Source organism: Lonchura striata, chromosome 5, assembly GCF_050655825.1.
Source record: "Lonchura striata isolate lonStrDom1 chromosome 5, ASM5065582v1, whole genome shotgun sequence".
NCBI classification, from domain to species: Eukaryota; Metazoa; Chordata; class Aves; order Passeriformes; family Estrildidae; genus Lonchura; species Lonchura striata.
Window position 1 is genome coordinate 7,568,341 of NC_140707.1, and position 70,799 is coordinate 7,639,139.

General features: G+C 48.8%; 3 protein-coding genes across 3 annotated transcripts; 2 read left to right on the plus strand and 1 right to left on the minus strand.

The window, feature by feature from the left end:
- Window positions 1-6,630: 6,630 nt before the first annotated feature.
- Window positions 6,631-9,678, minus strand: LOC146767213 (uncharacterized). The gene has a single exon (XM_085581165.1). It carries the CDS (start codon window positions 9,329-9,331, stop codon window positions 8,030-8,032), a length of 1,302 nt encoding a protein of 433 aa, XP_085437291.1. The 5' UTR covers window positions 9,332-9,678; the 3' UTR covers window positions 6,631-8,029.
- An 8,391-nt stretch (window positions 9,679-18,069) lies between these two features.
- LOC146767214 (uncharacterized) lies at window positions 18,070-23,469 on the plus strand. The gene has a single exon (XM_085581197.1). It carries the CDS (start codon window positions 22,172-22,174, stop codon window positions 22,970-22,972), a length of 801 nt encoding a protein of 266 aa, XP_085437323.1. The 5' UTR covers window positions 18,070-22,171; the 3' UTR covers window positions 22,973-23,469.
- A 35,389-nt stretch (window positions 23,470-58,858) lies between these two features.
- Window positions 58,859-60,763, plus strand: LOC110481833 (olfactory receptor 14A16-like). The gene has a single exon (XM_031507517.3). The coding sequence runs from the start codon at window positions 59,414-59,416 to the stop codon at window positions 60,431-60,433; it is 1,020 nt and encodes a 339-aa protein (XP_031363377.3). The 5' UTR covers window positions 58,859-59,413; the 3' UTR covers window positions 60,434-60,763.
- Window positions 60,764-70,799: the final 10,036 nt, after the last annotated feature.

The following is a 70,799-nucleotide window of genomic DNA, read 5'->3' on the forward strand; positions in this document are numbered from 1 at the left end:
CCCAGGCTCCAGGCAGAGCAGAGAACTGGAGGCACTGATGCCAGGTGGGGACAAAGAGAAGCCAAGTCTTGGTGCCCTGGGGCACAGCAGGGTCTGTGCCACCAAGGGCTGTGAGGAGACACCTTGTCCTGAGGCCCTGGGGCCTCCTGGCACAGCCCCAGCCAGGCTGGGCACTGTCAGCCCCTGGTCCTGCCCTCAGCATCCCCCCCTAGCCCACATCCCAGTGGCCTCAAGGATCTGCTGGAAGGAGTCCCTGGGGAGCCTTGGTCAGGAATGGCCCTGGGGGCTCCTTCACGCTCCCAGGGACTGCAGGTTTTTCAAAGGACTTTGGCTTTGGCTTTGCCTTGGAGTCTCTGAGAGCTTTCTGCAATAATGGCTTCCAATTATCTGCTTTAATTAGTCCCTGGAGAGGCTTTGTCAGGAACAACACTCAGTGGGGCCCATTAATGCTTCAAGGTACTTCAGTTTTATTAAGGTACTTGGTGTTTGCCTTTTGATCCACTCTGTGAGAGGTTTGTGCAATCATGGCCCCAGTTATCTGCTTTCATGAGTCCCTTGAGAGCTTTGTACTGACACTCAGTGGGGCTCATGAATACTTTGAGATTCTTAACTTTTGTAAGGTACTTTGGGTTTTCCTTTCCACATTGAGAGTTCTTTGTGCCATTTGCAGTCTCTGAGAGGTTTTTGTGCCATTCTGGCCTCCAGTTCTCTCCTCCAAGGACTCCATGAAGAGCCTGTGGTATAGATGGACATTTGTGGTTCCCATTAATGCTTTAGACTCCAACCACTTTGGGGTTTTCCTCTGACTTTGACTCCTGGAAAGGTTTGTGCCATCTCCTCTCAGGCCCTGAGGTTCCAAGTCTCAGCTCCAAATGCACCATGGGGCTCATTAGCGTCAAGCAAGACCTGACAAACCATGGCTCTGCCTCAATTTCTCTCTGCTCTCTTACAGTTTGTCAGGAAGTTTTTGTAGTGGTTTTGGTTCACCATTTTGAAATTTCTCAGACAATGCTTCAATTAATGTGGTGGGTTCATTGCTGTCTAATTACCAGTGCACTCACTAGAATATACTTACTCATTTCCTGCTGTGAGATAGGATTAGGAAAAAAGCAAAGTCGGCTCAAAACTTTAAAAGGGTATAAAGAAAATTGTATTAACAATAACTAAAGAAAGAGTAATAAGAATCAGAACAAAATTTCAGAACACTTCCTATCTCCATATAACCTGACAATGTAAAGAGAAAAAACCTAAAATTTTCAGTCAGTTTACCACCTCTAGAATAGTCTTTCTTCACTTCACTTCGGCAGAGAAGTTCCTCTTGTTAATGTTATGGAGACTTCTCCACAAGAAAACAGATTTCTCATGGCTTTTCATTTCCACAAATAGCAGCTGCCTGGAAAAATCTGCAATCACGAACTCCCTCCCATCTTTTCCCACCTTTTCCCACAGCTGTGCATATGGGCCAGGCCACGTTATGGGATATTAGTTTCAAGATGAGCTGTTTAAGAGCAAAGGTTCTCTTCATCTCTTTCTGAAATCATCTCTGGGAACAGAGGTCTTCTTCTCTCCCTGAGGGCACAGGTTCTCATCACTATTCTTCCTTTCTCTGTTCAAATTTCTCATGGGATCACAGCTACTGCAACATTACCTTACTTTAGCATGGAGATCTTTGCTGAAACAAGTCATCGCCCCATACTTTTCAATGCCTTATAGGGAAAAAGAGAGTCTGATGTATCAATGACATCCTTCTCCACAGCTTTTCCAGAGGATTCCAGCCCCAAGATGAAGGCATCTCCTCATCCCTCCCATCTGGGACTCAACTTCCTCTTCCCTGCCCTCGGTGTGTCCATGCTGCTCCTCTGTGTCCCTGCCCTGTGTCCTTTTCTCTCACTGGAGGGAGGATGGCAGCACTGTCAGAGTCAATATCTCCCGGGGCTGCAGCTGGTTCCGTGAGCCCGGCCGGGCTCGGTGCTTGCGGCTGGAGCTGTTTTGCCATGGAGGTTTCTGCAGCGGCCGCGCTGGGGCTGTGTCAGGCTGGGCCGCGCTGGGGCAGGGCCAGGATCTCAGCAGCCAGGCCAGAGCCCAGCAGCAGCATGGCCAGGGCCGATGGCTTCTCCTGCCCTGCCCGCCGGCCGCGGGCGAAGCCCAAGGGCGGCAGAGCCTTGGCCGAGCCGGCCCGGCCCGGGGCTGCTCCTGGGGCCTGGCGGATCCTGGCCGGGCCCGGGCTGGCGGCGGGGCAGGGCTCGGCAGGGCCAGATGTCAGCACCCGCAGCCACGGCCCGGCCTCGGCCCCGCGGCCTCCCCTGCCCTGCCCGGCAGCCGATGGCGCCTGGCGGCTCCCTGGGAAGGGGCCCGGCCCCACGGCAGGAGCCGCCCGGCCCCACGGCCGAGACGGGGCTGGGCCGGCCTCGGCACCTCTGTGGGGCCAGAAGGGACAGAGACCCAGCCAGGCTTTCTCATCTGTAACTTGTGTCTGCACAGAGGCATCTGCAGCTTCCTTAGTGCTTTAACAGACTGACAGCTCTCAAAGCTAATTACTGATTGGTTTTTGTCAGACACTGAGGAAACTGCTAGCAGCTTCTCTCAGGACATCACTTCTGTGATGCAAAACCACCACAGCAGCACAGAGCACAGAGCTCCTTTGTCCATATGTAGTGGTCATGTGCCCGAGGCCTCAGAACCCCTCCTTGGGAGATCTCTGGGCCCCCTCCAAGGTGTTTTCAAATGAAAACATTCAGCTCAGAGTCTAAGAAAATCACCAGATGACAGGGCCAGCATGACCTGTCTGTCCTGGCTACTTTTGTCTACGAGCATCCTTGGATCTACGGAAATTGGGAGGCCAAATTCTAATTTTGGCCATGGTCCCTGGACATGAAGGCCGGTTCTTTACCACAGGAATGAAGGAACAGTGCGCCAATGTTTCCTGGGGGAATGAGAGGTGACCACCAGAGGACAAGGACAGCCAGAGCTTGCAGGCTTCCAGGAGGCCCTGAGGTGTCACAATGCCCCCTTGGTGACACCAGGCCCTGAAGGGTCAGAATGCTCTCCATGGTTCCATCAGGCCCCACAGTCATAATGGTCTCTGGGTCCATGAAGCCCCGCGGTGTCACCGTGGCCCCTTGGTTCCATGGGCTCCAGTGGTGCCACAATGATCCCCTTGGTTCCATGAGGTGCCCACAGTGTCACAGTGATCTCCATGGGAAGGAAAGAACCGAGCCCCAGTGTGGCAGGGGCAGCCACCAGAGGTCAAGGGCAGCCAGGCTTGATGGTACTGGCAGATTTTGGCTGGGAGCAACCCTTGGATATAGGGAATTTTAGAGGTGAAATCTCAATTTCATTCATGGACGTCAGGAGGAGGATGATTCTTTCCAAAGAAAGGAAAGGTCGGAACACCTGTGTTTCAAGGGCAGATGAAAGGCAGTTATCAGAGGTCTAGGCCAGACAGATTTCTCTGTCCTGATAGATTTTGTCTGAATGCAACTCTTGGATATATGGAATTTGCGAGGTGGAACCCCATTTTTGGTCATTTTTGCACAGATATGAGTGATGGTTCTTTTTCATAGGAAGGAAAGCACCAAGATGAAGTGTTTTAAAGGCAGGTGAGAGGCAGCCCTATGGGCCAAGGGCACCCAGACCTGTCTGTTCTGGCTGCTCTCACTTGAGAGCAATCCTTGGATGTACGACGTTTTGGAGGTGGAATCCCAGTTTTAGCCATGGACAGGAAGAAGAGTTGTTTTTATTAGGAAGGAAATCACAGAGCCCCAGTGTTTCAGAGGCAGATGAGTGCCAGCCCTCGGGAAGCCAAGGGCAGCCAGACTTGTCAGTCCTGGCAGCTTCTGTCTGGGAGCTGTATTCGGATATCAGGAATTCTGGAGGCAGATCCCCTATTTTGGCCATGGGTGCCTGGTCGAGATGGATGCTTTTTCCCATAAGAAAGAAAAGCACATGGTCCCGGTGTTTGAAAGGCAGATGAGAGGTGGCCCCTGGGTGGCCAAGGCAGCCAGACCTGTCTCACCTGGCAGATTTAATGTGGAAACAATCCTTGCAACATAAGAAAATTTGGAGGAGAAATTCCAGTTTTGGCCATAGGCCTCTGGAGGAGAAGGACAGTTCTCTCCTATAAGAAGGAAAGCCCAGAGCCCCAGTGCCTCAGGGGCAGATGAGAAGCAGCCCTCGACATGCCAGAGTGGTCAGGTGGTCCTCAGGAGGCCCAGCCCTCCTTGGGGTCACTGAGTTCCACAATGTTCTCTTTGATTCCATGAGGCAGCACAGTGTCTCCATGGCCCCTTGGTTCCATGAGGTTCTGCAGTGTCACCATGGTCGCTGTCAGAGGCTGGATGAGATCCATGTCCCGAGACACCTTGGGATGCTTGGAATGCCCGTGTGGGGCCGGGGGCAGGTCAGGCCTTGGTTTGTGGTGGGACAGAGCCCCGCCCCCAGCCTGGCCTGGCAGAGCTGTCAATCACACAGCAGGGGCGGTGCTGATTGGCTGAGCTGTCAACCAATCACACACAAGCAGCTGGTGCCTACCCTGACTCTGATTGGGCAATCACCTGGCAGTCCCACCCCAGGGGCGGGCCCATGGAGGCCCAGGGGGTTAAAAGCCGGAGCACGAGGCCAGCCCATGGTCTGGATCCTGCCTTCTCCTGGGGTTCCTCTGTTAGCGATGCTGGAACCCGAGCAATTGGTGCCAATGTGTGTGTGTTTCTATAGATCTTCTGTCTTTCTGTTGATCTCTATTTCTCCTCTTTCTAATCCTACTTATCTGGAACATTTTTTTAAAAATTAACATATTAAGGGTTAAAGATTTTTAGGTTATATTGATTAAGTTAATGAAGTTAATGCTGAGATAAGAGATTTATGTTGAAGTGGGTGTTGTATTAAAGCCTTAGCTAAAGTTCCATTCTTCTCTATATTTTGTCAGTAAAATTTTGTGTCATTTTGACCTCTTAGCTCTGTTGGTTGGAGCATGGTGCTGGTATCACCCAGGTTGTAGGTTCAGTCAATGTGTAGGTCATTCACTAAAGAATTGGACTTGATGATCCTTGTGGGTCCCTTCCTGCTAAGAATATTCATTGCATCTGGTCATGGTGAGAATATCTGGTTGGTGTTTCTCCTGTGCACCAAATCAAGTAAAGGAACCTTTGGTGACCCCCAGCATTTCAGTGTTCTGGGGTGTTACAGCCCTGCAGACTCACAATGGCCTCTTGTGTCCATGAGGCCTCACAGTGTCACCCTGGCCCCTTCGATCCATGGGCCCCACAGTGCCACAATGATCCCCTTGGTTCCACAACTTCCCACAGTGTCACACTGGCCCCTTGGCTCCATGAGGATCTGCAGGGTCACACAGGTTTGTGACATTTGTCCTTGCTGCCCCTCACATCCCCCTGCCCCACAAACAGCCCCGAGCCACCCGTGAGGGACAGGCCCTGCTGTGCCAGGCTGGGCTCAGGGCTTGGCCTTTCTGCTTCCCCCAGCCAGCCCAGGCCTTGCTCAGCATTGCAGTTCCCTGCTCTGAGCCTTGGGCTCCCTGCAATCCGGGCCTCCAGGATCTGCTCTCACCAGTCCCTGGGGAGCCTTTGGCAGTCCCAGCCCTCAGTGGGGCCCAGTGATGCTCCAAGGGACTTGGAGTTTTGCTTCTGACTCCTTGAGCAGCTTCTTCAGCCTTCTCTCACTGCCTCATGGTCCTGGACTCAGCCCCAAATTCACCGTGGGGATAGTCAAAATACAGAAAGCCCTCAGGGGTGCTTTGTCTTCCTACAATAGTCTGCAAATCTCCAGGGCTTGTGCAGCTGATTGGAGTCAGTTTGGAGTTCTTGTAAGGAGGAGGATTTCAAAGTACACCTCATGACTTTTCTTCTTTAATCAAGTGAGTGTTTTTTATTTCCCAGTTCAGAGAAGAGCTGATAGAAGCATTCCCCAGGTGATCTTGATGCTCAGTGTCTCATTAAGAGGTCTGGGCATGTACAAGAATGAGCTCCTTGAGAGCTGACCCTGTTTGGACAAGCTGCTCCTCACCCCCAGCCTCACCATGTCTGACATTGCCCACCTGGCACTGACATCCCTGTGCCCTGCAGCAGAACCTTGTCCCTGAGCTCTGCAGCTCCATGTCCCAGCCCATTGCACCGTGTCCCACCTGCTCTCTTCAGGGCTCTGCCTGCACACAGCTCCAGGAGAAGTTTTCCTCTTGGGAAGGAAAGACTGGAAAAGCCTGAACAGGTTTCCTAAACAACAAACCCCACTCAGGAACCACCTGCTCAGTAAAGGCTGCCTGGAATGGTGTCACCTTTCTACAAGGGACAGCGTGACCAGAAATGATCTCTGGAAGCAGAATTCTCTATCTCCCAGCTGAATTCTCTGTCCCTGTCCTTTCCTTGGATCCATGTTGCAGATGGAAGCTTCTGGTGCCATCCTCATCTTTAACCTCTCTTTGGAATACAAACAGATGTTCCCAGGTGTGTTAAGCAGGATTTGCTCAATGTTTCTATAAATCTTTTGTGTCCCCCATGGAATGAAGGGGCCATTTTGGCACTGAGGGAGTGACGTGGAAGCAAGGAGTCAATTGTGACCCTGGGGTCCCATGGAACCAAGGGGCCATGATGACACAGCATGGCCACGTGGATCCAGTGGTCCATTGTGACACTGTGGATCCAAGGAGACCATGGAGACACCCCCAGAACCTCATGGAACCAAGGAGTCCATGGTGACCCAGTGGGGCTGCATGGAGCCAGTGGTCCATGGGGACACTGTGCATCCAAGGAGGCCATTTGGACACTGCGGAAGTTCATGGAGTGAGGTGGCCATTGTGACACCGAAGAACTTCATGACACCAAATATCCATGGGGACACAGCAGAGCATCATGGAACCCAGGAACCACTCTTGACAGTTTGGAAACTCCTGGAACCAGGGGCTGTTGTGGCACTGCAAAACCAACACAGCTGCCGCACCTTGTCCCCTGCCCTGCACAGCTCCTTGGGAGGCATGGCAGGAGCAGCACTCTGGGAGACTCGGAAATGTCCCTCTGGGATCCATGGCACACACTCCCTGGGGATGGAATTCCATTTCCTAGCCTGGAAAAGCTGTTCCTGCTCTTGAAGGCAAAGCTCTTATGGAAGAGCCAAAAGCTGAGTGGAGCGAGATCCTACAGTGACATTTCACTGTCAGCCATCATAACTTCACCCATGGTTGTTCTAGCTGGTGGATTGGGAATGAAATCTGGGCAAGGCCTTTGGTGAGAGCTGCCCTGGGTCAAGGGAGACACTGAGAAAGAAACAGAGCAGGCAAAGAGAGGTGGGAGAGAAAGGAGGACACAAACACAACCAACTGGGAAGGTGGCACTCTGAAAAGCAAAACAAAACAGACTGAAAATTAATGGGACAGGAAGCAATAATTCTGAAAGTTTTATTTACTATCAAAATATATCCCATACACCCAGCTGCACACAATCATGATCCCACACCCTTTAAATTTGGATCCCACTTCTCCCAATTTCACTCCTACCCCATCTCACCCTGGAGGCTGTGGAATTGGATATTTTGTCATGGGTTAGAATTTTTTGAAGTGGAAACAAGCCATATTGAGGTGGGATTGTAACCTTTTGGGGTAAGATTTGGTTGTTTTCAGTGAGGTGGAGTCATTTTGAGGTGACAGATCAATCCATCTTGACTTTGGGAGTGCAAAGATATGGAGAACACAGCCTGAAATCCCCCAAGAATCCACAAATCCTTCAGAATATGTCCCCAAACTATAATTTCCATCTCAAATACCTATTAAAGGGTTGGACTTTGTGAATCTCTGAATAATTACTTTCTTTTCAGTCCTATTTCAGGTGTCTTAATTGATAAAGACATAGCTGAAGAATGTTAAGGCCAAACCATAAAGATAACCAGTCAGGTATCTTCCCAAGATGGATCACAGGGAATGTGGGTCACCAGGCCTGTACCCAACATGGGTCTTCCCATGGGGGATAAGGCTGGAGCAGTGTACAAAGCTCTTCATGCAGTTGGGGGACTCACAAGGCTTCCTTTACTAGTGCCTCCGTTGGTGTTTGGTCAAATGAGAGCTCTGGGTGAAGCTCTTCCCACACTGGGGACACTCGTAGGGCCTCTCCCTTGTGTGGAGGCGCCGGTGCTTGACAAGGGAGGAGTTGCACTTGAAGCCCTTCCCGCAGTTGGGGCAGCGGAAGGGCCTCTCCTCTGTGTGAATCCGCTGATGGCAGAGGAGATTTGAGCTGGTCTTAAACTTCTTCTGACACTTGGGACACTCAAAGGGCCTCTCCCCAGTGTGGATCATTTGGTGGATGATCAGGTTGGACCTCTGGCTGAAGCCCTTCCCACATTGCTCACACTTGTATGGCCTTTCCCCAGTGTGGGTGATCTGGTGGGAGATCAAGTGGGATCTTGTGCTGAAGCTCTTCCCACATTTCCCACACTCATAGGGCCTCTCCCCGGTGTGGATGCGCTGGTGCCGGATGAGGTGGGAGTTGTGCTTGAAGCCCTTCCTGCAGTCAGGGCAGCGGAAGGGCCTCTCCTCTGTGTTAATCCGATGGTGTACAAGGAGATTGGAGCTAGTCTGAAAACTCTTATGACACTTGGGACACTTGTAGGGCCTCTCCCCAGTGTGGATGCGTTGGTGGATGATGAGGTCGGAGCTCCGTCGGAAGCCCTTCCCACACTCCCCACACTTGTAGGGCCATTCCCCGGTGTGGATCATCTGGTGGTGGATCATGTTGTTGCTCTTCCTGAAGCTCTTCCCACATTCCAAGCACTTGTAGGGCTTCTCCTTATCATGGTTCTGCTCAGGGACCACCAGCTCTGAGCTCTGGCTGAAGCTCTGCCCACCTTCCTGGCCCAGAGTGGGTCTTTCCTCCTCCGAGCATCCTGGGCTGGGTTTGCAGCCCCTCCTCCTGTGGGATCTCTGGGGCTTTTCCTCCCTGTTGGATTCCTGCGCTGTGAAGCTGCTCAAAACAGCTTCTTCCATGAGGTTCTGCTGCGGGGATTTATCCTCCCTGGTCTTTATCTTCTTCTCCTTGTCTGGGGGAGGAAGGACAGGGAGAGGATGAGATTTGACTTGTTGCCAGAGGGAAGGGCAAGGAGATCCCCCCAGTGCATCCCCGGCAGGAGGGCACCGGCAGCGGGACTGTCCAGCAGCCGGGGGCCGTGCTGGGCTGGGAGATGGAGCAGGAGAGAGGGAGAAAGGGGCACTGACTTCCTCCTCACTTGCCAGGGGGTCCTGGGGCACCTCCTTCTTCCTGGCAGCCTTCTCTTCCATTTCGGACTGTTTTGGGAATGGGAAAATCTGTTTTGGGAGGAAAACAGGGGATGAGCACATTGAGTTTTTTACTGGTTTGAAGGCAAACCAGGGGGAGACTCTAAGTCACAATGACAATTGACTAAGAAAGTTAAGATCAAGGCAATGATACAGAAACACTGGCTTAATCTGACAGAGTCAGGATATAACCTGACACCCTGTTGCTCAGGGTGGTGGTAGCAGGCTGATGAAATGGTGGCTGCAGTCCAGCTGGAGTGATGAACGTGATTCTGTCAAAGCAGTGATCCTGTAGAAGGGTCTGGTCTTCCTCTGAAGGTCCAGTGGTGCTTATGGAGCTCTTGTCCTCTGGGAATCCAGTAGGCAAGGTAGTCATGGTGTTGCAAATGGTGAGATTATATCCAGGTAGGAATGCTTGGTTCCTCCCCCTGGGCGGAGCATCCCACAATGGGATGATGTAATTTTATCAGTCCTGCAGTGACACTCAATGGCCCATTAACAGAAGATGGCCCCTGCAGGGCGTTATCAGGGCTGAGCCATGGAAGAGATAAAGAACACTGCCCCACCTGTTGATATCAGTTTATGGAGATGGTGACTGAAAACACTTTTGGTTACATCTGACACTGTAACCTGAAACAGTGAGGAAATCCCTGCTCGGGGTGGGGGGTGAACACCACCCCCCTTACCCAAACTGGCTCAGGTGTAAAACCCCCACCCTGGGAAGGCCACGCACACAGGGGACAATGTCACACTTGCCCTGCCCCAGGGGAGATCTCTGTCCCTGTCACTCCCTTGCTCTCTCCTCTTTTTCTTTCCATCTCTCTCTACCTCACATTTAGTGTTCAATAAAATCCACTTTGGATTTAGTCTCGTTAGCACCTTAATTGGGGCAGAGTCATCTCTCTAACAATTTCATTATCCAGATTGCAACATTATTTTGCACAGTGATTTCAGGGCACTGTTGTCTGACCCCAAGTGCCATTGACAACAGCAGGGTTCTCTCCTCTGAGGAGTTTGTGGCTCTTTCTGGAGGAACTCTTGGAAACCTGGATGCAGCTTCCTCTGAGTGACTTTTGGGAGAACTTATGAGGAAAATGGCTCTTGCGGGTGGCCAGTGTAGAGAAAATATTTTGTTTTCCTTCTTTGAAAAGTCTGTTATAATCACTGGAGGAAAGGGACCAAATTATACCAGCAAGACTGACAAGGTTCATTCACCCCAAAGCGAGGAACACAAGGCTATCAAAAGTCCTACAAGAAGCCCAGCTCAAGTAGCTAAATTCCCAAATAACTCCTGAATTCACGGGCTTTGGGGGGAGAAGCATTATTTTCTTTGTCCCTGTCACCTTTGTGATAGCTACACAGACCTTTCCCTTCCTTTTAATAATCTGTATTGGGCCAAATTTCCATGGTTTTTTTTTTGGAACCTGCCAGCATCTGACTTGGAGCTGTGTTGGAACTGATGAAATTTGGAATTGCCACAGAATTGTTTCTGTTGTTGGTCTATTAATGTTTGGGATTTGTTTGCGTTTTCATCACAAGTGACTTGTGGGAAGAGCAAATCTTCCTCAAGGCATTTTATGGAGGGTTAAATTTGATTTCTGCTGAGTTTGTTTTGTCCAGTGTCCAGGGGATGCTCAAGGGGTCTCTAGTTTTGGTTTGGCCCTAATTTTCTTCTGATTTGTCTTTATCACTTAAAAACACCTGAAAAATTACTAAAAAGAGTATTGACCAGAGATGTCAAAAGTCCCACCATTTAAGAGGTATTTGAGGTGGAATTTACTGTTTGGGAACATATTCTGGAGGATCTGTTGGTTCTTGGGGGCTATGTGGTAGTATTCTCCATAATTTTGTGCTCTAAAACTCAAGGTGGATTTGTCTGTCACCCCAAAATGACTCAATCACACCTCAAAATGTCTGGTTCCCACCTCAGTCCAGTGCCAAAATTACTTGATTCCTCAGCCTTCAGGGTGAGATGGGGTTGGAAGGAGAAGTGAGATCCAAATTTGAGGTTGTGCGGTAAGGATTGTGTGAGGCTGGGTGGGTGTGATTCATTCTGATAGTAAATAAAACTATCAAAACTATTTATTTCTGTCCCATTCATTTTCTGTCAGTTCTGGTTTGTTTTTCAGAGTGTCGCCTTCTCAGCTGATTTTGTTTGTGTCCTCCTGTCCCACACTGAAAAGTAAGATGTGTTCTATTTGCCATCTGTATGGCAGTTGTCCTGTGTTAAGTGGGCAGTTTTCCTTATCTCTTCCACAATCAATCCTCCCTCAGGGGAGACATCTGCTGATAATGGGCTATTGAATGTCACTGCATGACTGATAAGAACTGTAACATCCCATTGTGAGATGTTCCGCCCAGAGGGAGGAGCCAAGCATTCCTACCTGCATCTAGTCTTGAGATTCTGGCCCACCAACACTGCTTTTTCTGGGCTGGATTTTCCCAGAGGAACAGCTGCCTCTTCCTCTTCAGAGGAGGACACCCTTTCCTATAGGATCACTACTCCAACAGAACCACAACTGACACTCCTTGAGGACTGCAGCTACAATTCCAATTGGACTGTGGCAAACACCCTGTCCAACAGGGTGTCAGGTTGTATTCTGGCTCTCACAGTGTTGTTTTGGTTCACTATATTGTTTATATTTTCATTTTCTTCCCTAATAAAAAGCTGCTATTCCTGCTCCCATATTTTTACCTGAGAGGCCCCCTTAATTTCAAATTTATACCAATTCAGAAAGAGTCTACATTCTTCCATTTCAGGGGAGTCCCCTGCTTTCCATAGAAGACACCTGTCTTTCCAAACCAAAACACCTCCTTTCTCTCCTGCCTTCCTTTGCCTGCTCTGTTTCTCTCTCAGTGTCTCCCTTAAACCAGGGCAGCTCTCATGAAACACCCTGCCCTGATTTAATTCCCAGTGCAGGAGCTACAACAACCATGGGTGAAGTTATGAAGGCTGGCAGTGAAATGTCACTGTAGGATCTTGCTCCACTTGGCTCTTGGCTCTTCCATAAGAGCTTTGCCTTCATGGTCAGGAACATCTTTTCCTGGCTGGGAACTGGAATTCCAGCCCCTGGGAGTGTGTGCCATGGATCTCAGAGGGGCATTCCTGAGGCTCTCAGGGTGCTGCTCCTGCCGTGCCTCCCAAGGAGCTGTGCAGGGCAGGGGACAAGGTGCAGCAGCTGTGTTGTTGCTGCAACGCCACAACAGCCCCTGGTTCCATGAGTTTCCGCACTGCCAACAGCGGTTCCTGGGTTTCATGATGCCATGCTGTGTCCCCATGGATATTTGGTGTCATGAAGTTCTTCAGTGTCACAATGGCCACCTCGCTCCATGAGCTTCCACAGTGTCCAAATGGCCTCCTTGGATGGGCAGTGTCACCATGGACCATTGGCTCCATGCAGCCCCGCTGGGTCACCATGGACTCCTTGGTTCCATGAGGTTCTGGGGGTGTCTCCATGGTCTCCTTGGATCCACAGTGTCACAATGGACCACTGGATCCACGTGGCCCTGTTGTGTCACCATGGCCTCTTGGTTCCGTGGGTCCCCAGGGTCACAATTGACTCCTTGCTTCCTCATCCTATGGGAGAGAACTGTCCTTCTCCTCCAGGGGCCTATAGCCAAAACTAGGATTCCTTCTCTAAATTTCCTTATATGCAAAGATTTTTCCCCAGTGAAATCTGCCAAGAGAAACAGGTCTGGCTGCCTTGGCCACCCAGGGGCCACCTCTCACCTGCCTTTCAGACACTGGGACCATGTGCTTTTCTTGCTTAAAAACCTTCCATCTCGATCAGGCACCCATGGCCAAAATTTGGGATCTGCCTCCCAAATTCCCTATATACAAGAATAGCTCCTAGATAAATGATGCCAGGAATCACAAGCCTGGCTGGCCTTGGCTTCCTGAGTTCTGGCACTCATGTTTCTCTGTAACACTGGGGCTCTGTGCTTTACTTCCTAATGAAAATAACTCTTCTTCCTGTTCAGGCACCCATGACTAAAACTGGGATTCCTCCAAAACTCTGTACATCCAAGGATTGATCCCAAGTGAAATCTGCCAGGACGGACAGGTCTGGCTGTCTTTGGCCTCTTGGGGGCATCTTCTCATCTGCTTTTAAAACACTGGAGCTCAGTGCTTTCCTTCTAATGGAAAAGAACCTTCTTTCTTCTCAAGGTGTCCATGGTCAAAACTGAGATTCTTCATCCCAAATTCCATATATCCAAGGATTACTCCATTACAAGAGTTGCCAGGGGAAACAGGTCTGGCTGGCTTAGCCTCAGAGGAGCCACTCCCTCTCCTCTCCTCTCCTCTCCTCTCCTCTCCTCTCCTCTCCTCTCCTCTCCTCTCCTCTCCTCTCCTCTCCTCTCCTCTCCTCTCCTCTCCTCTCCTCTCCTCTCCTCTCCTCTCCTCTCCTCTCCTCTCCTCTCCTCTCCTCTCCTCTCCTCTCCTCTCCTCTCCTCTCCTCTCCTCTCCTCTCCTCTCCTCTCCTCTCCTCTCCTCTCCTCTCCTCTCCTCTCCTCTCCTCTCCTCTCCTCTCCTCTCCTCTCCTCTCCTCTCCTCTCCTCTCCTCTCCTCTCCTCTCCTCTCCTCTCCTCTCCTCTCCTCTCCTCTCCTCTCCTCTCCTCTCCTCTCCTCTCCTCTCCTCTCCTCTCCTCTCCTCTCCTCTCCTCTCCTCTCCCATAGAAACACTTGGCCTCTGTGCTTTTCCTTCTTATAGAAAAATCGATCCCTATGTACACAAAAATGGCAGAAATTTGGGTTCCCAAATTCTCTGTATCCAAGGGCTGCTTTCAGAAAAAAGCTACCAGGACAGAGAAGTCTGGCTGGCTTAGGCCTCTGGTGGCCGCCTTTCATCTGTCCTTGAAACACCAGTATTCCATGCTTTTCTTCCTATGCAGAGAACTGTCCTTCTACTCTGGGTGTCCATGCCTGAAACTGGGATTCCACCTCTAGAATTCTGTCTATCCAAGAGTTGCTCCCAGCCAAAATCTGCCAGTACCATCAAGTCTGGCTGGCCTTGGCCTCTGGTGGCTGCCCCTGCCACACTGGGGCTCGGTTCTTTCCTTCCCATGGAGATCACTGTGACGCCGTGGCACCTCATGGAACCAAGGGGATCATTGTGGCACCACTGGAGCCCATGGAACCAAGGGGCCATGGTGACACCACGGGGCTTCATGGACCCAGAGACCATTATGACTCTGTGGGGCCTGATGGAACCATGGAGACCATTCTGACCCTTCAGGGCCTGGTGTCACCAAGGGGGCATTGTGACACCTCAGGGCCTCCTGGAAGCCAGGGACCATTGGGACACTGTGGGGCCCTATGGAACTGAGGGAACATGGACCAGGTCTGGCTGGCTTGGCCTCCCAGGGGCCACCTGACAGGTCTGGCTGATCTTGGAATGCCAAGGGCTGCCTCTCATCAGCTCCTGGAGCACTGGGGCTCTGTGCTTTCCTTGCTTTGGAAAAGAACTGTCCCTCTCTTAACATACCCATTGTCAAAATTGGTAGTCTCAATAAAAAATTTCCTATATGCAAGGCTATCTTGCAGAAAAAAACCTCCCAGTTCTGGCTGGCCATGTGCTCTGGTGATCATCTCTCATCCACCCGGGGAAACAGTAAGGCTCTGTTCCTTTATTCCTATGGAAAAGAACAGGTCTTCATGTCCAGGAACCATGGCCAAAATTAGAATTTGCCTCCCAGATTCCATATATCCAAGGATTGCTCCCAGACAAAAGTAGCTAGGACAGACAGGTCAGGCTGGCCCTGTCCTCTCGTGATTTTCTTAAACTCTGAGCCGAATGTTTTCATTTCAAAACACCTTGGAGAGGGCCCAGAGATCTCCCAAGGAGGGGTTCTGAGGCCTTGGGTACATGGCCACTGCATATGGACAAAGGAGCTCTCTGCTCTGTGCTGCTGTGGTGGTTTTGCATCACAGAAGTGATGTCCTGAGAGAAGCTGCTAGCAGTTTCCTGTGTGTCTGACAAAAACCAATCAGTAATTAGCTTTGAGAGCTGTCAGTCTGTTAAAGCACTAAGGAAGCTGCAGACGCCTCTGTGCAGACACAAGTTACAGATGAGAAAGCCTGGCTGGGTCTCTGTCCCTTCTGGCCCCACAGAGGTGCCGAGGCCGGCCCAGCCCCGTCTCGGCCGTGGGGCCGGGCGGCTCCTGCCGTGGGGCCGGGCCCCTTCCCAGGGAGCCGCCAGGCGCCATCGGCTGCCGGGCAGGGCAGGGGAGGCCGCGGGGCCGAGGCCGGGCCGTGGCTGCGGGTGCTGACATCTGGCCCTGCCGAGCCCTGCCCCGCCGCCAGCCCGGGCCCGGCCAGGATCCGCCGGGCCCCAGGAGCAGCCCCGGGCCGGGCCGGCTCGGCCAAGGCTCTGCCGCCCTTGGGCTTCGCCCGCAGCCGGCGGGCAGGGCAGGAGAAGCCATCGGCCCCGGCCGTGCTGCTGCTGGGCTCTGGCCTGGCTGCTGAGATCCTGGCCCTGCCCCAGCGCGGCCCAGCCTGACACAGCCCCAGCGCAGCCGCTGCAGAAACCTCCATGGCAAAACAGCTCCAGCCGCAAGCACCGAGCCCAGCCGGGCTCACGGAACCATCTTCAGCCCCGGGAGATATTGACTCTGCCAGTGCTGCCATCCTCCACCAGTGAGAGAAAAGAACACAGGGCAGGCACACAGAGGAGCAGCATGAACACACCGAGGGCAGGGAAGAGGAAGCTGAGTCCCAGATGGGAGGGATGAGGAGATGCCTTGATCTTGGGGCTGGAATCCTCTGGTAAAGCTGTGGAGAAGGATGTCATTGATACATCAGATTCTATTTTCCCTATAACGCATTTAAAACTATGGGGAGATGACTTGTTTCATTAATGGTCTCCATGCTAAATTATGGAGAGTTTTGTGGAAGAATGGCTTCGTGAGAAAGGACATGACTACATGCAGTTAGTGAAGCAGTAGCTGAAAATTGCACAGTGCAGCAATAGCAGATGTAGCAATAATATCTTATGTCCTTGGGTAAGCTGGTTCCCAACAGTAGAATGTTCAGCAAAAAGATAAATGTAAGGGAAAACAAAGCAAGCTTAGAAAGCTTCAAAGGCGGGATTGACCTGTTTTTAATACACCAATGATGAGCCTAAATTTTGCAATATGCATGAGCTTCATTATAACAGGTATAACTGTACATGTGTGCTTGGAATAAACTGAGACTTGTTGACATTATAGAATGGACTTGTCTCCCGTCATTTTTTCCACACCTCTCCTGATGGACACAGGGGCCTCTCCATCCACTCTGAATCTTACACCTAAGGGGGGAAAATTGTAAAGGAATGTTTTCTTTATTAAGGGAATAAATGGGAAAGTTGAGCTGGTATCACTTGTTAAATCACTGTTAGGAGCTGTGGGGGGTAGGTTTGAAATAAACTAATTTCTTTTTCTTCCTACTCTGATTGTAATTGACTAGGAAGGAATTTCATGGTGGCATTTTAATATTGTAAAAGGTGACACAGAGGCTATTGCTGCTGTACCTTTGGGTCAAATGTCTGGCAAGGCCTGTGCTGAAGGGAACCAGAGGTGTGGGCAGCCCCAGGGGGAGAATTTGATGGGGAGCCTCTCCAAATTAGTTTGAAGCAACCAGGACAAGTGGTGTCTAAAAGCAACACCCTATTCCAGGGGAGGGAAGGAAGGGCTCACAGCCTGGTATGGAGTCCCTGCTAAAGGCAGGGCTCTTGGAGCCAGGGATGTCTCCCTACAGCACTCCTATCCTGCCAGTCAGGGAATCAGATGTCTCCAATGAGGAGGACAAGAACAAGTGGTAGACAAAGCCCCAGTGAAATGGCTGAATTTCCTGGCTAAAAATATCTTTTGAGTATTGGGGAAAAAAAAAAAAAACAAACGGCAAATGGTGGAGAAAAAGGTTAAATATTTGGGAAATACTGGGACTGAAGATTCCTGGTGAATTGACCCAGAGAGGCACTGGGCAATCTCAGAAGTAACATTTCCCTGGACCAAAAAGGAGCTGAGACAATTTTGAGGATAAATAGGGAATTACACAGCCTGGATTGAGGATTCTCTGTTCCAGCCAGAACACTGTAGGACTTTTAACCTCAGACAGCCTCCATGCTGTGGTATGGACAGGAGAAAGTGAGCAAAACTTGGGAAAATGAACAACCAAAAATACTGATGCCTCAGCTGGGGCTCTTCCAGACTCAGAAAAGAAATTGGAATTGTAAGTGAATGTTCAACAGGGCCATGCCAAAGGAATCCTTGGGCCAAAATGTTTCACCCAGTGGCCAGAGTGGCCTCATTGCCTGCAAAATTGTGCAGCCACAGCTTCAACGGGAACCCAGGCCCAAAACCTGATGACAACAGGATCTCCAACTGTTCCAGTCTGCCATCAAGTTCAAGCTTTGATAAGCAAAAGAGCCTCGCAATGGATGAGCAGTGCTCGGTTATTACAGTGTGAAACTTGTTCAGTGGCACAGAAGGATTCAGAACTGAGGACAGGGGAAGGGTTTAACCCAGCCTCCTGTTTGAACAGCCCACAGAGGGGCTGGGAAGAAACCCAGCACTGCATTCAAGGGACACAGCTCCAGACCCAGCCTGGGGGAGATTCAGGAGACATTGCCTGGCCTGAGGCAGAAAATGTGTTTCTGGATGGCTCTTCAAGGGCAGCAGAAGGGAAAAGAGTTCCAAGACACGCTGTTATTGAGGAAAGGGAATCAGACAAAGCGCAGGTTACCCCCATGGTCAGCTCAACCGGCACAGCTGTGTGTGCTTGTAAGAGCCTGGCACTGAAATGCCCTGAGCAGGAAGGCTTCAATATCTTCTGGTGACACCATCTCACCTAACAGGGGGGCAAAAGCAATTCTGACTGCTCAGCAACCACTGGATCACTTACTAAGGCATTTCTAAAAGACATAATTCCAATAAAAGGGATTGTGGAAGCCATAGACTCAGAGAGCAGAACTAATTTTGCAGGAGAGTTCCTCCAGGGGGTTATGGCAGCTTTAGGAATACAAATGGGACCTCCATAATCCCTGGCACCCCCAGAGCTCAGGCTGGGTACAAAGAATGAATGGGGATAAAAAGAAACACCTTTAGAAGCTGGGGATTAGATAGTAATAGTTTCAGCAAGTTTTAGAATGGATTTTCTCAGTGAAGATGGAGTCTCCAGCACCCTAACTTTTGGCTATTTATGGAGAAGGCACTGCACATAACAGCTGAGGCTTCCAAAGTGGCTCAAAGTGCAGATGTCTGTTTAGAATGGTGAAGGACATAGGTATGATTCACTAGTAACTTTCAAATACCTGCTCTAAAGCTGGAGTTACTCAAAGAAGAGAGAACTACTTCAACACTTGTAAAGAAGCACCATTTTTTCCAAATCTAATTTTCACATGTAGCTGAATTTTTCAAGAATTGTGTTTTTTATCATACTATGAGTGCAAAACAATCTATTAGAAGTGTTTAAAAACAGATTATTAACAGGAAAAAGTGATCAAAATATCTATTTCCTCTTGTATTAACAACTGAAATATGACTGAAGAAGGGATCATCTCTGCAGTCCCCTGAACCAAACTCACAACTTCTTTAACAGCATGCTCAAAGTTTTCTATACTTCAAGCTTTTCTAGAAAATTCACTTTCTTAATTTCTGCTGTTTCTGTAGCCCCAGACCCTGTATAGTTTATACCAGCTGCATTCTACAGAAGGGATACCCAACTGAGGATACAAATTGCCTGCTGAATGGCCTTCTCTGACTCCATGCTGTTACTTTTGACCTCAGATGGCACAGAAAATGCTCTCCAGTTGACTTGCTTCCAAATGCCAAAAAACCCCAACCCCCAAACTTTTAAACATAAAACAGAAGGAAAGCTTAATTATTTGAGTTAAAATAGCACTGCAAAACAGTTATTCACAAATATAGGAATAAAAGTGTTATAAAAGATGTGCCTCCTGATACATAAAGATATCCTGAAGAATGATTTTGTATTGTTTATATACATTCAAAATTAGTTTTCATCTTTTTTACTGAAAACTGCGTTTTCATAGACAAACAGAATTTTTTCCTATAACTGGATATCTGCCTGGCAGACATAAATGTTTCTGTCAAATGCACCATTCCGCCATGGATATCAGAAGACATCTTGGAGTGACATGGACAGGGTTTTGTTTCCTTTATTAATGTTTCCATTCTTTGGTTCTCACGTGACCTGTGTCATTTCTTTATTTAAATTCAGAAGCTCTTGCCAGAATACTCTTTCAACTTTGTTTGTAGTCGCAATGCAAGAGGTCTGCAACTCTTGCTTTAATTTGGGACAGGATTTATTTCTTCTTGTAACTGAAGACTAATGACAGACATCACCTTCCTCATTTCTCCTGAAGTAATGCCTCAATTCTCTGTCTGGGTTAGCTGGCTAAATTATTTCCTTTCTAAATAGTCAGGTTCTGCTGTGTATAGAGAACTGTGACTTTCAGTGCTTAATATAAGCAAGCACTGAGAGGAGGGATGTACTGAGAAGACGATTTTCTGCGAGATACATATAATACCCTTTCTGCTCCATGTGTTCCTGCTGCAGCCTCAGTTGAGCTGCAGGTCCAGATTTTGATAAGGATTTAAAAAATGTTGGGCACCACTTAGGATCGATTAGACTAGCAATGTCCAGAGGTTTAGAAATTGCATCCTGTAGAAAAGGAGTTTTTCCTCAAAAGCCTGTAAAATGTACAGGGTCACATAGACCAGAAACCTGATCTTTCCCTTATGTCAAAATGGCTCCTAGCTAAATTTCTGGGACCCTCTATGCTAAAATAAGAGAGGTGTGTCAAAGTAAAGCTAATAGTGGCAAAATTCCTTAGCCCAACAAATCAATTGAAATGTCAAGTGCAAATTAAGGATCAGAAAGGAGAGAAAGAAAATAAGAGGTAAAAATAGTCTAACAGAGGCTCCTGACTTAATCATATCAACAGCTGAAGTTAAAAGGTTAGCAGAGGTTGATCTGACTGTTAATGTTTTCTCATCATTTTGTTTATGAGAAAGAAGAAGGGAAGAAGCCTTCCATCCCTGGTATCAGGTTAAGTTCCTCTGCTTGAGTGGAACAACTCAGTACTCCAAATATAAAAGCTCCAAAGAAGCTCACACAAGGATGTTTGTCTCGAACTGTAATTGGAGTAGATCCATTTGTTTGTGTAATTGCCACCATGGTGGAAATCTGTGCTTCTCTATTTGTGCAACTGGAAATATTTTCTAGGAATGAGCCATCTGAATTTTAATATCCCATAGATTCAGTGCAATACAGCATATTACAATATCTTGACCTTTTCAGTGTTCCATAAATTGATTGTCTGGTTGTTGCTGTCCCCCCTCGTTTACAGGCCTGGAAACCTTAGAAGAAGAGGTAACATGGCTATCTCTGAGTCATATCTTTTATATTTATCAGCATTTCCAGAATCACACTTCTAGTTTCTTGAAGGCTTGACAGAAGTTACATACTGTGTGCCTGAGGTGCAGTAGCATATAAAATCATGCCAGAAAAGGCAGGGATGAGTGCCACAGGCGGGCTCACAAGGTTCACCACAGGTGGTCCTGTCGAAGGTCACATTGGTTGACCAGCATTGTTATAAAATTGTGATCTCTCCAGTGAGTTATTCTGACAGCCAGATAAACCTCCAGCTAAATAAATATCATGGGCAACCTTCAACCAACCAAATGTAACTGTTTAATTAATGTGCTTTTCCGAAGTAAATTAAAAAGCAGAGGGAAAAGGCTTCTGGTCTTTAAAGGATGCATAAAGCAGAAAATGAAAGATCTGAATATGAAAGGGAGAGAATCCTCTTAAAGCTGAGGATACAGTGGTAAGAAAAATTATTATTCATTTGCAGACATCACCTCAAACTGATGGACTAGTGAAAAGAAGATACAAATTTTAATAACTGCAAATGTTGGAGTAAGATGCAGAGAAAGAGCAATTGCCACTTTTTCATTGCTTGTCTTCCATCAAAGAAGGGAGAGGGGAAATTCACATTTGGTAGTGTTTATTACAATTATTTTGCCCTCAAAAAAAAAGAAAAAAAAAAAAAGCCGCCAACCCCAAAATTATAGAACAAAACAGAAATGCTCTGAGGTGGCTCAAATTCTTCCTCTGAGACTAAACGCAGATATTTTTTCTCAAGATGCTTTTTCACTTCCAGATGTGCCTTCAGGTCCAACATGTGCCTTGAGGTAAATTCCTCTGCCTAGTGAGTGTGCAGCTGAAGAGGCTATTACTGTTTTGGTAGCTTCCTACAAGCATAGCTCAAGCCATCTCATCTGCCCCTTCCAGCAGCAGCAGAAAGAGGTGTTGAGGTGTTTTGTCTCAAGCGCTGAACAGAACAGGATGCAGATTACATGCATCACCTTTTGAAGTCTCACATCCAGTCTGGGGTAGGGGGAGTGCTGTGTGGCTGAGACAAACTACATAAGAGAGCCTGAAATGCAAAAAAAGACTTCAGTTCCTTTCTTCTCTGCATCGGGGCCATGATGAGTTCCATGACCGGGCTGGGACGGCGGGCGGGGCTGGCCTGTGATGCGCTCTGGGCTCTGTGACAGCACAGGGGCCGTGTCACAATGGGGGCAACTATAAAAGGCCCCAGGCCGGTGCCGCTGCCCCAGTAGAGCCTCGGCAAGCGGTGAGTACACAGCAGAGGGGAGAGGGGGCTGGAGGAGGGCTGGGACAGGAGCGCCGGTCCCCGGGGCTGCCCCGTCTCCAGGGCCCAGCGCCGGGCGCAGCGCCTTGCTGGGGGCGCGGGGCGCGCGGGGCAGCGGTGCAGCCTTGCCAGCTGCCGGGGGCCCTTTCCTTCCTGCCACCACATCCCTGCCGCTCCTGCCCCTCACTGTCTCCATTCCGGCCCCACTGAGCCCCTCCTGTGTGTCCTCCTGCAGACCATGGCTTTACTGTCACTGCTGTTTGTGCTTGTGCAAAGCCTGATCCAGTACCCCCAGCCAGCTGGGGATGGGCTGGATGAGGCCACGCGCCAGAGAATGCGGGAGCGTCAGGAGCTGCTGGACCGTGAGATGGCCCGGCTGATGCAGGAGCTGGAGCAGGGGCCCCTGCAGCAGCAGGATGAGGGCTGGGGAGCCATGCTCTTTGGTGCCCTGCAGCAGTGGCCATTCTGGGTTCTTGCTGGCATCCTGCTCCTCTTGGGCCTGTGGCTGGGCTGCAGGAGAAGGAGCTGTGAGGCCAGCAGCAGCAGCAAGGACCAGAGCTCCCGAAAGACCTTGGGAGATGAGAGAATAACTGAACAGGAAGAAGACACTGCTGATCCAGAGGAAGGTGAAGAAGACAGAGATATGACTCTGGAGGCAGAAAACAGCGGCACTGAAGATGACAGAGAAGGCAGTCCTGTGGCTGCAGATGATGGCAACAAGGATGATGCCACTGAAGACAATTATGATGTGAAGATGAAGGAGGACAGCGATGTCAACAGTGGCAATTATGATGTGAAGGAAGACAGCGATGTCGACAATGGCTATCACTTAAAGAAAGAAGGACAGAGTGATGGGGATATGCCAGGAGACACTACCACTGAAGGAAATGAAGAAGAACCTGGCAATGTTGCTGGAAATAAAGAAGATCTAGAGAAGCAAATAAAGAAAAAACTAAGGATGTACAGGTGGACCAAGACAAGGACACTGGAAAGGAAGAAGGAGAAGGAAATGAAGAAAAAAACAATAGTGTTACTATAAAGGCAGGCAAAAACACTGATGTAAATGAAGGTGAAGACAATGTAGATGGAACAGAAGAATACATGGATGTGAAGGTGCAGGAAAGCAGACGTGCCAATGACCAAAGAAGTAAAGACTGGACTGGGCAGGAAGATAGCAATCAATGTGGGAATGAAATTGCCCATAGTGGTTTTCCTGCACCTGAGGAAGTAAATAAGGATGTGATAGCAGAAGATGGCAATGATAGAAACAAGGATGAATAACAGGATGATGTGAATGTGGAGGGAAACAAGAATAATGATAGACAAGAAGAGGAACAAGGTAATGTGGCTGCCAGTGAAAAAGGTGGCAGTGATGGTGGCAGGGAAGAAAATGCCAGTGGTGGAATTGAAAACAGAGAAGACACCCAAGATGCTGGGAATGAGAAGGACATCCTTTTAATGGATGGTATAGAGTGGCCTGTGGAGGACCTGGAGAGAGGCTGCTCAGTGACAGCTGAGCTGATGGAGAGCTTCACACGTGTCTTTGTGTACAGCGTGAGCAATAGCTTTGATCCGGTGCCTCGAGTAGCCATTGGGGTGGGCAGTGCCTTTGAGGGCTGGAACCCCCATGAGTGGGATGGGGTGTACCGTGTGCTGGTCCCACTGAATCCCCCGCCAGGGCACACCTTCCACCTAGAGCCAAGCAGTGCAGGGCAGACGGCAGCAAGGACCTTCAGCGTCCGTGTGGAGCTGGTGTGCACGTGTGAGAGCGAGCAGCTGGGCGAGAAGCTGTTGTGCCTCCTGCACCACTCGCAGGAGGAGCTGCGGCGGAAGCAGCAGCGCAGCCTCCTGGAGACACTCTGCACCGGCTCCTACCTGGATGTGGAGAAAACCTCCCGCTGATTCTTCCAGATGGTGAGATGCTCGTGGCTGCATGTGCCTCAGTCATACTCATGGCACTTGGTGTTTCAGCCCTGCAGCCGGTCCTGCCAATTCCAGCTGAGCAGAGGCAAGAGGACCCTGTCAGTGGAGATGCTTTTTTGGGTGTGCCAAGGGGACTATGACATCTTTGTGGTCAACCAGCCCTTAGAGGCCCAGAAAGGCAACTCCGGTAACCTTGTGAGCAGTCAGCCCGCCAAGGCCAACATCCTCACAAGAACAGCATGGCCTGAGACATTCGCTGTGGCGGAGGCAAAATTCTTCCAGCACATTGCCAGGCAGATACCATGTAAGAGGTTGCACCTGAAATACCTGCAGCTCTTCACCTGCATGCTGAGCGGCACAGGTTTTTCCACCTCTAACTGAAAGACTCTGGTCATGCATGTGTTAAACATCTTACCACCGGTCTACTGGCGCAGGAAGGAATTTCCACTGCGGCTGTAGGACATCATGGCATACATGCAGCTCTGCCTGAAATGGAAACGCCTGGACCATTTTGTTCTAGGCAACGAGAAGCTTCCTGCAGAGATCAGCTTGCCGCCAGCAATGCAAAAGGTTGAGCCACTCAACCTCTTTGAGTACTTGGCCCGAGATCCGGATGCCCACAGAAAGGCAATAGAGGCTTATGCTCAGCTGCACTTTCACCTCTGGATGATGCTCTCCAACACTGAGAAGAATTCCCTGCACAAAGCTCTGATGGAGAAGTTCGCAGCCGATTGCTGCAACGTCGACTCTTTGTGATTGTTGTATTTGTCCGTGGCAATCCTGAAGCTGCTTTCCTGCTCCTGTGAAAGGAAGATGGTGCAGCACATGGTTTCGTTGTGCAGACACTTCCATGAGTGGCCTTGCCCTTCACCTTCCATTTGCAACAGTGCTGTTGCCTAAGTCAAGGAGGCAGAAACGGGCTCCACCTGCACACCCTCGCAGAAGAACAACAGTGAAGCTGATGGAGGTTGCTTGGAATACCTCGAAGACAGCAACCTAGCCTATTAGGGACTTAATGTAGTTATTTAGTGAGTTGTAGTTTTAATTAGACTTGTTTCTTAGCATTCATTCCAGAGGCCCTTTAGTGTTGGCAGTATATAACTATTTTGCAAAGCTACCCTTAGTGTAGAGAAATAGAGTTTAGACTAGATTAGTTTAAACCCTTAGTTTAGAGAATTACCCTTAGTTTAGAGAATTCCCCCAGTTGCTTGTCTGCTTTTAAACAATACTTGAATATCTATGTTTGAGAAACTAATAAAAGAAGTTAAGTTTTTCAAATTGCCTGAAATGCGTCATTCTTTGTACGTAACCCTCTATATCTTTGAGAATGTCCTTCCTATACCTCTATCTGAAATAAAGACTCTTTGCAAACAGAGATGTTGGATATATTAAGTATGCTGTCTCTTGAGCATTTCCATAGAAATGCTTGAAGTTTGAAGTGAAAATGCCCTGAAATGCCTGAAATTTTGCAGCAGAGTACTCTTGAATTTTTTTAGCAATCTTTGGAAAGATTGCTGAAGTTTTCTTTACACAGTCACTTTTACAACTCCTAGGGAACAATTTAGTCCTAAAAGATTGAGCTACCCTTCAGTAATAGCTGCCCTTCAGCAATATCTACATATATATGTGTGAAGAAATAATAAAAGAAGAAAAATTTCTCAAATTGCCTGAAATCTGTCCTTCTTTTTATTTGACCCACCATTTATAGCAGAAAACAAAACAGGTCCTGATAGAGGCAGCTAATTAAAGGAAGAAGAAGAAGCTTCAACTTCTGAGTAAAAAAACTACAAATGAACACAGTGATAGTTACAGCATGGTCACACTGTCTAGGTGTGCTCTAACCCTTGAGCTGTAGTGCAGCAAATTTGAGTAAAGTAGCAGTGTCTTCCAAAAAACAATCTATTTTCCCTCCATATCCAAACTAAAGCTGTCAATGTACCTGCCATGAAAGCAGTTAGTCACTTACATGGGGCTGCAGGGTAAAACATTGCTTGATCTGCTCAAGTCCCCCAACTTTTTCTGTGGCATTTAAATCCTGAGAAGATATAAATAACCTATCTTTATCAATTTGGCTGATATTTAGCTTTGAGCAGCATACTAATTCATAGTAAGGAGCAAAGTGCAAGAAAAAACAATACAAACAGTAGAAATGAAAATAATATGCAGGAAAAGAAAGGCCAGTCATGAAGCAGGTGAGAGCAGCCACCCCACAGTTTCCTAAAGCCCACAAAGATTTGCTCTAGGTGGCCAATCAAGCTTTTTGGTTCTTTGGCATATCTCAATTCTTCCTTGCTTCAGGTACTCTGTACTTCTCACCTCCTTCCACCAAGGCAGAAATAGGCTGTAATAAGTACTGCAACCCAAATCCTCTCAGTCCCCAAGTATTAGTGAATTACTATCCAAAATAAAAAGGCTGCTTTAACCCCCAGCTTGCTCAATGACAGTGCCTTCAGTCTAAGGAGCAAGGTACACCCAGGAGGATTCACAGCAATGACACAAGGTTCAAATGTCGTCATGGGCAGTCAATCTTCGCTTTGTGCTCTGTGAAGCATGGCCAGTGGGCAGCGATTTAATCTCTTGAGTCACCCCTGGTTAAAAGTGCACTGGTTTCCTCTTCTTTCTTTGCCTTTCAAGGTCTTCCAAGCCAGAAGCAAGGCAGAAGCTCACAGAAATCTTGAGGTAAGAAGCAGTGTCCTTCCAAGGATTCTGACCTTGCTATGGCTCACATACGAAGCAAATCAGCCCTGCAAAATAGGACTTCTCTGCATTTTCCATGTGGATCAGAATATTCGAAAATAACTGGAAAGCTTGCTCTTTCAGAGCCATGCAGGGCTTAGGCAATTTTTTCCATTAATGTATATTGACACTACTTACCATTTCATTATCTGTTCTCCTTGTAAAATAAGTTGTGTAGCTCTGAATTTGATTTCTACTGCTTATGCTTATTATGGCAGCATTGTTATGTCACAGTGTTTCCAAGAGAAGAGATAATTGTAGAGAAAAATTTATGAGAACAATAGAAACTTCTAGGATGGACAAGCTCTCAGGCTCTGTTTCTTCAGTTCTGGAAATATTTATTATGATTACAGTGCATTAAAGACACAGAATTGTATGAGTATAGGGGAAAATACCCATAAGTACTTTTGTCACCATCTTTAAAAAGCCATTTAAAGTCATCACCATTCAACTCAAATTCTTTAAAATACTGGTTTACATATTTTAATTGTTGCTGGCAAGGAAAGTTTAGTGCTCATGATTTTTCTGTAAGGCTGCATCCTGACCACAGCTCATATAATCAATTTTCAGGCTCCTCATAATGTTTTCCTGAAGTATCCAAAGAAAAGAAATGCACCTCATACAGAAATGATGTGAAATACAATCTGACATCAAAATGACCTGAGGTACTGTTGTTCCCTAGAAATGAAATAAAATTTAAAACAACATAAAATACTTAAAGTATAGAAATGTTTCTGTATCTGGCAGGGCAAAGTAGCACAACCATCCCAGGAGGCTTGTTCTCATTTTCATTATCACTACTGTATAGTCCACACTTCAGAAAAAATAGCTCTGTAAATTTTGGTTTTGTAGTTTTTAGCTTTAAACAATTCCAGAAAAATTGGGGGACAAAGTGGGGAGTGTTTATTTTTTATTCAGTCTTTTCAGTGGTTATTTTTTTCAGTCCATTATCCTACTGTGGCTACATTATGTTCTTATGCTCAAATTTCCAGATTTGACTACATGTATTTAAAAACAACAGCAGAGGATTTTTTTATTAAAAGCATTAAAAACAACCACTTGAACCATGAGCCATTTTACCCAGCTCTGATACTGAATTTCTTTCCTTTGTCAGCTCTATACATATGTCAGAGATTGAGGATTTTTCTTTTTATGCACAAACTCTGTACAGTAATTGCATCTTCTATGGAACATCAAATCTTTTAGCAAAAAGACCATCGTACTGAAGGAATACTTGGTTATATAACTGGGAGATATAATCCAGAATAAGTGCTTGGCCCATGCAATAGTGACTGATATCTCAACATGTCAGAGTAAATGATGGAATTTAATTGTTAAACTTTTTCAACATGGAAAAAAATACCACTGACAGTGATTGCTGTTGGTTTGATCTGTATCTTGGCAAACCCCCAGATTTTTAGTCAAGCAAAAACAAGAACAAAAAATTTAGTTTCCCCTGCAAATATTTAAGGATTTTTATTGCTCACAGAATACTGGAAAGTGACAACAAAAAAAAAGAGAGAAAAAGAAAAAAAGTGAGAGACACCTGCTTCTGTTAGTGACTCCTGCTTGCAAGTTTGTTACTCACACCATTGGAGGCAGGAGAGAATGAGCACCTGTCCCCAGGCTGAGGAACTTGTATGGCACTACACAGTCCCTATCTCTGCACAGTGAGAAGGATGGCTGGGGCTGAAAAAAGCCCCATTCTATCTTTTTGAGGAAGAAAGGAAGGCAGCTGCAATAGTTTTAGGAGTGGCTGACAGCTGAAAGTATGACTTGTGAAGATGCTCTTTGATGAATGTACAGCATACGTGGAGGAAAAATAAGAGTTTGCCAAGTGCAGACATCTTCTATTCTCTTATAGCTAAAGCTGCTTTGATCTCAACCTGACAAGCGATGTGTATATTATACCACTGAAACCACTTTAGTCTTTTCAACTCAAAAAACAAATAGCCCAGGGACCTAAATGCGGGATGACCACGCTCCAGCACGGTGTGGGTGGAGGGAGGCAGAGATCTCTGAAGGTTGCTCTTGGGGAAAGAGGTTTATTGGGGGTGTAGGAAGGTCCGAGCCTCGTGCTCTCAGGCGTAGCATGTGGCCGGGTTTAAGAGGGCAGGGGAGGGGAGAGACAAAAGGAGGGTTTAGGAGAGGGGAAGCCCCAGGGGGGGAGGGAGAGGTTCTAAGAGGGGAGGAAGTTCTAAGAGAGGGGAGAGGTTCCAAGAGCGGGAAGAGGTTCCAAGTGGCCGCATGGCTTCTCGGAGCCCCCTTTTCAGGGGCTCCTAGGTGGGCTGAGATAAGGCATGGGCCAATGGGGTTACAGACGCTGATGTTTTAGGGGCAGGTACAGAGGTGTGGGATGAGCCACACATCTTCTGGGGGGTGAGATGTGAAGAGAGCCTGACAGAGGAATGGTTGTACAACAGGGGACATGATACTGTAAAATTAATCCAAATAGGGAGGGCTACGTGACTGCTGCAAAGTTTGCATGACCCCGAAGAGTAGATGGTGTGCAGAAAGCAGGATATTGAAACTGCTTGGTATGTAGAAGTAGATAGAGAAGAACAAAGGGGTACTAAGCTGTTCTAACTGCAAGGCCAGCCGGACAGGCATGTATCGATCATAAAGATACTTTTAAGATAATAGTACAAGTCACGTAGCAACCAATCATGAGCTTGGCTTTTGCAATATGTATGAGCTAATTAACGAACATATATAAACTGTGTAATCTGTTACAATAAACTGAGACTTGATGATCATGATATCATGAGTCTTCTCTCCCGCGGCATCCCTCCAACAACTGGCGCCCGAAAGCAGGGACCTGATCCGAGCCTAAGGAGAGAGGGGTGCTGCGTTGGGGTTCGGGTCCTGCGGCTGGAAGGACGGCGAAAATAAAGAGAAGAGGCGAAACGCTCTGCTCCGCGCCCTGAGTGACCGCAGCGGCGAGCTCAGCCGATACGTGCTGCCGAAGCCTGAATGAGCCAGCAACGGTACCGACGTAATCATAGAAAGGCAAGCAGCATATGATTTATTTAGTGCTTCTCTTAGAAAAAGGCAGATTAGGGGGATTGACTTAGATAAGGATCTCCCTTCGCTATTGCATCATGCTGAGTCTTACGGCTTTTTCATTAACGCCCATAGTGTTCATAAACTTTCAGAATGGAGAAGATATGGGGATAAGTTGTGGGAGTTAGTGTTAGATGAGGATAAACCGGGCAAGAAAATGAGTAAACTTTGGAGAGTGGTTGATAACGAATTGTTAATGTGTCAGGCAGAAAAGAGGGCGGTGGAAGTGATAGGGACAGCTCTGGAGAAAAATAAGGAATGTGAACCCTCGCTTCTCTCCAGTGAGCCAAAGCCTCCGGTTCTCACAAATTTTCCCATTCCCATCTCTGCTTCTGAAATGCCTGTACCTCCCATAGACACTAGTAGCATTGAGGTGCTGGAAATTGAGATCCAAATTGCTTTATGGCAATGGGACTGGGATCCCAAATTCACTTTTTGTGAACGGGGATCAGGTAGAACGGAGCGGGCGCGGGGCCAGACAGAGCGGGGCCGGCCAGCACCGAGCCGGAGGCGAGCCCGGGGCGGAACGGACATCAGCCGAGAGACGGAAGGCTCCTTGTTGCCGAGCAGCAGCGCAAGGGGGGAGAGGGGCGTTCCTGGGGCTCAGCCGCGCTGGAGCCGGAGCAGGCGGGGCGCGGCCGTGGCGGGGGTGTCTCTTCTCCCATCCACAAGGTGACACAACAAGGACGGGAGCGAGGCGGCGCCGCCCCTCATCTCCCCGCAGCGCCCAGCAATGGCGGCGGAGATGGCGGCACAGTCCTGGTTGCCATGGCAGCGACAACGCCGAGAGCAGCAGCGCCGCCGGTGGCGGGATCGCAACACTACAGCAAAAATTTCAACAGCATCTTCCCAATTTCTTACAAGAGTCAGAGACGTAATGAAAAAGTACAGCAGTACCGAGTGTTTTCCAAGATACCAAGAAGGATGAACATTATGTGAATCAATGTTATTTCAAATATGATATGGATAAAAATCACTGTATAAAGATAGAAATGTTAGTAATGATTTAATTACCAAAAATGTCTCTGAAAACAAAGAGTTGAGAAAATGTCATCTGATGGAATTTTAGTATTGAGTTTGTAATCTCTGTCTTTGGGTTTTTATAGATAATAATATAAGTAATAATGATTTTTAAGTTTTATAGATAATACGATAAATAGTGATTGTTAAGTTTTTGTAAGTAATGATAAGTAGTGATTATTACTAATGTTATATGAGTACTTTAAAAGGATTGTCTTAAACTATTTTAAACATTTCTTGTTAATAGGTTGATCATAAAATGTGAGTTGTCTGATTTTTGTGGTAAGAATTATTATTAAGGTATTAAGGTATTAAGGTGTTGTTAGAGTATTTACAGTCAGTTTTCATATGTTTTATTGTCTCTTTAGGTGATTGATTACAAGATGTTTTTTCAGGATCCTGTGTTTTTGATTTTTTAACTACTCATGTGTTTTCTTTATCCAATCTTTTATGCAGCTGCAATTCATCTTCCTTTAAAAATTCATTGTCCAAATTTTAATTCAAAATTTCAGACTTCAAATTTTCAGATTTCTGAAGAAAGGGTTTGTTGTATTTAGAGAATTTTTGTCTTGAAAGAGATTTTAAACAGGTTCAATTATTTAATAGTTTGATAAATTTTTAATAATAAGATTTTTTACTTATAACTGTTATTTCTAGGACTTTTGTTTTATAATGTGTTAAAACATATCCTCCAATTAGAGTTTGAGCTCTGGCCAAGCTCTGGCTCTACGTAGATGGTGTGATTGACCCAGGTGTTCTCTGCATCAAAAAGTATTCAAGTCCTTTTGGCTTAACAATTTGACCATATAGGGCAGCTGAGCCTCAAAGGGAGTTTTGGAGAGACATGATCCTGACATGTTTTATCCAAATCTCTGTTGTTTTAAGGTTTATCAGCTGCTGCAGACTCTGGGATGACAATTTGATAGTGTAGCACTTGGTAACTGTAATTTTATATGTAATATTAATTGTATATACATTGTTTTGTTCTTGATGTTTTTTCATGTTTATAACAAAGATGTTGATATTTCCATTTCTTCATGCAAATTTTAGGAAACAGAATTGAGAGAGGACCCTCCAGTCCCTGTGGGGGGTGTTGAGTTTGTTTGTGTTTTAGCAGGTGCAGAATCTGAATAGATTTCAGTGAAGAATGTTAAACTTATCAATTTCAAGAGAACACTAATCTCTCCACAAGTAAATCAGAGGATGCACAGCAAAAGTGGATTGTACAAAGATTTGTGTTTCACCCACAGAAGATTGTAGGCTTTTAAGTTTTTTCATAAGTGTGTTTTTAATTATGTTATAGACTTTTTTACTAAGTTTTAATGAGTTTTAGTAATGCCTGTGATTTTTCTGTTCATTTTGCCATTGCTTTTCAATGGCAAAAGAAAAAGAGGGACAATCAATTAGATAATCAAAAGCATAACATTAAGTTTATCATAAATATAGTTTGTATTTAGAATTAAGTTTGTTCCTTTCATGTTAAACAGAGCAATCAAGAACATGAGAAATATGAAGTAGGGTACACTTCTGTAATACTAACCTCATTTTTCACCCCACGAGTTGCTTGAGTGCAAGCTCTCACACAATTAAAAATCCTAGCCTACTGGACAGAAAAATAAATTAGTGTTCCATCTAAAATGTTAAGTGAGCTTGCCACAAATACAGGTAGTATCTGTCATGCAGTTCTGCAAAACAGAGCAGCTGCCACTAATTTACTTCTTCTAGCCCAAGGTCATAGTTGTGAAGAATTTGAAGGAATGTGCTGTATGAACTTATCTGATCACTCTACATCTATCCACAAACAAATATGAAAATTGACAGAGCTAACTCAACAGTTAAAGGTAGAGGATAGATTAGGTTTAAAAAGATAGCTAAAAGGATTAGAGATCAGACCATAGTTAAGAGACATTATCAAATACGGCATAATAGTTCTAAGCATAATTGTGATACTTTTGCTTGTTTTGCCCTGTGTGTTTACTTGCTTGCAAGGCTTGATGCAGCAGCTTTTGCAGAAAATGCTGAATGCATACCTTCTTGTACAAAAGGAAAACGGGGGAGATGAAGAGAGCCTGACAGAGGAATGGTTGTACAACAGGGGACATGATACTGTAAAATTAATCCAAATAGGGAGGGCTACATGACTGCTGCAAAGTTCGCATGGCCCCGAAGAGTAGATGGTGTGCAGAAAGCAGGATATTGAAACTGCTTGGTATGTAGAAGTAGATAGAGAAGAGCAAAGGGGTACTAAGCTGTTCTAACTGCAAGGCCAGCTGGACAGGCATGTATCGATCACAAAGATACTTTTAAGATAATTGTATAAGTCACATAGCAACCAATCATGAGCTTGGCTTTTGCAATATGTATGAGCTAATTAACGAACATATATAAACTGTGTAATCTGTTACAATAAACTGAGACTCGATGATCATGATATCATGAGTCTTGTCTCCCGCGGCATCCCTCCAACACTTATCCACAAGGAAACAGTTATCTCATGGCTTTTCATTTCCATGAATAGCAGCTGCCCAGAAAAATCTGCAATTGTGAAGTCCCTCCCGTTTTTTCACAGCTTTTCCCACAGCTGTGTTTATAGCCCATTGTCTTGGTTCGACAAGACAGGAGTTTGTGAAAGAGGGCAAAGCCTCCTGTGCAATGGAGAATGGCAAACCCCCCTCCCTCTGAATTACCAGGATCTTTAAATTAAAAGGCTCTCAGGCAAAGATATGGGAGTGGGAGTAACAATTCTTTATTAGGAGAAAACTAGACAACAATTTGAAAAAAGGCAAATGCAATCGGTACAAACAAAACCAGTGAAAGAAAAAGTCTAGAACTTGAGAGATGCCATTATTAGTTCTGCTGGGACAATTGCTTCCCTTGCAGTGACTGATGAATTGTAGCTGCAGTGGTGATCTTTAGAAAGGTATAGTTTTCCTCTGAAGATCTGGTGGCAGTGGGGCTGGTCTTCCTCTGCGCTGGGGTTGCCTCTGAGCTTCGCTGCCGTCGCCTCAGCGCGCGCCGGCTGCTTTGCTGTGAGTGCCGCCGAAGAGAGAGAGAGAGAGCTGCTTTTCTCGGAGTCCCGCCCAGAGAGCTGCCTCTTCTCCCTAAAAAGCTACTCCTTTAAACAATAATAGAGTGCTTGGCTTCCCCCCTCTGGGTGGGACCCCTCACGGTGTTACATTTACCAGCCCTGCATTGGATCAGTCAATGGTGTATAAATAAACCATTGCCTCTACAGGGCAAACCATTGTCTTTGAGAGAGATAACAAAAACCTGTCTAACCGGTTTGCCTTTAACAGATGGCAAATGGAATATAAGCTTATCTTACAACCCAGGACATTATCCACCCCTTATTCTATTTCTATCTGCACACCATGAAATCTTACACCCAGTTCTCTCTTAAGACTAAGTTTCCCTGTGGTATACAGCGGGTCTCTCCATCTTTCTGCATTACTTACTAAGTGTAACCAGGTCCTTGAGCAAAGATAATCTTACGAATGGGTTGGTCTTTGCCTGAGGTGGGATTAATCTAAACAGTTTTCCCTAAAATACCTTTCATATGTATTACAGGGACTTTATTTTTATCTACTGCGTGTAAGGGTTTTGACTGAGCAGGGCTAGCTTGATTGACAGACTCCTGGGTGTTGACTATCTAGGTTGCTTTTGCCAGGTTAATTTCCCAGTTTCTAAATGTTCCCCCACCAAGTGCCTTCAGGGTAGTCTTAAGGAGTCCGTTGCACCGTTTAACTTTGCCGGCAGCTGGAGCATGATAGGGAATATGATATATCTATTCGATACTATGTTCTCTGGCCTAGGTGTTGATAAGGCTGTTTTTGAAATGGGTGCCGTTGTCAGACTTAATTCTCTCAGGGGTGCCGTGTCTCTACAGGACTTGCTTTTCTAAGCCTAAGATGGTGTTCTGGGCAGTGGCATGAGGTACAGGGAAAGTCTCTAGCCATCCAGTGGTGGCTTCCACCATGGTCAGCACGTAGCGCTTGCCTTGGCGTGTCTGGGGCAGTGTGATGTAGTCAATTTGCCAGGCCTCCCCATACTTGTACTTGGACCACTGCCCACCATACCATAGGGGCTTCACTCTCTTGGCCTGTTTGATGGCAGTATACGTCTCACAGTCATGGATAACCTGGGAAACACTGTCTATGGTTAGATCCACCCCTCGGTCTCGTGCCCACTTGTAGGTGGCATCTCTGCCCTGATGACCTGAGGCATCATGAGCCCATCGAGCCAGGAACAACTCCCCCTTATGGTGCCAATCTAAGTCTATCTTTGACACCTTTATTTTTGCTGCCTGATCTACCTGCTCGTTGTTTCGGTGCTCCTCATTAGCCCGACTTTTGGGGACATGGGCATCTACATGACGGACTTTCACCGTCAGCTTTTCCACCCAAGAGGCAATGTCTTTCTATATATTAGCAGCCCAGATTGGCTTTCCTCTACATTGCCAGTTGGCCTTCCTCCACCTTCCCAGCCAGCCCCACAGAGCATTGGCTACCATCTATGAATCAGTATAAAGGTAGAGCTTTGGCCACTTCTCCCTTTTAGCAATGTCTAGAGCTAGCTGAACGGCTTTGAGTTCAGTGAGTTGGCTCGATCTACCTTCTCCTTCGGTAGCTTGTGCAACTTGGCGTGTGGGGCTCCATACGGTTGCTTTCCACTTCCGGTTCATCCCTACAATGCGACAGGAACCGTCAGTGAAAAGAGCGTAGCAGGTCTCCTCTGCTGGTAGTTGGTTGTATGGTGGAGCTTCTTCAGCCCTTGCCACTTGTACCTGCTCCTCATCATCAGTGAGACTAAAGTTTTCACCTTCTGGCCAGTTCGTAATTATCTCCAAAATCTCAGGGCGATTCAGGTTTCTAATACGGGCGCGTTGAGTGATGAGGGCAATCCATTTGCTCCATGTGGCGTCAGTGGCATGGTGGGTAGAGGGAACCTTTCCTTTAAACATTTACCCCAGCACCGGTAGTCGGGGTGCCAGGAGGAGTTGTATTTCTGTGCCAATTACCTCCGAGGCGGCTTGAACTCCTTCAAAGGCAGCCAAGATTTCCTTCTCTGTGGGAGTGTAGTTGGCTTCAGACCTTCTGTAACTTCGGCTCCAGAATCTCAGTGGTCGGCCTCGAGTCTCCCCAGGCACTTTCTGCCAAAGGCTCCAGGACAACCCATGGTTTCCGGCTGCAGAGTAGAGCACATTCTTGACCTCTGGTCCCGTTCTGACTGGGCCAAGGGCTACAGCATGAGCAATCTCCTGCTTGATCTGGGTGAAGGCTTGTTGCTGTTCAGGGCCTCAGTGGAAATCATTCTTCTTTTGGGTAACCAGATAAAGAGGGCTCACAATCTGGCTATACTCAGGAATGTGCATTCTCCAGAAACCTATGGCACCCAGGAAAGCTTGTGTTTCCTTTTTGCTGGTTGGTGGGGACATAGCTGTGATCTTGTTGATGACCTTAGTGGGAATTTGGCGCCGTCTATCTTGCCATTTCACTCCCAGGAACTGGATCTCTCGGGCAGGTCCCTTGACTTTGCTCTTCTTGATGGCAAAGCCAGCTTTTAGTAGTATCTGGATGATCCTCTCACCTTTCTCAAACACTTCTGCTGCTGGGCTCCCCCACACAATGATGTCATCAATGTATTGCAGGTGTTCTGGAGCCTCACCCTTTTCTAGTGCAGCCTGGATCAGTCCATGGCAGATGGTGGGGCTGTGTTTCCACCCCTGGGGCAGTCGGTTCCAGGTGTACTGCACGCCCCTCCAGGTGAAAGCAAACTGAGGCCTGCATTCTGCTGCCAGAGGAATGGAGAAAAACGCATTAGCAATATCAATGGTGGCATACCACTTTGCTGCCTTGGACTCCAGCTCGTACTGGAGTTCCAGCATGTCTGGCACAGCAGCGCTCAGCGGTGGAGTCACTTCATTTAAGCCACGATAGTCTACAGTTAGTTTCCATTCTTTGTCAGATTTGCGCACAGGCCAGATGGGGCTGTTGAAGGGTGAGTGGGTTTTGCTGACCACCCCTTGGCTCTCCAGCTCCCGAATCATTTTGTGGATGGGGATCACGGCATCTCGATCCGTCCGATACTGCCGGCGGTGCACTGTCGAGGTCGCAATTGGCACGCGTTGTTCTTCCACCCTTAGGAGTCCTACTGCAGAGGGGTTTTCTGACAGTCCAGGCAAGGTGTTCAATTGCTTAATGTCTTCTGCCTCTACAGCGGCTATTCTAAAAGCCCACCTGAGTCCCTTTGGGTCTTTGTAATATCCGTTCCGGAGGAAGTCTATGCCTAGGATACACGGAGCATCTGGGCCAGTCACTATAGGATGTTTCTTCCACTCCTTCCCAGTCAGGCTCACCTCAGCTTCCACCAGAGTCAATTGTTGTGATCCCCCTGTCACACCAGCAATGGAAACAGGCTCTGCCCCCACATGTCCCGATGGTATCAGAGTACACTGTGCACCAGTATCAACTAAAGCATCATATTTTTGTGGCTCTGATGTGCCAGGCTATCGGATCCACACTGTCCAGAAGATCCGGTTTTCCCGTGCCTCTCCCTGGCTAGAGACAGGGCCCCTCTAACACTGGTTATCATTCCTTCCCTGGGCATACATACTAGAGGTCCCTTCAAGGGGGTTTGACAGATCGTACCCACAAGCTTGGTCACGGGAGGTTGAGGCTACCTTTACTTTGGTGGAACTCCCCCGGTTAGAGTTTCCCTCTTTGAGTTGACGGACCCGTGCTGCCAGGACAGAAGTGGGTTTCCCATCCCACCTCCCCATGTCTTCCCCATGGTCATGCAGGAAGAACCACAGATTAGCCCTTGGGGTGTACCCTCTCTCTCTAGCTGGGGATTGTTGGGTGCTGATTCTGGGGCCTGTGACTTTCACAGGTGCTGTATTAACCTTCCTTATCTCCTCTCTCATCTCCTCTTTAAACTCCTGAATCACAGCTGAGATATGAGCCTGCATTGGGCCATTAATCATATTCTCATAATTCTTAAGTTTGTTGGCAACAGAACCTATTGTCTCCCGGTGGGTGTCAGTATTGATTGTTGCAATGAAGGTGGCGTATTGAGATGGCCCAAGATTTGCCAGACTCTACAGCATTTGTCCTGTACACCTGACTTTGTCAGGGTCATCATTGTGTCGTCCATCCCTCCCAGAGAGTACCTCCAATACTGCCACTTCCCTCAGCTGTTGGATCCCTTCCTCGAGGGTCTTCCAGCGCATTCTATGATGGTGCTCTTGCATTCTCTCTCTGTGGACAAACCTCTCCCTGACACTCATTAAGAGCCGCTCCTAGAGAGAAAGGGACCCTGGTTCCCTTACAAAAACCTGATTTATACCCGAGTCCTGGGTCAAGGGTCCCAAGTTCCTTGCCTCACCACCGTCCAGCTGCACGCCTGTACCCATAAAATCCCAAACCCGGAGTAGCCAGGTAGCATAAGCCTCACGCCCTCGTCGCACAATGTCTTTATGCAGATTGCGAAGACTTTCGTACGTCAGGGACTCGGTGATGATAGCAATCTCTGGCTCCCCTGTGGGTTGTGAGGTTCCTCCATTCCTGTCCCTATCTGCAGGGTGCTCTGCTTTCACCTTAGACTTCCTTGTTTCTACCAGGGCAACTGCTGCTGACCGTGACTGCCTTTGTGGTTCAGCTGGAACCTGGACAGTTGTAACATTTGTGGGTTCTACAGCTGTACTATTAGACTGTCCCTCCTCAAGGCAAAGGGCCGGTTTCTCACCAGCTGGGGAAATGCACTCCTTCAGCATTTCTCATATCTCCTTAACCAGAACCCTCACCCAATCTGGGCGGTTCATTTCTGAGGTGGGCTGTGGGGCAGGGTCAGGCTCTGGAGCAGCAGCATCTCGAGTCTGTGGTGTAGGTGTGAGGGTAGTTATCCAGGTTAATCTTCCCTTATCTCTGAATGCTAAATATAACAGGACTATCAGCAACACCACCCATTGTATGGTATCATTAGCACTTATAAAGGATTTTAACCCTTTGAGAACTGGTGGAGCAGACCCAAAAAGATGGTTAAAAGGTTGAGAGAAAGTTTGCCCAGGTACTATTTCCTCGCAGTAGGTACCGTTATTAAAATAACCCCAAAAACATACAGTTAACGTGTGATAGCTATGAATCCATGTACCTGCCTTCCAGAGGAAATTAAAGATCCATGAATTCCTCACCCAATTAACCCAGAAGCCAAACTTGATAACAGACACCGTAGCCTTAGTTATAGGACCCATTTTTAGATAAGGGTCTGCAAATGGGAAAAGTATAGCTACGATCACATGCCACCCAAACCAAGGTAAACTAGACCACATGGTGATGCTGAAGATGTTTTTACACACAACAAAAAACCAAATTACTTAAGAACTGTTAATCCTTTTTCCCTCTCAATGCCCTCGAGCCGCACGTTGGGCGCCAAATTCTGTCTTGGTTCGACAAGACAGGAGTCTGTGAAAGAGGGCAAAGCCTCCTGTGCAATGGAGAACGGCAAACCCCCCTCCCTCTGAATTACCAGGATCTTTAAATTAAAAGGCTCTCAGGCAAAGATATGGGAGTGGGAGTAACAATTCTTTATTAGGAGAAAACTAGACAACAATTTGAAAAAAGGCAAATGCAATCGGTACAAACAAAACCAGTGAAAGAAAAAGTCTAGAACCTGAGAGGTGCCAGTATTAGTTCTGCTGGGACAATTGCTTCCCTTGCAGTGACTGATGAATTGTAGCTGCAGTGGTGATCTTTAGAAGGGTATAGTTTTCCTCTGAAGATCTGGTGGCAGTGGGGCTGGTCTTCCTCTGCGCCGGGGTTGCCTCTGAGCTCCGCTGCCGTCGCCTCAGCGCGCGCCGGCTGCTTTGCTGTGAGTGCCGCCGAAGAGAGAGAGAGAGAGCTGCTTCTCTGGGAATCCCGCGAAGAGAGAGAGAGAGCTGCTTCTCTCGGAGTCCCGCCCAGAGAGCCGCCTCCTCTCCCCAAAAAGCTACTCCTTTAAACAACAATAGAGTGCTTGGCTTCCCCCCTCTGGGTGGGACCCCTCACGGTGTTACATTTACCAGCCCTGCATTGGATCAGTCAATGGTGTATAAATAAACCATTGCCTCTACAGGGCAAACCATTGTCTCTGAGAGAGATAACAAAAACCTGTCTAACCGGTTTGCCTTCAACAGATGGCAAATGGAATACAAGCTTATCTTACAACCCAGGATACCCATGTTAACTTATGGGATATTAGGTTAAAGATGAGCTGTTTAAGAGCAAAAGTTCTTTTCATCTATTTCTGAAATCATCTTCATTTCTGGGAACAGAGGTCATCTCTCTCTGAGGGCACAGGCTCTCATCAGTTTTCTCTATTTTTCTCTGTTCAAACTTCTCATGGGATCACAGCTGCTTCAACATTTGCTCACTTTACCATGTAGGCCTTTCCTGAAACAAGTCATCTCCCCATACTTTTGAAAGCCTTAGAGGGAAAAAGAGAGTCTGATGTATCAATGACATCCTTCTCCACAGCTTTACCAGAGGATTTCAGCCCCAGGATCAAGGCATCTCCTCATCCCTCCCATCTGGGACTCAACTTCCTCTTCCCTGCCCTCGGTGTGTCTATGTTGCTCCTCTGTGTGCCTGCCCTGTGTCCTTTTCTCTCACTGGTGGAGGATGGCAGCACTGGCAGAGTCAATATCTCCCGGGGCTGCAGATGGTTCCGTGAGCCCGGCCGGGCTCGGTGCTTGCGGCCGGAGCTGTTTTGCCATGGAGGTTTCTGCAGCGGCTGCGCTGGGGCTGTGTCAGGCTGGGCCGCGCTGGGGCAGGGCCAGGATCTCAGCAGCCAGGCCAGAGCCCAGCAGCAGCACGGCCGGGGCCGATGGCTTCTCCTGCCCTGCCTGTTATAAACGAGCACAATAGGCCGTTAAATCCAATTAAAAGGATTTATTAATAGCGGAAAGCGAAAGCAAACCAGCGCGCGCTGGGCGGCAGTCGTTTCAACTACCGCGCCTAGTTCTCCGTTTCCCCCCCACTTATTGGGTTGTCTCTTCCGGATGTGTGACGTTCTGGTGACGCTCTGGTGTCTCTTCTGCGCAGGTGCACCCTGTTGTTAGGTGGTCGTTCTCTGCCTCTTGGTGGCGCCAGTGGTCTTCTTTAAGGTTGTCTTTGCGACTTGGAAATTCCCTCAAAAACAAGAAATGTTATCTCTAGGCACGTTTACATGTTTTGCTAAGTCTGTAACGGAACTATCCTTGAAACATATCTATTCGCTTAGGTGTTTGGGTGCCTAGCAGCAGCTTTCTCAAAACAGTTTTAATTCCCTAAAAAGTTTGTAACGAAGTCGTCCTTGAGAGATAGTCACTGGAATGCCTGAGATAGTCACTGGAATGCCTGGCAAAATGAGAACATGTTCAGACAAGTAAAAACTCTAATTAAAACTCTATTCTGTGAATATGAGAGACTCTATATTATGAACAAAAAGGCCTTATTTTCCTAACAATATCCCCCCTTTTTATTTTAACCTTCTTTTTGTTCATTAAAGCGCTCTAATTCCCTTTTGCTCAATTCTAAATACTCTTCAGTCTCTACTTCGCTAAGTGGCTCATACTTTGGCCTTACTATCATTAAATGTGCAGCTTCTAACCTATTTTTCACTAGTGTAATAAGTTTGCTAAGAATGCATGGCCCAAAAGTAAGTATTAGAATTAGTAAAATTACTGGTCCTGCAAGGGTGGATAATAGAGTGGTCAGACAGGGAGAATATGTGAACCAGGATTCATACCAACTCTGCTGGGATTCTCTTTCTCTTTTTTGTTGTTCTATTTGTTTGCGTAACTCAGCCATCGTGTCTTTTACAATACCTGTGTGATCTACATAAGCGCAACATTCTTCTTGCAAAGCGACACATAGTCCCCCTTGCTGTAAGAATAACAAATCTAATCCCCTTCGGTTTTGGAGGACTACCTCAGAAAGGGATTTTACTGATTTAACTAGTTCACTTATGGCCTTATCTATTCTACTCAGATCTTCATCTACAGATGTGCGCAGAGCTTTCATACCTTGGGTTTGACTTGCTAGGGAGGCGACCCCTGTTCCTACTCCTGCTCCTCCTATACTGAGCAAGATTGCTACCGTTAGTGCTGTAAGTGGTTCCCTTTTAACCAGGTAGTGTTCAGGGGTCTTCTGATGTTCTAACACGTATTCTTTTGGGTGGTATACGATTCTGGGGATTATTAGAACTTGAATGCAGAAGTCTGAATTATTAAAGGCTCTTACCGATAGGCAGGGTGTAACTCCAAGTTGTTGACATACCCATTTAGTATTGACTGCTGGCATAAGCCAATCAAAAGGCTTGTCTGTTCTGCTAATGCTCATTGTTGTGTTACAGAGGTGTCGCATATTTGCTGGAACTTCTCCTACACATCTTCCTTGCCCACTAACCTGGGACAAGGTAATGCCTGGAACATTATCTCCTTCTTTTTTCCAGAGACACTCTTTTGGATTTGTACCATTTATTTCCCTTGCCTCAGATGTAATCCCAATAGCTTCATAAAAGGGTGGATTTATCATATAGCAAAGCCAACATCCTTTAGTTAGGTTAGGATGGGTATGATTCAAAACTCCAAAGGTAGCTTGCATGATTTTCCATAAAGTTGTATACCTCTGCACTAATAACTGAGGTTCTTGATTACCTTTGTCTATAACATTATCTCTGGTTTTATTACTCTCTTTTAAGTCATTGCTTATTACTGGATTTGGGCCTATGGGGCTAGGGTCATGTGGCGCTACTTCCTTTTTTATTTGAATCAGATTTCCCGGATCATGTCCTTCTATCCAATGCCTAACCCCCCATGTTTTGCCTATTAACCATCCAGAATCGCTTGGTTGAGTGACATTTAGGTAAAGAAAGGTGCAGTTCCCAAGTAAGTTTTTCCCAGTCCAAGGCCACTCTCGTGGTCGTTTACATCCTGCTGGTCCATGTCCTACTTTTAAATATTTATCTAATCCCCCACCCGGAGCCCACGCTGATGCTATTGTTTCACAGCCCCAATAGGCACAGTAATAATGTTCGGGGTAATTACAGTATTGCTTCCCTGGGTTCGAAGCAGGGCACATATAGAAGCTTGTTAAGTTTAACAGTCGCCCGCATTTTAAATTCCGAGTTAGATCACAGATCCCAACTTTGAAGCTTGGTGCTCCAGGTCCCGTTATTGTTTGTAAAATATGACGGGTATCGTGATCCTCCCATCTGCTTAAGGTCCATTTAAAGGGTTCATGTATATTAACTGTAGCACTCTGAAGGGGAAACCATACAAACATAAAAACCCATAGAATTGAGTGATACGCACTGCAGGGGAGGATGTTACTTATCATGCTCAGTTTTACATTCCCATTTTCCCCCATTCCGTTGTCACCATTCTCATACTCATGATGATTTACGTTCTCTTTCAAGGTTTGGGAGGGCCCCTCATCCCCACTATCTACCTCTCTGTCTCGCCTGTCAACTTGGTTGCTACAAGTTACAGGGCAAGCCATCTTCCCGACAGCAGAGATATTCTTCAGGGGTGGGATCGTTCCCTCTTTCCCACTTTGATCTCCGGGAGATCCAATTTTTCGTATTCAACTGTGGGGTGTCGCACCTGAGTTTTTTAACTAATTTGCGACACTTGACCTGGACTATATCCGTGAGGAACGGACCCAGGGGTTCATTGGAATGGTAACAGTGGAATTCAGGGTTTATTCCCTTTATGAAAACCTCCCACCACTCAGGGGATCCTTTAGTCAATTCCCGAGTGGCAACCTTGTAATTTAGTACTTCAGATGTCAATTTGCGCTGCTCCAGCCAGCAGCGTTGACATACACTTCTTGGAGCTCTCCCCTTTCTGCAGTGAGCCCACCACAATCCTTTACAGATTTTGCAGGAAAAACAGGCAAAAGGGTAACAATGACAATCTAACCAGCTACACCTTACTCTAATACTTTGATGTTCAGCGTGGCCCTCCCCTTCCCAAAGTCTCTGTTCTTTTTCAAGTCGGATGAGCTGATAGAAGGGCTGCTGGGCTGAATCCTCTAGACGTTTACAGTATCCTGGGGGCTTTGTTTCTCCAACTAGTTGTACTTGCAGTCCCCAGTTATCTCCAACCCAAATGTCTCTAGAGCTGATAGAGTTCATGAAAATTATTTGTAAGTCCTTTTTACTGTTAGCTTTAAATCCCCCGGCTTCCCGTCAATTTTCCAGCTCGTTTCTTTGGAAGCTGTATGAAATCGAGTTGGATCCACCGGCCCCTTTATTCTGCTAGCATGAGTCCATCCCTTCTCTGCTGTGCGGACTGCGGAGTCAGTGGTGATTAAAACCAGGTATGGTCCGTCCCACTTTGGGGTGATTGAATCTTCTTTCCAGCTCCGGATGAGGACCCAGTCGCCAGGTTGTACCTGGTGTAACACAAGATCTAGGGGTGGTCTTTGGGCCCACATCCCTTTTTCCCATAACTGTTTTTTATATTTCATTAAAATGGTTAAGTATTTATTAATACTTTGATCAGTAATGTTAGGATTGGTTTGAACTTTTTCTAGGGAATAGGGCATCCCATACAGCATTTCAAATGGGGACAGTCCTATATCAGCTCGTGGCTGAGTTCGAACATTTAATAATGCCAACGGCAAACATTTTATCCAGGATTATTTAGTTTCTAGTACTAATTTGGTGAGTTGTTTCTTAATTTCCCCATTCATTCTTTCTACCCTTCCCGAACTCTGTGGATGCCAGGGAGTATGTTGTTCCCATTTTATGCCCAGAGCTTCTGCTAGCATCTGTGTTATTTTTGAAGTGAAATGGGGGCCTTTATCAGAGTCTATCGTCTCTGGGACTCCATATCTAGGTATTATTTCTTCCAGCAAGGCTTTTGTTACTGTCCGAGCTGTTTCTCTGGCAGTGGGGATTACTTCTACATAATGTGTTAAATGATCCACTATAACCAAAAGATATTTTAGTCTCCCTATCTTGGGGAGCTCAGTAAAGTCTACTTGCAGATTTGAAAAGGGCCTCTTTGCCACTGGCCTCCCACCCAGGGGTAGTTTTCTTAGGTTTCTCCTGTTTACCCATAGACAGGTTGGACAACTTCTAGTAATCCCTTTCGCTAAGTCATGTAGGCCCACCGTCATATAATGGGTGGCAAAGTGATCTACCAGCCCTTGAGCGCCCCAGTGTGTTCTCTGGTGTAATTTACTGAGCATCCGCTGGGCTACAGCTCTAGGTAAAACTTCCCTCCCATCCTTTAACAGCCATTTCCCTGATTCCTCTTTTATTCCCAATTTTGTAAGCTTCTCCTGTTCTTCTATTGTAAATATAAGCTTATCCTGAGTAGTCGACTCAGGGTCCTTTGGGGTATCCACAAGGTCCTTCCTAATTCCCTCACTTAAAGTTAATGTTTTAATAATTGCAGCTTTCTTTGCCTCATAGTGTGCCGCATTGTTACCCCTACTCCGGTAATCCATTCCCCGTTGATGCCCTTTTAAATGGACCACTGCTATCCTGGTAGGGCCTCTCAAAGCCCTCAGGAGGGCTATTATTAGTTTCTGATGGATTAAGTCCTTTCCCTGTGAATTCACGAGGCCTCTCTCTTCCCATAACTTCCCAAAGGTGTGCACCACCCCGTATCCATATTTAGAATCTGTATAGATGGTCCCCTCTTTTCCTTCTAATAGTTCCAAGGCTCTTAGGATAGCGTATATCTCGCAGGCTTGGGCTGACTATGTTTTGTCTAGGGCTCCAGATTCGATTACCTTTAAATCAGGCCCCCCCCACTATGGCATATCCTGATCTCCTTTGACCCTCAACTACTCTGGATGATCCATCAACAAACAATTTTTCCCCAGTCTCTAATTCCTCTTCCTCCAGGTCAGGTCTAATTTTGGTTTGTTCTTCTATAGTAATTACACAGTCATGTATCAGTGATTCAGTTTCGGGCTCTCCGAAGAGGAAGGAGGCTGGATTTTGCAATGAGGTGGTTTCTAAAGTGAAATTAGGGGTTTCTAATAGAATCCCCTCATATTTTAGGAGCCTGGCATCAGAGATCCATTTGTCTGCTTTTTGCTGCATTACACTCCGTATGTTATGTGGAGTTAACACCTTCAGAGTGGCATTAAAGGTGATCTTCCTTGCTTCTTCTACTAACTCCGCACAGCCTGCAATTATTTGTAAACAGCCCGGCCATCCACTGCTTACAGGGTCTAAAATTTTAGACAGATATGCAATAGGTTTCTTTTTCCCCGCCCAGTCCTGGGTAAGTACTCCATAAGTTACTCCATCTGTGATATTAACAAATAAAAAGAAGGGCCTCTTTAAATCTGGGAGGCTTAGGACTGGAGCATGGACCAGAGTTTCTTTTAATTCTTGGAATTTAGATTTTTCCTCCTCTGTCCACTTGAGGTGCCCGTCTTGGGTAAGTTTTTGATACAGAAATCTTGCCTTCCCGCTATAGTTCTCAATCCACTGCCTACAATATCCTGTAAGTCCTAATACCTGACGAATTTGTCGCTTACTTTGCGGTAGAGGCAGAGATAGGATTGCTTGTACTCTATCTGGATCAATTCTCTTTTCTCCCTTTTTCAAATAATGTCCCAGGTACCTAACTTCTTCTTCCACAAATTGAAGTTTTGCTTTAGAGACTTTTAATCCTTTCAGTCCCAGGAAATTCAATAGTTTGATACTTTCCTTCCGGACTTTGTCTTCTTCTTTCCCTGCTATTAACAAATCATCCACATACTGAACTAGCTTTACCTCTGGGTCTGTTTTATAATCTTGCAAAATTTGTTCCAGGGCTTGCCCGAATAAATTGGGTGATTCCGTAAAGCCTTGTGGAAGTACCGCCCACCTGAGTTGCTGTCGCCTCCCCGTGTCAGGGTCCTCCCATTCAAAGGCAAAATAATCTCGACTGGATTCGTCCAGAGGGCAGGCCCAAAAGGCATCCTTCAGGTCTATTACGCTATACCACTCATTTTCAGGTCCCAGTTTGCTTAAAAGAGTATAGGGATTTGCCACTACTGGGAATCGGGCTACAGTTCGCTTATTAATTTCCCTAAGGTCGTGCACCAGCCGATAGGATCCGTCTGCCTTTTTTACCGGGAGTATAGGGGTGTTAAAAGGCGACATAAAAGGTTCTAGCAGTCCTTGGTTTAACAGCCTTTCAACCTCAGGTTTTAACCCTCTCCTCCCTTCTAGTGAAATTGGATACTGTTTTATTCTTACCGGGATTTCGGGATTTCTGATTTTTACTGTAAATGGGGTTATATTTAATTTGCCCACAGTCCCTGGATTATACCACACTTCGGGGTTTATTTTCTCTTCATCTTCTAAGCGGAGGGAACAAAGTCTGATCTTTAATTCCTTCTCTACCACCTCAATTTGAACTCCCAATTCAACAATCAAGTCTCTCCCTAACAAATTGTAATCTGCTTCAGGAACTAATAGGAAGTCACCCATCCCCACTTTAGTTCCCGATTCTACCACCACCCCTTTAATAATTTGTACTTCAAAAGGTTCCCCCTTAGCCCCTATTACCGTGGCTGTCTGTTTTGACAAATTACAGCCCTGAGGCAGAAATTGAATAGTAGATCTTTCTGCCCCTGTATCGACCAAGAAATCTATTTCCTGGCCCTGGGGACCCACCTTCAATTTTATCAAGGGCTCTTTTTGATGTTTCCTGGTCCCCATAAAATAGAGCCCCTGACTCCCCTATTCGATTTTGAACTCCTCCTCGTCCCTTAGCCTCCTCCTGCACTCCCTCTTGAAATGTCCCTTCTTACTGCAATAATAGCATACCCTTTCTCCTACTTTTCCCTTGTCACCCCCCCCTTCCGAGTGACTCTCTTTTGTTCTTCCTCTACCCGCCTGCTTTCCCTTACTGCAGCAACCATCATTTTCACCTGTCTCTTCTGACTTTCATCCTCTCTGCGGACATAAACCTTCTGCGCCTCTCGCAATAATTCTGCTAAATCCCTATCCTGCCAATCATCCATTTTCTGTATCTTCCTCCTAATATCATCCCAGGATTTAGAGACAAACTGGACTTTAAGAATTGCCTGTCCCATTGGGTTATTCGGGTCTAACCCCGAGTACAGCTGAAAACTTTTCCTTAACCTCTCTAACCATCCAGTGGGGGTTTCATCCTTCTTTTGTCTGTCGTTAAATGCTTTATTTATATTCTGGCCCCTAGGAACGGACTCTCTTATGCCATCAATTAATATGGTCCGAAAGTCCTGCATGTTAGCTCTATGGGCCGCATCCTGGTTATTCCAATTAGGATTCTGGAGAGGCCATTTGGTGTCGGCTGGCTGCTGGGCATGCGCGGGTAGGGCATCCCAGGCCCGCATTCCAGCAATTCTTATCATGTTCTTTTCCTCGGCCGTGAATAAAATGTTAAGTATAGCTTGTAATTCCTCCCAAGTGTATATATTAGGACCTAAAAATTGATCCACCCGCTCTGCCACACCCAGGGGGTCTTCTAGCAAATTTCCCATCTCCTTCTTAAAGTCTCTAACATCCCCCGAACTTAAGGGCACCGAAATAAATCCAATCCCCGGCTGTGGTCCCCCCATCGGCATTTCCCTTAAAGGAAATAGTTTGCCTTGCGTCTTACTTCGGGTAAGAGGACCACGCGAGCCTGAGGGTTGATCAGAGTCTGAGTCTGATTCTTCCTCATCCGATTGTGGAGGAGGAGGGGGTGCATTTGGCGCAGGGGGAATGTAGGGCGGGGGTGCAATAATTACTTCTTCCGCTCGCCCCTTCTTTTTCTTTCCTCCTGAAACCCCCGAGAGTTTAAACACGAGCACCTCCGGCTTTTCTGTCCAGACTCAGGCATAGGCACTCTCCTCAGGGTTAGAAGGTTGTTTAGCGTGTACCCAACCATTCAACAGTTGCTTTACCCAGTCCTCTGAGGACCCAAAGATGGGCCAAAACACACCTTTAGAAATCTCTTGTCCTCCCCATACTTCTATGCAATAGTGTATCATCTCTGCCTTATCCTTCCCAGGTGCCCCTGGAAAGTGCTCCCAATTTGTCAGCATAAACCCTAAGGGACTCTCCTTAGGAATTGTGGGAAGTTTTACCCCCACCGGGGAGGGGGATTTATCCTTGCTTCTCCCCTGCCCCATGTCCTCCGGAGTACCTTCAATCACTCACGACAGCACAATCGCTTCCCCTGGTTCGTGGCCCAGGCCCTCGCGGGCTCTGGAAAACGCACTACTGAGGGTCCACACTCGCTTGGAGAATCCGGCTGCCAGTCCTCCTCTCATACACACACACACTCGCCGTACTCCGGGATCCCGAACCCCGCCCGAACGGATCCCCTTTATACTCACGCGTCCTGCGCCTTCGTCCGGACTTTTGTGCACAAAAATTACGGGGTACCCTGGGCCCGCTCCCCTTTCTTTGCTTTTGCTCTCTAGGCTTTTAGGTTCGTCGGTCAGGATGAGGGTAAAAACCCCGGTCTGAGTCCGCTCAAAGGAGCGGAATCGTGGCGCCCCTCTCAGAGAGAGGTTCCCCAGATCCCGATCCGAGTCACGGCACCAAATTGTTATAAACGAGCACAATAGGCCGTTAAATCCAATTAAAAGGATTTATTAATAGCGGAAAGCGAAAGCAAACCAGCGCGCGCTGGGCGGCAGTCGTTTCAACTACCGCGCCTAGTTCTCCGTTTCCCCCCCACTTATTGGGTTGTCTCTTCCGGATGTGTGACGTTCTGGTGACGCTCTGGTGTCTCTTCTGAGCAGGCGCACCCTGTTGTTAGGTGGTCGTTCTCTGCCTCTTGGTGGCGCCAGTGGTCTTCTTTAAGGTTGTCTTTGCGACTTGGAAATTCCCTCAAAAACAAGAAATGTTATCTCTAGGCACGTTTACGTGTTTTGCTAAGTCTGTAACGGAACTGTCCTTGAAACATATCTATTCGCTTAGGTGTTTGGGTGCCTAGCAGCAGCTTTCTCAAAACAGTTTTAATTCCCTAAAAAGTTTGTAACGAAGTCGTCCTTGAGAGATAGTCACTGGAATGCCTGAGATAGTCACTGGAATGCCTGGCAAAATGAGAACATGTTCAGACAAGTAAAAACTCTAATTAAAACTCTATTCTGTGAATATGAGAGACTCTATATTATGAACAAAAAGGCCTTATTTTCCTAACACTGCCCGCCGGCTGCGGGCGAAGCCCAAGGGCAGCAGAGCCTTGGCCGAGCTGGCCCGGCCCGGGGCTGCTCCTGGGGCCCGGCGGATCCTGGCCGGGCCCGGGCTGGCGGCGGGGCAGGGCTCGGCAGGGCCAGATGTCAGCACCCGCAGCCACGGCCCGGCCTCGGCCCCGCGGCCTCCCCTGCCCTGCCCGGCAGCCGATGGCGCCTGGCGGCTCCCTGGGAAGGGGCCCGGCCCCACGGCAGGAGCCGCCCGGCCCCACGGCCAAGATGGGGCTGGGCCGGCCTTGGCACCTCTGTGGGGCCAGAAGGGAGAGAGACCCAGCCGGGCTTTCTCATCTGTGACTTGTGTCTGCACAGAGGCATCTGCAGCTTCCTTAGTGCTTTAACAGACTGTCAGCTCTCAGAGCTAATTACTGATTGGTTTTTGTCAGACACACAGCAAACTGCTAGCAGCTTCTCTCAGGACATCACTTCTGTGATGCAAAACCACCCCAGCAGCACAGAGCACAGAGCTCCTTTGTCCATATGCAGTGGCCATGTGCCCGAGGCCTCCAAACCCCTCCTTGGGAGATCTCTGGGCTTTCTCCAAGGTGTTTTCAAATGAAAACATTCAGCTTGTTATGTGTAGTAAATATAATTCGTGCCATTCCTTGTATGAAATATGTAATATTAGATACTTGTTAAATGATGCCCATTTGTATTAGTTCCCCCCCACCTTTGCAGGTGAAAGTGGGTGTATATTGGAAACTGATTTACAAGTAAAAGGATGTGGCTCGGCCAGAAGATGAGCCATGTCGAGACTCCATGGGACTCCAGGTGTTGACCATCAGGTGCTGATCATCGCATAAACGGCCCAAGATGGATATCATGGAAATCCTCAGACCGATACATGTGAATGAAGCCTTCCTGTAAATCTCATCAGGGATTCACCTACTCCAGATGAAATAAATGGGCCAGGAGACCTGCTCCTTTTTAAGGCCTTTATTAGGTGACCAGCTCTGGGTTGGGGGCCCGAGGGTTCGTGCACACCACCGCTGCTCCCACGTGGCGACGCGGAGAAGGAGGAGATCGGGTCTGCCAGGCAGCAGAACCGGGGCTTCCATCCTCGCGGGCATGCCCAGGAAGGCAATTTGCGGCTCGTTGCCCGGGGTCCTGATTCCGCAGTCGCGCTGTTACTTTAGGGCGGCATGTCGGCGGTTAGTCCGAGGGTCCAGCGATGTCCGGGGACCTTTTGCCCATCGTACGATCCCGTCCACGGCCCCGAATTTGGTGTGGCTCGTTGTCCTTGGGGCTCTTTTCGGGCTTTTGCGCTCGGTTCGCGATTTGCATATTGCTGGAGTCGGGGCGGCCACCATTTTGGGGAGCAGCGGCAATAACATCCCAGCGGTCACAAAGTGAAGGGCAAACGGGGACAAGGGGGAAACATAACAAGGGTGCACATAAAGGGGATTTTAACGGGGTTTGAACAGTTTACAGCATTTTAATTAACATTTTCAATATAAAACTGAATTTATTCATAACAGGAGGAGCCCCACGCCTGGGCTGTGAGGGGTCATGAGGGGCTGTGAGGGGCCGTGAGAGGCTCTGAGGGGCCGTGAGGGGCTGTTGGGGACCTTGAGGAGGAGAAGGTCTCCAGAGGCTGTGGGAGGCCCAGCACCTCATGGAACCAAGGGTCCATTGTGACACTGTGGAACCAAGGAGACTGCTCTTGGCAGTACCAAAAGTCATGGAACCAAAAGTCCATTGTGACACTGTGGGGCCTTATGGAACCATGGAGACCATTATGACACTTCAGGACTCACTGGGACCAAAGGCACCATTGTGACACTGCAGGGCCTTGTATAACCAAGGGGCCATTGTAGCATGGCATGGCCTCATGGAATCAAGGGGATCACAGTGACACTGTGGGATTACACAAGGGGCTGTGGGGCTCCATAAGGAGCTGTGGGACTCGATAAGGGGCCGTGGGGCTCCGTGAGACCACGGGGCCATTCTGACTGTGGAACCAAGGACACCATTGTTACACTATGGGACATCATGGAACAAAGGAAGCCATTGTGAACCAGTGGGGGAACCCACTGAGACTATGGTGACACTTCAAGGGCCATTGTGGAACTGCAGGGCCTCATGGAACCAATGAGACCATTGTGACATGGCCCAGCCTCATGGGAGCAAGGGGACCTTGTGACACTGTGGGGCCTTGTAGAACTGAGGGGCTGTGGTGACCCTGTGTGGCACCATGGAACCCAGGAGAGCTCTGTGACACTGCAGGGCTCCATGGAACTGAGGACTCATGTAACAGTGAGGAGCCCAATGGAACCAAGGATCCATTCCGTACTGCAGGGCTTCAGGGAACCAAGGTGCCAGTGTGACACTGTGGAATCAAAAGAGACCATTCTGACACTCCAAGTCCCCATGGAACCAAGGAGCCATTGTGACACCACAGGGTCTCACAGAACCAAGGCAACCACTGTGACACTGCCAGGTCTCATGGAAGCAAGGGGCCATTGTGACACTGCTTCCCCATGGAAGTAAGGGGCCAGTGTAACACATCCAGGCCTGGTGGAACCAAAGGGCCATTGTGATCTTGGGGAACCCAACAGAACCAAGGGGCCATTTTGAGACTCCGTGACCTCACGTAACCAAGGGGTCATGGTGGCATTTTCCTATGGAAACAAGGAAACAATTTTGACACTGCAAGGCCACATGAAAGCAAGGGGCCATTGTGACACTGTGGAGCCAAGGAGACCATTGTGATATCACTGGGCCTCATGGAAACAAAGATCTGTTGTGATCCTACAGGCCTTCATGGAACCAAGGGGAAATTGTGATGCTGCAGGACCCCAAGGATCCAAGAACATGGAACAAGTCTGGCTGGGTGGGCCTCCAGGGTGTTGCATGACTGGTCCAAGTGACCTTGGCATGTTAAGGGTTGTTTCTCATCTGTCCCTGAAACCCTGGAGATCCATGCTTTCCTTCCTGTGGGAAAGAACTGTCCTTCTCCTCCAGTTATTCATGGCTGAAATTAGGATTACTCCTCCAAATTTTATTATATCCAAGGATTATTCCCATGTGAATCCTGCCAGGACAGACAGCTCTTGGCTGGCCTTGGCCTCTTTGGGGCCACCTCTCATCTGCCTTCAAAACACTGGGGGCTGTGCTTTTCTTCCCATGGAAAAAAAAAATCTTTCATGGCCAAAATTGAGAATCCACCTCCAAAATTCCTTATATCCATGGACAGCTCTCAGACAAAAGCTGCTAGGACTGTCCAGGTTCCCTTGGGCCAGGTCTCATATGCATTTCAAATACTGGGGCTGTGTACTTTCCTTTCTATGGAACAGAACTGTCCTTCTTGTCCCAATGCCCATAGTCAAAAGTGGGATTTGGCCTCCCAGATTATATGGATCCAAGGATTCTTGCCAGGTCTGGCTGGCAGGTCTGGCTGCCTTGCCCTCCTTGGGGCTGCCTCTAATCAGCCTTTGAAACACTGGGACTCCACCCTTTCCTTCCCATGAGAGCTGTCATTCCAGTCCAGGAACCCACAGCTGAAATGGAATTCCACCCCCGAGACTCCCCATATATCCGAAGGCTGCTTTCAGACAGAAGCTGCAGTTACAGACAGGTCAGGCTTGCCTTGGTCACTGGTGACAGCTTCACATCTGCCTTCAAAGCCCTGGGGCTCTGTGGTTTCCTTCCTAAAGAAAAGAACTGTCCCTCTTGTCCAGGAGCTCTTGGCCTCAGGCACTTGACCACTCTACAGGGACAAAGGAGCTCTGTGCTCATTGGAGTGGAGACTGAGGACAGCAGAGGAGAGCCCTGGGAGGGACTGAAGGGTGATTTCAGAGATGGTGGATCCTTCTGAAATAGCAGAGAACAGCCAGAGAAAGAAAGAATTAATGCAAAGAACAGCTGGAGAGGCCCGACTGGACACCAGGAGAAAGGAATTTCCCTCCCAGGGCAGGGCTGTGGTGCAACACGTCCCCAGCAGGAGCCTGGAGCAGCCCAAGGCTTTGTGTGGCCAGGCAGGGGCAGCAGGAGGCAGAGCTGCCAGCAAAGGAAGGGCCAGCGAGGTGGGGCAGCCGGGGGTGACGACAGCCTGCAGGGACAGAGGCGCAGGGCAGGGACACCGTGGGACAGCCTGGGCTGCAGAGGGCTCAGGGATGTGCAGCAGCTGCAAGGCCCTGACAGAGCCAACCTGTGCAGCCCTTTGGCCATGGCTGCTGGCCCTGGGCCTGAGGCCACGAGGGGACAAGTGACCCTTGCAGCCCTGGGGCCTCAGTGCCTCCTTGTCCCTGCTCAGCAGCCTGGCAGGGGCCGCCCCATGGTCCTGCCCTTGGCACTGCACATCCCCACATGCCAGTGCCCATCCCGGGAAGAGCCCTGAGCAATGAGGGAGGGACAGGATCTGCCTTGCCAGGAGCTGGGGCTCAGGCCTGGGCCCTTTGCATTCCTGAAACACATCCAGGTTTGCTCAGCACCAGAGACACCTTCCCCTTGCTTGTCCCCAGCTGTCATCTCTGCCTCCAGTGTTCTGCTCTGACTGGAACCTGGGGACACTTTCTCATGCCTTGTGTCCTTGACTGGGACCCATTAAAAGTGAAAGAATGTTTGGACTTGGAATCTGACTTTGAGTTCTTGAGAAGTTCTTTGTGCACACTCTGAGGGACGGGGTCTGATGCAAACAGCACCAAAGCCCCAGAGGTCATTAAAGTCCTTGTGCTGTGTCTGTGCTGCTGAGATGGGCCGGGCTCCTGGCACAGAGGCAGCTCCTGGCAAGGGCAGCGCTGCAGAGACAGCTCTGGCCAGGAGCAGCTCCTGTGCACAGCCCAGCAGGGCTGGGGCACTGCCAGGGCATCCCAGGGACACGAGCAGGGCACAGACAGAGCTCACAGGGGCTCAGCACTGGCAGGGGCTGTGGGATGTCCCAGAGGGGGCTGTGTCACAGCAGCACCTCTGTGGCTGTGTCACAGGGGCACAGAGCAGCTGTGATGTCAGAAAGGGGGTGTGTGACAGCACAGAGTGGGTTGGGTGAGGTCAAAGATTGGGCTATGACATCACAGAGTTTGTTGTGTGAGGTTATCGAGCAGCTATGGCAAGATAGAGGGGTCTGTGTGACATCACAGAGCAGGCTGTGACATCATAGCATTGCTGTATGACATAATAGAGCAGGCTGTGAGGACAAAGTGTGTGCTGTGACATTACAGAGAAGCAGTATGACATGACAGGGAGGGTTTTGTGACATCACAGAGCAGACTGTGACATCACAGGGTAGGGTATGAGGCCTTAGAGCAGACTTTGCCATCATAGAGTATGGCTCAGTGACATCAGACAGTGGGTTGTGACATCAGTGGGTGGCTGTGTAATACCATAGATTAGGCTGTGACATCAAAGAATAGACAATGACATCTCAGGGTGACTTTGTGACATCACTGAGTCTTCTGTGACATCACAGAGCAGCTGTATGACATCACAGGGTGACACCTCAGAGTTGGCTCTGTGACATCACAAGGGTGTGTACATCATAGGGGGGCTGTGTGACATCACAGAAGTTTGTATGACATAACAGGGGCTGTGCAACATCACAGGGGTCTGTGTGACACCACAGGCGCTGTGTGAGGTCACAGGGGCTTTGTGGGGTCACTGGGGAGGTTACTCCACCCCAGCTGTCTGTCACGATCTGCTCATGCAGGGTGTTGTGATGGTTTGTTGGCTGATCACAAAAGCGCAAAAAGGAAAACAGCAGGGGACCATCAGTTTAATCACAACAAATGCACCTTTATTTAGGTACCAACAGCAAATGTGATAGAGGGGTCAGAAAGAAAATAAAGAATAGAGAGAAAAGAGGGGAAGGGGAATATAGCTGCCATTGTTGAGATGAGATCCTCGATGGTCCAGCCACATAGATTCACTGTCCTCCATGGGGGTGCACCAAAGTCTTCCCAAAAGATTACAGTTTATGTACTCTTTAGCCAAAGCTAAAGACTTCTGGCATCTGGCCAGAAGGTGGGCAAGTTTGATGGGCCACTGTGTACAGCCCGTTGGTCTGTGAAGCAGGTGCAGGCATGCAGGGAGAAGCCACCGCTTATCACAACCTTTTTGAATGTGATGTTCTGTAGAAGCACAGCGAGTGCACCTGCAAACAGTCACTTGGCAAGTGTCCACACCCACCTCAGCCAGGCCAGAACTCCTGTCAGGGGTCTGCAGGGTCCTTGCGACCGTCGTGAGGCAAATGGAAGAAACTTCGGACCGTCTTTCACAGTGGTATATTGGGATGGCACACACAGTTAAGAGAGTGTCTGTTTTCAATGTGGGAATTCAGTTTAGAGTTTTGATTCCTTCAAAGTTCTACACTGATTAAAGAAAAAATAATAAAAGGAAAAATATCTCTTTGGCTGTTCAGCCAGCATGCGCACAGTGTGTGCACTGCACAGACATGTGCAGCCAGTTCTTCAAGTAAAGCAGATCCCAGGTGAATGAGGAGAGACAGGATGGGTTTAGGAAATGTGGAGCAAGGTTGTCCACACCGCATCAGATTTCAAGGCACATCCAGACATACTTAAGAGAGTCCCTGGATCAATATAAGTCACTGAATGCTGCTACCATCTCATGTGTAATAAGAACAGCAATAAAAGACGCTTTTACAATTAAAATAAATATTTTCTAGAAGATATGTGAAAATTTTCTCAAAAAATATTGTAGGAAACCTTCCTAATGAACTGCACGAGAGCAGATGGAAATCAAAGCAGAGCCATGGTTTGTCAAGGATTTGCTTGATCCTAATGAGCCCTGTGGTGCATTTGCAGATGAGCCCTGGAACATCAGGGCCTGAGAGGCGATTGCACAAACCTTTCCAGGAGTCAAAGTCAGAAGAAAACCCCGAAGTGTCTCAAAGCACTAATGGGACCTACTGAGCTCCATGCCCAACACAGGCTCCTCATGGACTCCATGGAGCAGAGAACTGGAGGCCAGGATGGCACAAAAGCCTCTCAGAGACTCCAAATGGCACAAAACCCTCTCAATGTGGAAAAGAAAATCCAAAGTACCAGAAAAAAGTTTAGTATCTCAGAGTATTAATGAGCCTCAGTAAGTGTCTGCACAAAGCTCTCAAGGGACTCATGAAAGCAGATAACTGGGGCCATGATTGCACAAACTTCTCACACAGTCTCTATCAAAAGCGAAACACCAAGTACCTTAAAATAACTGAAGTACCTTGAAACAGTAATAAGCCCCACTGAGTGTTGTTCCTGACAAAGTCTCTCCAGGGACTAATTAGAGCAGATAATTGGAGGCCATGATTGCACAAAGCTCTCAGAGACTTCAAGGCAAAAGCAAAAGCCAAAGTCCTCTGAAAAACCTGCAGTCCCTGGGAGCATGAAGGAGCCCCCAGGGCCATTCCTGACCAAGGCTCCCCAGGGACTCCTTCCAGCAGATCCTTGAGGCCACTGGGATGTGGGCTAGGGGGGGATGCTGAGGGCAGGACCAGGGGCTGACAGTGCCCAGCCTGGCTGGGGCTGTGCCAGGAGGCCCCAGGGCCTCAGGACAAGGTGTCTCCTCACAGCCCTTGGTGGCACAGACCCTGCTGTGCCCCAGGGCACCAAGACTTGGCTTCTCTTTGTCCCCACCTGGCATCAGTGCCTCCAGTTCTCTGCTCTGCCTGGGGCCTGGGGGACACTTTCTCAGTCGTGTCCCTCAGTGGAACCCATTAAAAGTCCAAGAAACTTTGGAGTTGGATTGCGACTTGGAGCTCTGGAGATGTTTCTGCAGCTCCCTCTCAGGGCCTGATGCTCAGGGCCTGGGCACAAAGCCCCAGAGGGTCATTAAAGTCCTTGTGCTGTGTCTGTGCTGCTGAGCTGGGCCGGGCTCCTGGCACAGAGGGTGATGCTGGTAACCAAGCAGAGCTTCAAAAGCACATTTCTCTTGCTGAGCAGCTCTTCTCCCAGCCCAGCAGGGCTGGGGCACTGCCTGCAGCCAGCCCGGGCACAGCACAGAGGCACAGAGAGCTTCAATCAGTCAGGGCTGGGAAGGGGCTGAGAAGTGCCTGGAGCAGAATCACTGCCAGCCCTTGGCACAGGAACCTCTGGCTGCAGGACAATGCAGCTGCAGCTCCTGGAGAGATCTCCTAAAGCTGGAACATGCCAATGCCCACAGAACCTGTGAGTACAACTCTGAGTATTTCTGGTGCAGGGCGGGTGAAATGTTCATGTAGCTCTGACATGCTGAGGGCTTCTAATCCACCACAGAATATTTCCAAGACAAAGATTTTTATAAAAATGAGGACATTTCAAAAATTTGTATTCTGTTTTCTACTATTGGAGAATGGCAGGGAGGGGGGATAAATATTAAAGTTTGATTAGGAATTTTGACAAGTGCCTGAGGTATCTGAACTGTTACTTTTAGTGATCTAGAGATTCACAGGAGATCCCTAATGTGCTTTCAGCCACTCTGCCCATGGACAGCAGCAGCATCACCTTGTCTGGAACCATCAGGCTCAGTCTGAGCTGTCCTTTCTCCAAGCTGCAAACAGAACCTGCCCCCAGCCCGTGCCCTGTGAACAGGCAGGGTTCTGTCAGGCCAAGGAGAGTGCACAGAGATTTGGGGTCTGGGAGTGCTGGCAGGGAGAGATCAGGCACAGGGAGACACCTGCAGGAGGAAAATCTCCAGGAAGCAGAGAGAAGATCAGGGAAGGAGAGAAAACAAAACCCAGAAATGCTGAGGCAGGGAGAGTTTAGAGATGTCCAGAGGATCCCCTCCAGTGCAGCCCCTCCCTCTGCACAAGCCCCCTCCCTCCTGTGCCCCAGCCAAGCCTCTGCCCTCAGGGCCGGGGCTCCAAGGCGTGCAGCCCCTCCTGTGCAGGCAGAGCTGCAGCAGAGCCGTGGGGCAGCTCTGCAGCCCCGGGCCCAGTTCCCTCTGCAGAGCACAGGGCTGGGAGCAGCTGCCCGGCACTGGGGGCTCTGGCAGGGGCACAGCTGGCTCAGGGTGACACAGCTGTCCCCAGTGCCCGGCTCTGGGCAATGCTGGCAGTGCAGCAGGGAAGGAGCTGCACCTCCCTTCATCCAGTGCCATCAGAAGGACACTTGGAAGTCTCCCTGAGATTCCAGTCCAAGCTGGGAGCTTCAATCCAGGGTGTAAACATGTCCTAGAGCATCTTTGAGTCATAAGATTGATGGGAAAAGGCAGAGGTGTTGTGACACTGAAAATGCTGGTGGGTGTGTGAAATGAGCATCCTCAAGTTGAGAATCCTAAGTCCTTGGCTCCAAATGCAGAGCTGGGCTGTGGTTGATCCATCTCCTCTCAGCAGTACCTGGTGATCTTTAAGGAAAACTTGGGACTGTGAACATCCTCCATTTGAGAAATATGAAAGCTCAGAGAAACTCCTAAGAGAGTAAACTGACACACAATCTCCCCTCACTCTCCACTCGTCCTCTTGCTTCAGGGAAATCACTTTATTCTACCATAGGCAGCAGAAAAGCTGAGGGTTTCCGATATCCAAGAACATCAGGAGAGATACAGGGAAGATTATAAAGAAAACCTCAGAATTCTTAAAAACAGAAGCGTGTCTCACAGAGGGCAGAGGTGTATGGAAAATGGCTTTGATTTTGGTCACAGCTATCTCCTCTAACTCTTCACTGTCCTTTTCTCCACAGCAATACCCAAAGTACAAACCACAGCAAATGTCCAACAGCAGCTCCATCAGCTACTTCCTCCTGCTGGCACTGGCAGACACGCGGCAGCTGCAGCTCCTGCACTTCTGCCTCTTCCTGGGCATCTCCCTGGCTGCCCTCCTGGGCAACGGCCTCATCATCAGCGCCGTAGCCTGCGGCCACCACCTGCACACGCCCATGTTCTTCTTCCTGCTCAACCTGGCCCTCAGCGACCTGGGCTCCATCTGCACCACTGTCCCCAAAGCCATGCACAATTCCCTCTGGGACACCAGCACCATCTCCTACACAGGATGTGCTGCTCAGCTCTTTTTCCTCATGTTCTTCATCTCAGCAGAGTTCTATCTCCTGACCATCATGTGCTACGACCGTTACGTGTCCATCTGCAAACCCCTGCACTACGGGACCCTGCTGGGCAGCAGAGCTTGTGCCCACATGGCAGCAGCTGCCTGGGCCAGTGCCTTTCTCAATGCTCTGCTGCAAACAGCCAATACATTTTCCCTGCCCCTGTGCCATGGCAATGCCCTGGGCCAGTTCTTCTGTGAGGTGCCACAAATCCTGAAGATCTCCTGCTCCAATTCCTACCTCAGGGAACTTGGGTTCATTGTGGTTAGTGGCTGTATAGCTTTTGGTTGTTTTGTGTTCATTGTTTTCTCCTACGTACAGATCTTCAGGACTGTGCTGAGGATCCCCTCTGAGCAGGGACGGCACAAAGCCTTTTCCACCTGCCTCCCTCACCTGGCTGTGGTCTCCTTGTTCCTCAGCACTGCTATGTTCACTCACCTGAAGCCTGCCTCGATGTCCTCCCCATCCCTGGATCTGGCCCTGTCAGTTCTGTACTCGGTGGTGCCTCCAGCCCTGAACCCCCTCATCTACAGCCTGAGGAACCAGGAGCTCAAGGCTGCAGTGTGGAGATTGATGACTGGATGCTTTCAGAAACATTAAAATGCTGGCCAATTTCTGCAAATCACTTGTAATAAAAGTAAACTCTGATACTTCTTGTTCATTTCATTTTGGAGGTTTTTTCCTTTGTTATACATTTTAATCTTGGCCCCAGATAAATATCATTCTTTTTGCCATTCCTCATTTTGTTTCTGACCGCCTTCCCTGTGGTTATAGATTGTGTCAATGAGGGACTACACTCTTTGTGGCTTTAAAGGAAATAAATTATGTCCCAGCACAGTTTTCTGCAGAGATGCCTTTTTGTTGCCTTCTCTGGAGCTGCAGCAGCAATGTCTGTGTGCAGAGCTGGGGCAGATCAGTGCTGGCACAGCAGCTCTGCTCCTGCTGGCCACACCATTCCTGACCCAGGCCAGGAGCCATTTGCCTTCTTGGCCACCTGGGCACACTGCTGGCTCATGTCCAGCCTGCTGTCCATCAGTCCCTGCAGGTCCCTTTCTGCCTGGCTGCTGTCTAGCCCCTCTGTCCCCAGCCTGTAGCACTGCAGGGGTTGTTGTGGCCAAAGTGCAGGACCCGGCACTTGGACTTGTTAAACCTCACCTTGTTGGATTTGGGCCCTGGATCCAGCCTGTCCAGGGCCCTGTGCAGAGCCCTCCTACCCTCCAACAGATCAACACTCACATCCAGCTTGGTGTCATCTGCAAAGATGTCCTTGGTTCCGAGGTGCCCCTCAGTGTCACACTGTCCCTTTGGTTACACCAGGCCCTGCACTGTCACACTGGTCTCCTTGGTTCCATGGGACCCCAAAATTCGAAAATGAACTCCTTGGTTCCATGGGGCTTCACAGTGTCACAATGTTCTCGTTGGTGCCGCAGTTTCACAGTGGCCCCTTGGTCCCATGGGGCCCCAGGGTGTCACAAAGGCCCCATGGTCACATGAGGTCCCACACTGTCACAATGCTCTCTGTGCTTCCACAAGTCCCCACAGTGTCACAATGGACTTCTTGTTTCCACGAGGCCACACAGTGTCACAACGGCCTTCCAGATTCCCTGAGGCCCCAGAGTGTCACAGTGGCCCCTTGGTTACACAAGGTCCTGCAGTGTCACAATGTCCCCTTGGTTCCATGAGGCCCCGCAGTGTCAGAACAGCCCCTTGGTTCCACTGGGCCCTGGACTCTCCCAATGCTCTCCTTGGTTTGGCAGTGTCACAGTGGTGAAACCCCTCGGTCACACAAGGCCCCGCAGTGTCACCATGGCCTCTGTGGTTCCACCAGGACCCAGTGTCACGGGGACTCCCTGGTTCCATTGGGCCCCAGAGCACGACAATGGAGCCCTTGTTCTATGGGGCTGCACAGTGTCACCATGGTCCTCTTAGTTCCACGAGGCCATGCAGGGTCACAATGGCCCCAGAGTGTCCCAATCATCCCAGAATGACAGAATCAAATAGGCTGGAAAAGACCTTTGGGATCATCAAGTCCAACCAATGCCCTAATACCACCTTGTCACCCAGACCATGCCACTGAGTGCCACTGGAGAGGGACAGTGACTCTGCCACCTACCCCCTGGCCTGCCCATTCCACTGCCCACTCACCCTTTCTGTGAAGAATGTCTTCCTCTTGTCCAGCCTAAACCTACCCTGGTGCAGCTGGAGGCTGTGTCTTCTTGTCCTGCCCTCCAGCAGATCCACACTCACACCCAGCTTGGTTTCACCTCCAAATTTGGGGATGGTGGGCTCGATCCCCTCCCCCAGATCATCAGTGAAGATGTTAAACAGGGCTGGGCCCAACACAGATCCCTGGGGACAGCACCAGGGACTGGACACCAGCTGGGTGCAGCACCATCCCCACCCCTCTCTGGGCCCAGCCTCCAGCCAGCTCTTCTATCTCCCAGCCAGGAGGGAACCTGCCCAAGCCGTGGGCTGCAGCTTTTCCAGGGAATGCTGTCAGAGACAGTGTCCAAGGCTCTGCTGAAGTCCACATGGACACATCCACAGCCTTTCCCACATCCACAGGTGGGTCACCTGGTTATAAAAGGAGATCAGGTTGCTCAGGCAGGACCTGCCCCACTAAATCCACGCTGGCTGGCTCTGACCCCTCGGCCATCCTGTGGGTGCCCTGTGGTGGCTCTCAAGGTGATCTGTTCCATAACCTTGCTGGGCACCGAGGTCAGGCTGACAGGCCTGGAGTTCCCCAGGTCCTCCTTCCAGCCCTTCCTGGGGATGGGCTCACACTGGCACCTCCAGTGCTCTGGGACCTCCCTGGTGAGCCAGGACTGATGGTAAATGATGGGGAGCAGCTTGGGGAGCTCATCCACCAACTCCCTCATCCCCCTAGGATGGATCCCATCTGATCCCATCCACCTGTGAGCATCGGAGTGGCTCAGCAGGTCAGCAGCTGCTTCCTCCTGGATTACAGGGGGCTGTTCTGCTCCCTGTGCCCATCTACCAGCTCAGGAGAACTCTTGTCCTGAGGACAACCTGTCTTACTGTTAAAATCTGAGGCAACTGGTGTTCATTATGTCATACTTTTGCTCATCTTTAGTAACTGTATCCCCCTCTGCATCCAATAAAGAATGGAGATTTTCCTTGACCCTCCTTTTGCCAATCATTTATTTGTAAAAACATTTACATTTCATGTATTTGTTGAAACATTTTCTATTATTTTTCACAGAAACAACCACATTAAGCCTTAATTGAGCTTTTACCTCTCTAATTTCCTTTCCCCAGAAGTAACAACAACCTAAACATTTCCTAGTTTTCGTGTCCCTCTGTTCAAAGGCGATGTGCCTTCTTTTTTCCCCTGAGTTCTTACTAGAGCCTCATGGACAGCCAGGCCTGTTATTGTCCTTTCTGGCTAAATTTTTGGCATATAGGGACAGCCTCCTCATGAGCCTTTGAGATTTCTTTCTTGAAGTAAGTCCATTCTTTCTGGATGACTTTATTTTAAAGGGCTTCTTCCCTTGAAAATGCAGTATCTGGTTCAGTACTTCCCAAATCTGCATCCTGTAAAGGATGAAGTCTGATCTCTCTGAGTCCAGTGTAGAAGTTTTTTGATGTCCCCTCCTTGTTTAACTAAATATTGAAAACTTAATTATTTCATGGTCACTGTACCACAGATGGCCTCCAACCACCACATCTGCCACCAGCCCTTCTCTGTTTGTGAACAGCAGGAGACAGAACTTTTCTTGGGAGTGAAGTGTTACCAAAAGTTCAGTAAAACAGAAAACTCCTTAACACCAGTGCAGCATTAAGAAGCAGCATTCTTTATTCAGCCGGATGCACGGGGGATAGCTCCTCCCAAAGCCGAGCATGCTGAGTACAGGAAAGTTTCTGTTCGTATTCTGTATTATGCACACATATTCATTGATTGTGCTCGACTAAACACACATCTGATAATAATTTCCCCAGAATCATTAACATATTTCCCCTCCCCTTTACCCATGTGTTCTTCTGTCCTGGGGTTCTCTCTGGTGGTCCCTGGTGGTCGTGAACCCCAATGTTCCCGTGGGCCGGGCTGAGCTGGCAGGACACTGAGGCTGGTGAACTTCCAGTTCCCCTTCTCCCACAATGGGCATTGTGTGGTTTCCATAGGCCTGGGGTTTTGGAGAACAAGCTCCAGGTGTCAGCTCACCTGGTGGAGACAATTTATCATCTGGTAACATGAGTTCACAGAGTGATCTATGACATCACAGGGTGGGTTATGTGAGGTCATTGAGAAGCTACAGCATCATAGACTTCATCTGTGACATCACAGAGCAGTCTGTGACATCCCAGAGGGGCTGTGTGACATCCCAGGAGGGCTCTGTGAGCTCACTGGGTTGGTCACTCCACCCCAGCTCCCCCTCACAGATTCTCCCAACAAGTTGTCCTGGGTTGTAAGATAAGCTTGTATTCTATTTGCCATCTGTTGAAGGCAAACCTGTTGGGCAGGTTTGTTATCTTTTCCAAGAACCGGTTTTGCTCCTAAGAGGTAATGGTTTGTTAGTGGGCCATTGACTGATTCAATGCAGGGCTGGTAACATAACACCATCCTATTGTGAGATGTTCCACTCAGAGGGGGAAGCCAAGCACTCTTTTATTGGATATAAGGGGGTACCTTTTTGGGGACAGAGCAGCTCTTTACTTTGGGGGATTGCCAGAGAAGCAGCTCTCTTTGGCGGCACTCGCAGCGAAGCAGCCGGAGCGCCCTGAGGCGACGGCGGCGGAGCCTGGAGGCAACCCCGGAGCAGAGGAAGACCGGCCCCACTGCCACCAGATCTTCAGAGGAAAACTGTACCCTTCTAAAGATCACCACTGCAGCTGCAATTCATCAACCACTGCAAGGGGAGCAATCATCCCAGCAGGACTGCTACTGGCACCCCGAATCCTCAGGTTCTGGACTTTTTCACTGGTTTTGTTTGTACCGATTGCATTTGCTTTTTTTTAAATTGTTGTCTAGTTTTCTCCTAGTAAAGAATTGTTACTCCCATTCCCATATCTTTGCCTGAGAGCCTTTTGATTTAAAACTCCTAGAAATTCAGAGGGAGGAGGTTTACCTTCTCCATTGCACAGGAGGCTTTAGCCCTCCTTCGCAGATTCCTGTCTTGTCGAACCTAGACACAAGTCCAATGCTGTTCATGCCCAGTGTGGTCCCTGTCCCCTGGTATCCCCCCGGTCCCCCTGGAGCCACAGCCTCCACCCAAGGATGATCCACAGGATATACCCCACAGCCTGACGTGGGGACAAGGGGCCAGGGCTGTGTGACCAGGACATGAAGGACGTGGATTATCCAGGTCCCTGTGGCCTGGGTTGGGTTCCCCAGGGCAGAAAAGATGTCTGGCAGCTGGAGCAGGCTTAGGGAAGGGCCTCCAAGGTGGGGCTGGAGCCCTTGGGCTGTGAGCAGAGGCTGAGGGAGCTGGGCTTGTCCAGCCCAGAGCAGGGAAGGCTGAGGGGCTCCTCATCCCAGCCTGGCAGTGCCAGCGAGGAGGGGATGGAGAACACAGAGCCAGGCTCTTCACCGGGGGCCTGGTGGGAGACAGAAGCCAATGGGTGGAAGGGGAAAGAGGGGAGATCAGCCAGGGCAGGAGGAGATGAAATGAGTCAGGCTGGTTTCAGCATTTCCCCAACACCAAAAGCAGCCTGACCTCGCTTCGCCATCCAACACTGACAGCTTTGCAAATCAGGAATTGTTTGAGATGTTTTGCCCCCACTCCAGGATGAGCATCCTGATTCAAGAACTTAATTGTGTTTATATCTATCAGAGAACCACATTTGTCTAAAATCAGATTTAGTATGGAAATCACTTGTGGATGGTGGACTCATCAGACACTGCTGGGATGTTGCACATAGCTCAGGGAAGAGCGTGATTGTTATTAAATTGTGTCCTGTTCAAGTATGGTCTGTTGGCCATGAAGAGAAACTTTCTGCGTCTCTGAGTCTCACCAGTTCCTGACCCCGAAAGGACACAAACCTGATGAGTTGTGGTTCCCACTCCAGTGGTGGAACTTGGACCTCGATCCATAGCCAGAGCAGAGCTCGCTTGTCCCAGCAAGTCCCTGGCAATGCAGGGATGAAGGAAACAGGACAGGCTGTGGGGATCAGGGGCAGGGCAGACCCAGGGAGAAGAATGACTTTTGCATTTGATGGAGCCGTGGCTTCCCTTGGCTTTGTTGGCTGGCAAGAAATGAACATCCCTCTGTGTCTGGGGCAGCTCCTTCTCCAAGGAAAGCAGGTGGGAGTTGGAGCCCAGGAGCTGAAACCTGCAGGTGCAGCCTGGGCTGGAGGGAGCTCAGATTTGCACAAGGCTGCTCTGAGTGCCAGGGCTTGGATAGGGGAAATGGTGGGGTGGGGGTAGGGACAGAGTCTGATGGATTGTCAGCCATAAAGGGTCTTGATTTTCATATCTATTCCAACTGCCTGGGGAGGTACTTGGATTCAATGTCAATTGGAGACTGCATGTATCAGTGAATTAACAGGAAAAAAAAACCTTAAGAGGACTTAAAAAATGTTTTTCTCTCTGTCTTTTTAAATGTATTGTATTCACTTGGAACAGGCTTCTGAAATCTGTCTAACCAACCACAAAGGATTTGAAATATTAAATTATTCCCAGAGGCTTGGCTTGTTAAGGTGTTCTGAATGTTAATGATCCCTGGGGCACTGAATTCCTGAACTGAAGAGCTGAAGGCTGAAGAAGCCTCTGGAGCAGTAAAATTCAGCAGCAGCCTCCAAGTTGCTGAGGATGTCAGCAGCCCCCACTGAGGCCATCCCTGCCCAGAGACCCTGGGGGAATGGGCAGACAAGGAGAGCGTCCCTGGGGCTGGGGCAGCAGAACTCAGAGGCACCAGCGGCTCCAGCTGGGAAATGGAGTGTGGGATGGGGCTGTGAAAGCCCTGCCTGGGCTGTGCCAAGCAGGACACACAAGCCCTGACCCCCATCCACTAAAAAACTCTCTCACGGAGACATTTAAAAGGAATGACAATAATTTGTGTCCTCCGAGTTGGATGTACTGCAGAAATACCAACAAGAGATTCTCAGGAGCTCTAAACAACAAAACAGCCTTTACTAGTTAATTTAGAAAATCAGTCAAACTTTTACAAAATATTTAATAGGACATTCAATCAACAAATTATGTATTTCAAGCATTATCTTGCCCCATTCAACTTCACAAACTCTAAGCCTGTTCAAATATAAGTTAATCAACATTTGCAAGAAGAGGGAATTTGAAGAATACACAGAAAGAGGGAAAGACAAAAAATATTTAGAGAAGTACACACAGAGCTACCAGCTCCTGGATTCCAGTGGTGTTCAGACAGAAATTCCAAGAGGAGGTAGGGTCAAGATGTGTGCTTGCCTTGTGGTCAGCCTTAAATACTCCTTGGTCTTCCTGGGCCCTTCCCCCAGGTGGGACTTGGGGTCATTTGGTCACTCAGGAGCTGGGCTGGGGCTCCAGAGGTGGCTGTGGAGCATTGCCTGTGCTGTGCCAGGGACTGGCAGACACTGCTGGGCTGGGATAGAGGCTCTGGGGGGATTGGGGTTCTGGGGCAGGGCAGTGCTGGGGTTCCAGGGCAGGGCAAGGCTGGACCTGCCCCTTCTTCCCCACACATGAAATGTTTCCAGCCAACAATCTCCTTCAGTCTGTCACAACAGGCAGTGTTGGAGGTGAAATCCCAATATGACCATTGGCACCTGCAGGAGAAGGACAATTATTTTCCATAGGAAGGAAAGCACAGAGGCACACTGTTTGGAAGGCAGGTGAGAGCCTCTTTAGGCCAAGGCCAGCCAGACTTGTCAGGAATGGCAGATTTTCTCTGGAGGCACCCTTTGGATATAGAGAATTTTGGAGACAGAATCCCAGTTTCACCCATGGGCACCTGGAGAAGCAGGACAGTTCTTTCCCATAGGAGGGAAAGCATGGAGCCTTCCCCAGTCTTTCACGGACAGATAAACAGTGATCCTTATGAAATGACTGCCAGCCAGATACATCCTGGCAATATTCCCATGGGAACAATCCCTGGATATAAGGAAATGGAGGTGAAATCCCAATTCTGGCCATGTGTGCCTAGAGGAGAAGGAGAGTTCTTTTCCATTGGAAGGAAGGCCCCGAGCCCCAGTGCTTCAATAGCAGATGAGAAGAGACCCTGCAGGTGCCAAGCTGTCAGGCAGCCCCTGGAGGCCAAACAAGCCAGACCTGTTCCGTGTTCCCTTTGTTCCATGAGACCCTCAAGTGTCACAATGGTCTCCATGGTTCCTTGAAGCCCCACAATGTCACAGGACTCCTCTGTTCCATGAGCCCTACAATGGACCTTTGGGCCCTGGGGGTTTGTGATGTCACAATGGTCTCCTTTGGTTCCACAGGGTCACAATGGAACACTGATGACACGAGGCCCTGCAGTGTCACAATGGACCTTTGGTTCCCTGCAGCCCTGCAGTGCCAAAAAGGCCTCTTGGTTTCATGAGGCCCCACAGTGTCACAATGGTCCTCTTGGTTCTGTGGGGACCCCCGGGGTCACAATGGTTTCACTGGTGCCATGAGGCCGCACAGTGTCCCAATGCTTTGATTATTCCGTGGGTCCTCATAGTGTCCCAATGGTCTCCATGATTCCATGAGTTGCCTCAGTGTCACAATGGTCTCCTTGGTTCCATGAAGCTGTGAAGTCTCTTAATGGTGTCTCCATGACTCCATGAGGCCTTCCAATGTCACAATGGACCTTTGGCTCCCTGGGGTCTCACCATGTCACAACTGTCCCTTGGTCCCATGACACCCCAAAGTGTCATAAGGGTCTCCACGGTTCCATGAGGCCCCACAGTGTCACAATGGCCCCTTGGTTCCATGGTGCCCCACAGTGTCACAATGGTCCCTTGGTCTCACAGGCCCCACAGTGTCACAATGGTCCCTTGGTTCCATGGTGCCCCACAGTGTCACAATGGCCCCTTGGTTCCATGGTGCCCCACAGTGTCACAATGGTCCCTTGGTTCCATGGTTCCTGTGCTGGTGCATTCCCCCCTCCCCTTCTCAGGCCGCCCTGCCAGATGAGAAATGCTCGCTGGCCTCGGCCTTGGCCAGCAGCCCCTGGGCTCAGCTCCTCTGGAGCTCAGCACAAACACACTCTGCTTCAGGCACTGCTGCTGCCCAGCCAGCTCCTGGCTGCTTTAGGAGCAGCCCTGGGAGCTGTTTGTGTTCCCTCGGTGGCACAACATCCCTGTTCTCACCCTGCCAAAGAAAGGTGCTGGTGCCAAGTGCGGCCTGGATGAAACACGGCTGGGACTGCAGCCCCTCTCTTGGGGCCCTACAAACAGCGCTCCAAAAGGAGCCCTTGGAGCTCTCCTGGGCCAGCGACTCCCTCTGAGTGGGGCCTCTCCGAGCCGGGAACTCTCCCGTTTGCTGCACTCGGGGATCCCCAACAACGAGGGAGCCTGGGCCGATCCCCCCACTCCTCCAGGCTCAACCCTTCCCTGCTGGGGAGATGCCAAAGCATCCCCAGGGAGCATTTCCCTGCCCTCAGGGGAATTTCTCACAGGTGCCCTGCACTGACTCTCTGTGTCTGTGTGCACACAGGAGTGCCTGTGCTGGGCAAATGTGGCAGGAATGCTGCTCCCTGAGGGGTCTGACTGCCTTGGATAGCAGAGCCAGTCAGGCCTGTAGGTAAGGCTAAATCACGAGGTCTAAGCTAAGTTAAACGCTGCCAAGAGTTGTTCTTTTGCTAAGTTCATATGTTTAATATAAGTTATATGTTAAGTTAAATATTGTTAAATGTTATTCCTGTTTTAAATTGCATAGTTATAGGTTATAAGTTAGGTTAAATACCGTTAAGCTCTGTTCTTTTGCTAAATTGTTAAGTTTAATGTAGAAATTAAGGTAAAGGTATAAGGTAACTCCTATTAGGTTTTAGGTCTGTTAAGGTTTTGGGCCGTATTCCTTTTATCCTTGCCCTCATTTTTTTTGTGTCACACACACAGGGACAGTTCTCGGTTCATTTCTGGTTTGATTGCCTGGATTTTGTTTGGTTTTGTTGTTGCTTTGTTTCCTTGCTGTGCCTGAAGTGTCCAGTCAGGAGCAGAGTGACTCTTGCCAAGGAACTTTGTGCTGCTGTCACTTTAATATTAAATCTGGTTTTTGCTGGGGATTTTTTCAGCGCTCTCAAACCCTCATTGGTCACAGGGTGAAGGAGCCCTGGCCCAGGCTCTGGCCCTGGGGGACACGGGGACACTGCCGGGGGGTCCCTGTCCCCCTGTCCCACCCCCCATGGCTCCAGCCCTCCTCCCCGTGTCAGGCTCTGGGGTCGATCCCGTGGAACATCCTCTGGGGGAGGCTGCGGCGCCAGGGGCAGGGGGACTTGGGGGGACAGGGGACCCCGCTGTGCACGAGCAGCGTTGGACTTCTCTGGGGGAACTGGGAGGGGGCTAGGGCAGAGTGACCTCCCCGGTGACCTCACACAGCCTCTCAGATGTCACATAGCCATCTCTGTGATGTCACACAGCCCAATCTGTAATGTCATACAGGCCCTGTGATGCTGGGCAGTTCCGGCACCATCCCAGCAGTGGCCTCTCCCTCCTGCCCCGTCCCTCAGCCAGTGCCACCCTTGGGGCTCTGGGCTATGGCTTCTTCTCCCTGGTCATCCCCTGCTGCCCGCCCAGGTTTTCCCGAGGAGCTGCTGCCACTGAGCCAGGGGCTCTGCTCTGCTGCCCTGGGGACCCCGGGGCTCCCAAAACACCCCACGGCCAGGCTGGGCCCAGAGTGTCACAATGTCCCCTTGGATCCATTAGGCCCCGCAGTGTCACAATGCTCCCTGTGCTCCCTGAGGCCCCACATCACCCAGCCCAGGCCATTGCTGTGGTTCCAGTCCCTCCCAGTATGATCCCAGTGATTCCCAGTCTCTCTCAGTATATCCCACTTGATCCCAGCATGCTCCCAGTCACTCCCACTTCCTCCCAGTTG

What these genes read in the sequence shown, in the direction of transcription:
- LOC146767214 (XM_085581197.1), top strand. Translation starts at nt 22,172, where the DNA reads ATGGCTTTACTGTCACTGCTGTTTGTGCTTGTGCAAAGCCTGATCCAG.
- LOC110481833 (XM_031507517.3), top strand. Translation starts at nt 59,414, where the DNA reads ATGGCTTTGATTTTGGTCACAGCTATCTCCTCTAACTCTTCACTGTCC.
- LOC146767213 (XM_085581165.1), bottom strand. Translation starts at nt 9,331, where the DNA reads ATGTGCTCATCCCCTGTTTTCCTCCCAAAACAGATTTTCCCATTCCCA.